We start from the raw sequence: 72,089 nt of genomic DNA, 5'->3' as shown, positions 1-72,089 counted from the left end.
CCTCTCTCTATCCATGTCCATGGATCCTCTCTCCATTATGTCTAAGGATTTTGTCAATGTTTTCATGTTTGTCTTAAGCCCATTATTCACAAATGTCATTTTTATTCCAAACATGTGTGAAAATAGTGTAATCACATTGGTAACCTAGAAATTCATCAGTGAATCATATAATTATACCACTAGTATTACGCAGAATACTGATGGGTACTAATCATTATCAAACCAATATACTAGTAGAATTTAAAAAATATGCGGTGGTACATGTAATAATATTGATGGTATAGGTGTAATAATATCATGGTACATGTAACAATACCAATGGTATTAAATTGTACTGGTGGTATTTTTGACTAGATTCCCCACCCATTTGATACATATAGAAAGCTTACGAGAGTGTTAACCCTGTGGTAACAAGGGCCAGAAGTGCAGTCTAAGACAATAACTATGAGAGCATCGTGTGTGTAGAGTAGCGACAAAGGTCCGCTTGTAATATCTTGAGCCTGAAAGATGGTACGATAAATCTTAAAGGATGAGGATAGCCAAAATCCTCTCTAGAAAAGATCCAATCATACTTGCAAAATTAGGATCTAGAGAGAGAAATACTAAATCTAGAGAGAGAAAGACTAAAAGCCTATACTTTCGGAGGTCCCTCCACTTTGTGTAGAGACCCAAAAAGCCCCTCCACTTTGTGTAGACACCCAAAAGATCCTCCCACTTTGTGTAGAAACCCAAAAGGTCCCCCCACTTTCTGTAGAGATCCAAAAAGTCCCTCCACTTTGTGAAGAGATCCAAAAGGTCCCCCCAGTTTGTGTAGAGACCCAAAAGGTCCCCCCCAAAAGCGGAGGGACCCCTATCCAAAAGGTCTCCTACAAAAGAGGTCCCACCACGGAGGTACCACGGATTGTGTAGAGACCAACATGTATGAATATCTCTCAATGGAATGAAGCTCCTACTCTTTGGGGTTCAATGTTCAAGCTCACTATTGTGATTATGTGATTGTTCTCCATTGCGTTCATGCTCTCTTACACTATCGTGTTCTAGCATGCCCTTACTCTTGCACTCTCTAACCTTGTACTCTCTCCTCCTCCTCCTCCTCCTCTCTCCTCCTTCCTCCCTCCTCCTCCTCCTCCTCCTCCTCCTCCTCGTCCCTCCTCCTCCTTCCTCCCTCCTCCTCCTCCTCCTCCCTTATCCTTCTCCTCCATCTCCTCCTCCTCCCTCACCCTTGTACTCCCTCCTCCTCTTTCCTTCCTCCTCCTCCTCCTCCCTCCTCCTCCTCCTCCTCCTCCCTTCTCTTCCTCCTTCCTCCTCCTTCCTTGTCCCTCCTCCTCAACCCTTACCCCTCGATCCGTGAAGGAGACTAGCTCTCCAATCCTCAACCTTGGACTCCTCCTAAACCTTATAATTCCCTCTGAACCCTGGAACTCCTAGTTAGCTCTCTCAACCCTATCCCCCTTTCGAACCTTGAAAACCCCTTCTAAACTTGAACTTCTGTGGAGGCAAGAGCCTCCACCAATCATTCGATCAAGCTCTCTTTCTCATTCACACGCGCATGAGATCTGCTTTCCACGCTTTAGCCTACGCCTCTCACCGGAACACAACCCGAGGACCTATGCTACACTTGTGAACACCTATGCTACAACGAGCAACGACACGACTGTAGGTGACCAACACCCTCGGAACTTACACTTGGATAAAATATAGATAACATTTGGCACCGTTTGCAGGGAGGTTAGCATTTCAAGCAAAAGCAGAGCACGTGCTTGCATGTGTGCAAAAGAACCCCCTCTGAAAAACCATTCAAGATACATCCCTCAAGGCAAAGGAGTTAAAAAATGCTTCCAAATGATGCAAGAGGATAATGTTGACTTACAAAATCACATTAATACACTAAACACCCAAAATTAACCCTTAATCCACCCACATCCTATAAAAGCAACACCAACCCCCCTCATTTCTATCCCCACACTTTTGCTAGCCACTTTCTTCTCCAAATTTCGTTAAGCCTCCATAGTTTTTGTCAATCTCTATTTTTCGTCCTCTAACTTCCGTCCACCATTTCCACGACCACCACCACCACTTTTTTCATCAACCCCCCCCTCCACCACCACTTTTTCCATCACCCCCCCTTCCATCTCCATCTCCACCTCCCATCATCTTCCTCCCCACCACCACCACTTTTTTTATCCATCCCCCATCTCCCCCACTCAAGGTAACCATCCTTTTCCCCTCCACCATCTCTCTACCTCTCTCTACATCCCATCTCCCCTTTTCCTCCTCCACCTCCACCTCCCATCCCCTCCACCATCTCACTACCTCTCTCTACACCCCATCTCCCCTTTTCCCCATCCACCTCCACCTCCCATTTCCTCCACCCCCCATCTCCATCACCGCCCACTCCACCATCTCTCTACCTCTCTCTATCCCCCACCCACTCCACTCTATCTCTCTACCTCTCTCAATCCCCCACCTCCTCCACCCGCTATCTCCATCACCCTCTACTCCACTATCTCTCTACCTCTCTCTACACCCCATCTCCCCTTTTCCCCCTCCACCTCCATCACCACCCCCCTTTTTTTTCCTTCCCCCCATTCTCTTTCCCCCCTCCACCCCCCTTCCCTCTTTCCCCTCCATCTCCACCTCCACCCCCCATTCCCTTCCTCCCCTCCACCCCCACCTCCCATTCCCCCCTCTACCCCCACAACCCCCCATCTCCACCACCCCCCTTCCCTTTCCCTCCCCCATCTCCACCTCCACCCCCCATTCCCATCCCCCCCCCCTCCTCTCTCTCTCTCTCTCTCTCTTCCCCCACCTCTTCTCTCTCTCTCTCTACTCTCTCTTTCCCCCCCCTCTTCTCTCTCTCTCTCTCTCTCTCTCTCTCTCTCTCTCTCTCTCTCTCTCTCTCCGCCCCCCCATCCCTCTCCCTCCTCTCTCTATCTACAAGACTCTTAAGGGCCTTCGCTTGGCTGCACGCGTGCCAACTAGGCACAGAGCTGCGTGCCATGCGGTGGCGTTCGTGCGCCATCGGCGCGACAACAGCAGCAACACGAGCGATGCAATGCCCATCGACGACGATGCCCACCTATGTGGCGAAGCGCCCGCTTGCACGACGGCGCCACCCACCCGACGCCTGCCAACCTGACCACAGGGCCTTAGCCTTAAGAGCTTAAAGGCCCTCCATAATCCCCCCCCCCCCCCTACTCGGATACTTGCAACCCCCTCCTCCCAGACAAGAAACCTCCACCGCCTGACGTCGCCCCCACACACACAAAACACCTCCCCCTCGGTTATTTCCTTATTTAAAAAAAAAAACCTAAACTAACTTCAGTTAGGTCAATTTAACCCATAGGAGGTTAGTTCTGACCTAGGTTAGGTTAGATTTAACTTAGGTTAATGGGTTAGGTTAGAAAGATACTAGGTTAGTCTAACTGTGATTAGTTAACATAGTTAGTCTAATTGTAGTTAGTTAGCATAGTTAGACTAATTGTAGTTAGTACCAGAGCTAGTTAGCACAGTAGTTAGGTTAAGTTAGGGTAACTGAATTGATTGACAGCTAGTTAAACTAACTGCAGGATGGTTCTCTTCTAACTAAGGGCTTCTTTAAGAAAAGGGACCCTTCACACCTAAAGCTTAGGACCCCCCAAGGGCCACATTTCAGCCAAATTTAACCCTCCATATCTTGCTCGTTTGGGACCCGAATTGGACCTGAATTGAACCACAACTTTACACACGGAACCACTAAGCTACGGGAACTTTTTCCAACCAATCCCACACCATTTAAGCATCCATAAAACACACCAATTTGTGCCCCTGCGTGGGCCCCTTTTTCGTAATATTTTGCTCATATATTCCATCGTGACCTCCGATTGACAATCCGTACGCACCATCACATTTTCCAACTCACGTGGAGCAATCGTGGACACATTTTTAACATGACACTAATGCATTTCTAACCCCCTAACAAATTTTACTCCTTTTTTGGGAGCCCGTATCATGGCTGTTTGAAGACCAAATTGCACCCGAATTGAACCCAAATTTCATGCATGTAAAGATTTATTGTAAATGAAGTTTTCCAAAGTGTTTAACAATCATTTTTGGGCTCCATTAGTCGCCTCACATAGGCACTGAATTTGACCCATCACTTGCTTATTTTTGACCATTTTCGGGTCCACGAAGGTCGAAATCATAATCGGACTTCGCAGTCATATGCACCCACCTAAAAGTCACAAATAGGACTTGTTTATGCACTTGAGATCAGGAAAAATGCTAGAACCTGCCTACTTTTGCAAGCTTTCTTCGGCCCTCGACGCTCTTCAAGAATTCAACCTCTCACCATCGACAAGCAGCATGGAGGACATAACAATTAAAGAAGCAATGAGTAGCGACAATCAAAATCCTTCAGACACTTTGGTAAATTGGAAATGCCAAAGTACAATGGACGAGGGGACCCCACCAAGTTCCTTCAACTCTTCGACGCAGCATGTTGTGATGGAGGCGACCAGTCAAATGAAACAAAAGCCGCTTGGTTCCTGATGGCCCTAATCGATGAGGCTTTGGAATGGTACCTCAACCTTCTCATAGAGGAGAGAGCCACATCGGCACTACTATCTGACCAGTTCAGAAGAAGATTCCAAATAGAAAGGTTGCAAGATGACCCCGCATATTACAACTAGGCAATATAGATATGCACAAGAAAGAAAAGGTCAGAACGTACTTGGGAAGAATGAAGAGATTAATAGCCGTGTGATCCCCATCTGGACGACAAGTACCTCATAGCATGGTTCATCTTTGGCCTGAAAAAATCCATTTGCAAGGACATGAAAAAAGTCAGCAGCAGCTATGCACATTTCGGCAATGCTCATGAAGCTGCAATTGACATTGAGGATGGCATGACTGATTCTGACAGCAATGGTGATGGCTATAAATCAAGTCATCACGACAAGAAATCTTCAAAGAACCACAAAAATCGCACCACCGAGGACAGAGTGGAAGACATGGCCCTAAGAGTAAAAGATGAAATGATGCAGGCCATCGAGCAAAGCTGCGTGTCTCGCAGCCACCATAGTACCTAGGGAGAGAAAATGTTTGGTGCCCACACTATATGGCCAACCATATAGCCAATGAATGCCCAATCTTAAGGAATAGACTAAACCCACCAGAAGTGGCTCAGCCCCCACGGTCATGGTGTCCCATTTGCAATGTTGTAGGGCATGATGTAAATACTTGTTTCTACAATATGAGGGTAGCACAACACCGGCCACAACAATACCAATAGTCGCCAATTCCAATGTACAGACAACCGACACTAGCACCTAATGCACAAGTGCCACGTCTCAACCCACTCCCGGTGAGAACAAAAGTGCCTCAACTAATGAGGAATCCCAATCCTCCGCAATATCCACGGGTTCCCAATCTTGCTCCAGTAGTTTCGGTGCAACAACTCCAAACTGAAGAGCTGGAACCTCACTATGAGTATGAAACAGAATACCCTATGTACTACATGGATGGTGTCAAAGGACTAATCCCGGTGTATGCTAATCAAGTAAGGCCCACCACATATAGAACACCCCATCAAGTGTTTTGGTTGTGGAGAAAACCACCGCATAGCAGAATGCCCACACAAAGGTAACCCCATTACATTCCAACCTATGTGCAGGGAATGCGGAGTTGGGCATGCTTGCATGGATTGCCCACTAAGAACAAAGCCTCAACCAAACACGGAAGTAAAACCTGATGTACCCCTAGGGATGATAAGTGTGGAAAATCATAGTGTGGCAACATGAAGTGTGGCATCACAGCCAGCCCTGATCATAACGAGACAATAGAAAGAAGCGGCATGGCAAAAACTCCTTTTCGCTCAAAAAGCAAAGAGCCCTCTGGTAAAATGAGCCATGCCAATCCCACAACACAGTGAGACCATGCCTAGCACATCCATGGAAAGTGCCACCCAAGGGGAGCCAAGGAAGCATCCCCAATGCTAAAACTGAAAAGACGTGGTACCAAGCCTTGAAGCAATGGGTTCAACAGGAACAAGAAAAATTTGAGATAGATAGGATGGTACAGCACCTAGCATTAAAACGGTGATTGATCCCAACAACTTCCAACAGGTAATAGAGCAACATGCAAAACATCCCCAATTAGATGGCACTGCATTAGCAAGCTTGATAAGTTGCCCAGTCACAATGCCAATTAGGACCTTACTAAGAAATTGCCCTACAATGTGGGAAAGTTTCAAGGGATGGATCAAATCTTCACAATACTTCCCCCCACCTGAAGAAGAGGAAAAGGTAATTTTGGTAAAATTCGGTGCTCAGGATGACATAAAAAAGGTAACCATCCTGCTGGAGCATAGCCTATGGTCAATACTCAGCAATAGTGGATGGTGGAGCTGGATAAGCATTTTGGTAAGAGAGCTATATGAAGAATGGAGCCTACCTCCAATGCAAAAGGCCACATTTAACATCCACCTAGCTAACCACATAAAAATGAAGCCATTAGGTATCGTTGACACTCCAATTTACTATCTTGGATCTTCCCAAGGGCGCCACATCATATTAGATATTGTTGGGAAGACCATGGCTTCAATAAGCATCCGTACTCCATGATTGGGGCATTGATAGGATCACTATCCAAAATAGAGAAACCGCTGTCAAGATAAATCTAAGAACAGGGGAAATCAAACCCACTATTCCTAGAAATGTTAAAGACACTTCTTCCACTATAGCCACCGGTCATGCATTCCCTCTATCTACCAATGCACAAAAGCCCATAGAAGGGGATACACAAAGTGATCAATAATTGGATACAGACGTTGGCTACAATAGATAATTGTAAAACAACACATCTAATATTGCCAGATGTGGATGCCCAAATGATACAACTAGAAGCACCAATCTGGGATGATGTGGTGGGTCCCAGCGGTGGTGACTCATGTGTCGTGGGGTAGTTGAAGATATGTTGATGGAGCTTCCAGTCCCGGCTACTCCTTGTGGGAGCAATGCATAGCACGAGCCATCCACAAGTGTCACTCAAGCGGCCTCCAGATTGTTGCAGTGTGGTTTCACACGAGAAAGAGTGAAGGGGAAGTTCAATCACCTCATCCTCTTACTCCTCCATGATCTTCCCACCCACAATCATCCCATCGATGATCGCATTCACAATTTGAACAACCAGATTGTCTTCAACCTCGACGTTGGTCCATCTCAGTTCCAAGACCTCTGGCTCTACCTACGCATCTGCAACCTCCACGGGCATCACATCCGCACTTACGAGGATATGCATGCCACCCATTTTTGAAAGTACTGCTTGTACCTCGCTCGCCTCACGTCCAAGTAGTTGGACCGCTACGCCTTCCTACAGTCAGTCCTCTCCACCACCCTCCTTTAGCACGGCTGACCGAGGATGGATCTGCAACAGGAAAGGGGGCATGTTAACATCCACAAGTACAACCACCAAATGTAGGGTAATCAATGAGTAAAGGTGAACAAGTAGAATGATCGACTTCAATAGGACAAGCTCAAGGGAGTTTGATACCCAAATACACCAAGGCCAAAGATTACAAGCAATGTGCACATGGAAGGAGTATAGCTCAAACTCAGGGAGTTTGATCCCCAAATACCCCAAGCCTGCCCAAAAGTCCAAAGATTCTAGGCAACGTGCACAGGTTGTACGTTCAAGTCCAACGTCATTCCATGGGCATGTAGAGTGGGTGGACTCGACGATCAATGGGTCCGTTGCGGTAGTAGCGCCAAAATTTCTCCAACTTCAAAAAGGGGAGCCGCCATAGATCAACATCTACATCGGTCACGAGAACGGGGCATTGGGGGTGAGGTTGTATCCTCCTCATGTGCACTTGGGAGATGCGCTCGTCGCCAGTCGTCGAATGACTACGTTATGAATTGTGTGAGAGGGAGCACCTCCAGAATTTTGTAAAGATGGAGGTTTGAGCTCTTGAGCTAGTGCTTCTAGTGGTGCATGAGCACAGTATCCGGTAACTCTTGGAAAGACTGTAAGTCCGGACGCTAATGAAGATCTTCAGGACGAGACCTTGGCGGGGATGGTAGAGCTTCGTCATCTACCAGCGACATTGGATCTATCTCTGGGGGGCCTATAGGAGTCACGACGACATCGGTGCTTTGTACAAATGTGCTGCTTTGAGCAGTGTGTTGAATGCCTCATCAAGGAGGTCAACCAGAGCATCGGTGGTGATGGATGGGGAGAGTCTCGTGCTATGCGGTGGTGGTGTTGGAGGCATTGGATGAGTACTCGGGCATTATTGTCCGAGGGAGAGGAGATTGGGTAGCTTGTTGGGTGGGTTGGGCGGAATCTAGTGGAGGTGGTAATGGAATATCAGTAGGGAGGGCAGTGGTATGAAAGAGGGTGATTGCATTTTGTTCTTCCTCCTCGGTTATTTCTTCAGGGTATGCTACGTGAATTGTTTCAAAATTGCTCCACCAAGGACTCAAGTGAGTCTTGGAGAGCTTGTAGCATCTGATTAAAAGAGTATTCAGTCTGCATCCAAGTTATGTCTGCATGCATACTTTCTAGAGTACATATCCATGGCGTGAGTTCCTCAAGTTTTGTGAGTTGCATCACTTCATCATTCGCAGGATAATTAAGGGACTCAGTGATGATGTAGCACCAGCCTTGAAAATTGAGAAGAATGGGATGGGAGGATATGGTTTGGAGATTGGAGGGGCGAAGAAGAGATAGGGAGGTGGTGGGCTAAAGGTCCAGAGAAAAATATGACATGGCTAAGATGGGGCGGCAATGGTCGAGATTATGACGTAGGATGGTTTGAAGGGCGTTGGGCGGTAGTGGAGTAGTAAGGTCTAGGTGGAAGGTGAGGTTTTGTGCACGGAGTGCATCGAAGTGCATTTGGAGGGTTTGGGTGATGGTGCGTGGTGCAAGTGTATACGTGGCTAGCTATGCAGACACCTCCCTATACATCACGAACTCCTGCTACTCACGGTCTTCCAACCCTAACTCCTCCGAGTGGCCAATGGCGCACTGTCTTTTGATCTCTTCTTGGAGGGAGATCGTGAGGCTCCTCTCTTGTGCTAGGAGATCTTGTAGGGAGTGGTTTTCTTCGTCTTGGGCCTCCTGGGTGTGGGCGTATCACTACTTTGCCTATGCTTGCTACTCCAGCAATGTGCGCAGGGTTGGGTGAAGGATGCGATCTCCTGAGTGGTGGTGGAGACTGAGATGAATGGTGCGGCTGGGGTTGTTGGCGTAGTCTTGGCTCCTACTCGATGGAGGCCGATTTTGATGGTGTCATCACCTTGGAGGTCTTCAATGAGAAGAGACCCTCCTTGCACCTATTTGCCCTTATCTTGAGGACCTAGCCGCTACATGCATAGTTATCATTGCACGAATTCGTGCAACTAGCTTTCCTCATACCGGTCGAGTGGTTGACTTGGCTCCGGTTGTATTTGGGTGATCGGAGTGGCACTTGGCATTGTCCTTGCTCTCTTAGGCTTGGTTTCCATCTCTTCCTGCTCGGTCAACATAGGACCGATGGTGGATTTCTCGGCAAGTCCGAAGCCAATGGGTAGATGCTGATTTTTGAGGTAGTAGAGGACCGACATGTACAACATGGGGTTGGCGATGACGTCCCCATGGGTGCTGAGTTCCTCTCGCATCTGGCTGCAGTAGTAGTTAGCCCAGTTCATCTTTTGAAAGTTCACTATCTCAGCAAGATATTGGGCACAATGGCTTGATATCTAAGTGCTTTAGTGAGCCATTGCGAGGCTCTTACTGGGTGCTCTACCTCGGGCTTGTAGATGGTGTTGAACTGGATGCGGCCTCTGCACTTATGGTGCTCGTAGGGACAGAACTTCTTTAGGGAGTCGAGGTTCTTCTTTTGTTGGGAATATTTTTTTGCCACCACTAGCAAGTTGAATATTGCACGCACCATGTCTTGATTGATTTGGTAGTGGTGGGGGCATGCTGCATCTCTCAAGACACCGATTTTGGTATTGTTGTCGTATGTCTTGAGGAACTCTGCCAGTAGCTTCATGTCCAGGTGGCATGGGAAGCAGTCTGCTACTCTCTACAAGCCTGAAAAGTTAAGGGCTTCCACGACTGTCAGGTCCTAGAGAGTAGTATATGCTACTGCAGTGTGGTAGTGGAGGGGTGTAGTCCCGACCCTCAAATGCGAAGCATGAGTGGACCACACAAGCATTTAGCTCTTGGAGCCATGCTTCTCCCAATGGCGAGTGTGCTTGTGACTGCACAATCTTGTACTCTCACCAGCGGTTGGCGCCGAGGTGCGCTTCTGTGTTTTCGTGGGGGTTGTGCCTGCTACGGGATTGGCTCCCCTTGAGTCACCTGTCTGGTGGAGGTGTCTTCATTGTGTAAGTCCTCTCTGCGGCAGGTATTTCATCCGGCATTCGAGTTGTGGCCGAAGGGGTGCTCTACGAGTCTGATGGGCCGGTGGCCTCTGGGATAGGGCGAGGGTGGAGGTCTAGGTGTGACTCAAATTCAAAAAAGTCGTGTTCGGACTCCATGGCAAACAGAAGTGGGAGTTGCATGACAAGGGAATCAGTGGATGAGGAAGAACAAGAGGACATCAATTTGCTGATAGGGATGGAGGGGAAGTGGGTAGGAAACTGTCAGATTTCTAGATAAATTTTGAAGAAGTTTGGCTGCAACTACTCTAGTCGGATGACACAGTGGGGTAGGCTTGCTTTTATAGATTTTTATCCCCTTGACCAGTGGGATACTGTATGGCGATGGTCGGTGCTCAATTTATGGCGATGGTCGGGGCAAACATCAATGGTGATGATCGGTGTGAAGTAACGTGGGCCGCGGCTGGTGTGGTACGCAAATGGCAATGGGATGGTGCGGTGTGGGATAGTGACGACCCGGCGGGGATCGAAATGGTGTCAGTCAGTGTTGAACTTTTCAACGATGGTTGTTGGTGAACTATTCAACGACGGTCAGTGGCAAACTCTTCAGCGATGGTCAGTGGTGAACTCTTCAGCGATGATCAGTGGCAAACCTTTTAGTGATGGTTGGTGGTGAACTCTTTAGGGATGGTTGGTGGTGTAGTGACTGTGGGAAAATAGAAAAAGGGGAGGAAGGGGGAGTGGAGTGGGTGAAGTGTGGGTGGAGTAGAGTGCACGTGTCCAACTTGTTCTTTACCTTGGATGCTAGAGGCACCTTTGTGTTAGACTTTGTTGCTATTATGGGCTCCGACGTCGAGTAGTTGTTCCCATTGCGAGGTTCTTGTGTAACTCTTAGTGGGATGGAATTTGGATTCTAAGGGGTCCCTCAACTGGTGGTGGCGATGCTTGTGTTGAGTCAAACTACTCGTGGCACCATTGCATATTCAATACCTTGGGGCTGGCTTGTCGTGTCCGGATCGTTGGCAGGTTCTTGTGGGGCTGTATCCTAGGAGGACACAGGTTCTTGTGGTGCTGCCTTCATCACCTTTGGGGTTTGCAATGTCTTCTTTTGGATCCAGGTGACTTTGTTGCTTCGGCAGCTCGAGTGGGTGGTGTTGCTCCAATTGTTGGGGAGGTGTGGCAGTGGATGAGGTGTGAGCATTGTACGCTGCTTTCTCTGTCTGGTGAATGGGGGTGGAGGAAGCGATCTTGAGGTAACCTGAGCTGCTGTTGATACGTTACCATTCTCAAGGCGCTAGTTCCGATCGAAGTGACGTTGACTGCAGAGGATAGCATCTTGTACTTGCCACTCACGGATTTCTTAAGCAGAGGGTGGTAGCGTGGGTTGAGCATGCAATGGCATTGGTTTACCACTGCGGCTAGCTTTGCGCTCCTTTTGAGCTGGGCCCTTGGGCAGTGTGCTGGTGGAAGTTGGGGCTTTCGATTGGCTTTGTTGCGTTGCTTCATTGTCGTGAATCGGTGAGGTTGGGGCCAAAGAGGGGGGGCTTGGTCTGCATATCAAAATTACTGCCACTGTTGGACCACCATTGGTAAGCAAAGCCATTCGAGCACGCCAGTCATTTTGGCACTTGACAGCATAACACGAGGTTCTTCCTAGAATAATTTGCTCTTCAGTGTCTTCTATAGGGAGAACATAAAAGCGTATATCTACAGCTTGGCGAAGAACAACCATTAGATTTAGGTTTACATAACCCAAGGTTTGCAGCAGTTGGCCATTTATTGCTCTTATTGAGGCAACCGTGAGGATTACGAGTACCTATAGCTTTTCCCATACCTCTTGGGAGATGAAATTGTGGCTCGCTCTTGGGTCTATGAGTGCTTTGATGCGCAAGTGTAGTACCTGTAGCTGAACAAGCAACCTAGCTGTCGATCTTAGCATTACGGATTATGGCTTCCTCGATGGCTTGGCGCTTCATTCTGGCTACCTCTGCCTTGAGCTCTTTTTCTCTATGTACGGCTTGAAGGGTAGGGATAGTGAGTGGCCCATAGTATCTTTTCAATTTGCTCTCGTTTAGGTAGCCATCCATTTTTGTCCCATCAAGGGTGGCTATTCGGCACACCCCTTGGGTAAGGACCCATACCTCGGTATTTAAGCTTGCATTTAGTGCTGTGGACACTGTACAAGAGTGCCAAGTCTCCTTCTACCAGGTCCTTGTTCTTGAGGTTGCGGTCGAACCACTTTTTATGTCGGGCCTTTTCGACTAGCCGTTTAAAGGGGGTACAATGCATTGCCACCTTGTAGGAGGTCCTTTAGGCCCATAATGTTGCTATGAGCTTATGCACCCAGTCGGTACGATGGGCTTCTACCGTACATGTGATAATCTTACAGCAAGTTTTGTTGGAGCTTTCGATCAAGCCATTTGCTCTAGGGTAGTATGGCGTTGACTTCCTATGAACGATCATAAACTCGCTTGTCAGGATTGCTATGGTTTCATTGAGGAAGTGAGTTCCTTGGTCGCTAACTAACCAATGGGCATCCAAACCGTGGTCCATAGAGATTTCATTCTGGGACACTATGTGACCAAGGGTGACACCATGTTTGACCCAAAATTGGCACTTAAGGGGGTTGAGGGATATGCGGCACTTCTCGAGGACGAGCCTGAGATACTTCAGGTGGTCATCCCATTTCAAGTTGATGCAGATATGATCCAAGAAGACACAGGCTCTCAAAACCACTTCGCAAAACCAAAGTGACTTTTCCAAAGGTTCCTCCAAGGTCTATACACACTCAGATGCAAGTAAAGTCACCCACAAAGCTTCCCACAAAGCTTCTCCTTCCTTCCACAGAGCTGCTGAGCTTCAAGCATTCACACACGCTCAGCTAAATCACCCTTGCTCTGATACCAGTTGAGAGTGCTCTCAACGGAAGCAAGAACGGAAGAAGGAGAGAGAGAGACAAAGAGCCACACAAGTTTTGGTGGGTGCAGAACCACCCTAATCTTCTTTTTCATTCATTTATATATGTGTTTGAGTATTGTACATAACCGAGGTAAAGGCACAGTGACCTTTAACCCCCACATAATTTCTCCAACTGACTTTTTACTTCAGTGGAACAAGAAGCAAAAGATAATCTCACCACTCTACAAGGAACATCTTAGGGAGGTGGAATGTGATGTGTCTTATGAGACCCCTGAAAATAAAATGTAGACACTTCAAAATCTGAATCTATTGGCACCTTTGAGCATAGATATCCCCATATTTTGGGGTTCACTTCTAACGTGGAAGTGGAAAATTACAAACAGGTAGCTCTCAAAGGAGTTTCAGTAATAGCTTTAAAAAAGGTTAGCATTCCTTGTGCACCAGTGCTATCTCTACAATGGATGCAAGGAAATGTTTTAACTCCAAAGTCCTACCACTAGTACTTGGAGGCATTAGCTCCAACACGAAAACAGTGGCAAATTATAAATCCCTTTGGTGGAACTGGTTACGACTAGTCCTTAGGTGTGCTTGTGTAGTTGACAAATGTGGGGGCACTCTCATTTGGGCAGACCGTGCTATTTGGTATATTATGGTGAATGACCTAGATTTCTTTTACCCTGTTATGAGTTTAGCAGCATATTTTACTGCATTCCTCATATGGTTAAATGGACCTACAAAACCCATAATTGAAACTCTTATCACTTTTGTCTTTGTAAGAGATTTTATGATCCAAGGGGTTTTGGAATATGTGGACAATTCAAAGGCTGAACTTTTTTCTTCAATGGATAGTGAACAAGGACGGACTATGATTGAAAAATTAATTAAACCCCCTTCCTTTTCTAGGGACAATGCCAACCTTATGAAACCAACATCTGGTGGCAGAGGCAATGGAAGAGGCAATCAGGTCATGGAGCTAGATCAGGAAGAAGTTACACAAGAGGGGGACATAATAATAGTGGTCAAGGATCTACTTTTCCTCGACAAGGAATTGAGGATGTATCCACACCATGCTCTAATGCCTTGAGTAGTGCAGTTCTAAGAATTGGTGATAGTACTCCAGCTTCAGGCTCTAGCTCCAATAGGGAGAAAAGGCCTTTGACCAATAATAGTAATAATATTCCTACCTTGGCAAAGGAACTCAAATGGTCAATGGTGTGACTCAAGATCTAGGTCTTTGATGGAGTTTTTTGGCAAATGGATTTTGGTAAAAAACTCTCTTAATAAAGAAACCATGGGCATTTTGCATCTTTATTACACCTCTCAAATTTTAGGGAGTGTATGTCTAAGGGATAATTTATTGTCATGCTTTAATAAGTTTTATCCCAATGCAACTAATGTACTTTCCAATCTCATTTTTGGATGGAAGTATGATAAACCAATAAGTTTGATACTTCTTAACTCCAAATAAGTATTCCACACGTTTTCATGGGAAAAGGAGGAAACTCTTTGTAAATGCGCTTCTTTTAAATGATTTAAACCGCTTACTATTGAAGTGTATGGGGATGACATTAAAATTGGATCACATGTTCAAACGTTAGATATCAAAATCTTTCGAAGCAAAATTATTTGGCAAACATGACTTAAATCACACTTGGGGTGCCAACTCCCTTTAGTAAGAAAACCCATCAAAATATTGAGTATGAGATGAATTTAACAATATGCCATGAGTATAAATTATTCAAATTAACATGGTTGTGTTCTACACTAAAAGAGCTTTAAATATGACTTTACAACTTGAAATTTGGGTAGCACATAAAAAAATTAAATTAATTTTAAAGGACATGGTTTTTCATATTTTAGTGTATTTTTTGTTTTACCGCCCCCTCATCCAAAAGACCCCCCCTTGGGCCTCACATATTTGTACAAATCTTAAAATTTTGCATATTTTTCAAGGTATATACGTTATATTTTGAGGGTGGGGGGACATGAAACTTTCATATTTTTCCCGTGCATATTTGTAATTTTAAAAGGAAATCCATGCATATTATATATGGACCTTGTCCCCCCATACCCTAGATTTTGGACGAGGGTAGTAACATATTACATATTGAATTGGTGCCCCAGGAAATCACACCCCCTGTAAACCTTGTCTTTTTTCACTCGCCCTTAAATCCCTCAGTAATTTATGGAATGATTTCTTATCTCTGTGCAATTTAAACAATAACCATGTGGCTAAGTCATCTTTCTTAAATGACTGTGCTGCACAACTTAAAACTTTCAATACTAGTAAATTCAAAAAATATGAATTTGGTTGGATAACAAAGATGTATTGGATGAAATTGAGGGTGAAATCACATTTGTACATCTCAAGATCAGACAAATGCTCCAATACTATGGTATTTGAATGCATTCACTGGAATCGAGTTATTGCTAGCCTTAAACTTAATGGCTCGGACTTTAAGCCATGCATGGAAAAAAATAAAATGATCATCCCTAAACAAATCGCTTCTAATATTTTGAAGGATTAATTCCTCTTTAACCAAGTGTAACACCATCTCATGATAGTCTCCATTTCCTGTGTTCAATTCTTAAGCCACACAAGGGGTCTCATAGATGGATTACCAATGCTCAGAATTGTATCTATTCTACTCTAGCCAGACTTCTTATGGGAGTTTATACACTTCTATTGGATGCTCTAAGGGAATGGGCCCATAACCAAACCTTAATTGCTAAATCTTTTTTAAAAGTTAATACTTCACTATTATGGATAATCAACTCCATATTTGGGGTATCTTTTAATCTGCCAACTAAAATTAGCTCTATTTTTTGTGCAAATATAGCTAAGTGCTATGAGTCTTTACCTTTATATGGGGATGATGGATTGTTAACCATACTTGCTAAGGTGGTTACCCTAGCCTTTAAGCAAAAATCCGTTCAACCCTTTATCTTGACCCATTTCAATGAGTCCAAGGGGACATGGGGTATGCCAAAATGGTCTCACAAATACACAAGGTTCTATTTGACCAACATAGATTAATTTTAAAACAATCATGGCTTATCACTCATTGTTTTATACAATGTGGTGATAGAGTTTGGAAATACGTTAAAGGAATACCAATGGGGTTTTCATGCTCCCCGTTATGGTGAAATTTATATTTATTCTTATGATACGAGTCTTCTTTCATTTTAAGGCTCATGAAACTTGGTAGAGTTGACTTGTTACCACTCTTTAAACACATGTTCAGATACATTGATGACATTCTATGTATTGATAATAATCATATGAAATATTTTCTTCACCTGAATGCTATCAAGGATCAAAATAATCCCTTTTGGATTTATCCTTTACCTCTCATTAAGATAAAGGAAACCATTAACAAATCCATTTGTATTTTGGATAAAGTAATAACACTTTCCACAAATTTCATGAATCTCTCTATTGAGATCTTAGCGGATAGTAGCTTTATAATGAATAAATTTGATAAGCACTTCCTATTCATATATCCAAATTCATCTACTTTCAGTCTAATAGACCTATTGTCCAAGCATACAAAATGATCCTTTCCCATATTTTTCCTATTCCCTACTTATGCAACAATAATGCCAAATCTTTTGTAACTATTTTAGAAATGGCCAATTTTATGACCAACAATGGTTTCAAAAAGTGCTGCAGCAACTCTTGGAAGGTATGATTCTCTCTAGTAGTTATGGAGAATGGTAGGCAATGGGGTGTCTAGTTATGGTGTAGTGCCCACCATGCGATAAGGGTGGGTACACACACACACACACACTTACTATTCTCCTGTTTCTTTTGCATCCACTTAAAAACTTAATTCTCCCTTTTCCTATTTTTTCTAATTCCTTTTCCTTCTATCTCACAAACACTCCCTAATTTTTTGTGATTCCTCCTAATTTCTTTTCAATTTCTTTCTTAAAGCAATAAAATTTTCTCTCGCTTCCCTCCCCCCCCCCCAAATCTTTAACCAATTTTCTCCTATTTTTTTCCCTAATTTTTTTCTCTTCCTTCCCCATAATTTTCCCTAATTTCACTTGATTTCCCATTTTTTAAATTAATTTTTTTAAAGCAACTTTTTAAATCCTTTTTCCTTTTTTTCAAATTCTCTCTAGGCCCCTTTTTTTACACCTTTAAAGTCCACATCAAGCTGCTTAAGTTTGTGTTTAAGCCACTATTTTATTGTGACCCTACAGGGATGTTTATGACACATGTCTTCCCAATTAAAGTTAAGTTGGTTCTTACCATGTTTTCTTGTTGGATGGTGGCAGGTATGCAGACTGTCCTCTTCAATAAAAGAGATGCTTATCAGGACTTCACCAAGCTCCAATTTTTTTTGCAAAAATGTTTTTTGCAAAACTGTTATTGTTATTTCTTATCAAAGCTCTTATATACTTTTTATGCAATTTTGTGGGTGCTTTACCTACATACTGAAACTCTTCCTTAATTCTATAATGTTCTCTTTTTATCCTTTACCCTGACTCTTTTATCTTTTCACTATGCAAAAGGGGTTGTTGTCTTGTCTTCCACACACATATTCCTGAGACAATTACGATAAAGAATGGATGTACTTTATAACCATTTCCCATATAAAATAGATTTGTTAATGCAATAAGTCAAATAGTGTATGACCTATATATATTTGTTCAACGGTCACTCAACCACAAAGGGTTATTGGTAATAGCATGAAATTAACCCTTGCTTATAGAAGGGGCAAAAAGAATTTGTGCATTATATTGGCTCACTCGGGTGGTGGGATATAAACAATTAGCAGATGACCCTTAATTTTCTAGGCAAAGGGGCCCTTCATTTCTAAAGTAACCTTTCAATTATAGGGGGGCACCTCTATAAATACCACCTAGTCTTCCATAAGGTGAGCATCACAAATCACCGCGTGGCTTTTAAGTGATTGGTTGTTGATTTGGATTGTGGGTGGGTGGCATGACAAGGTAAGGGGATACATATACCTACCTTCTTTTTTCATTAGCAGAGTCCAATTATTATAGTTAATGCCACGAACAAGATGCATACTATTACACTGCACTCTAGGAGCCGCCACCGGATGAGTCACATCAACATCTCAACCTCTGGCCCTCCTCCCAATTGCACGAGCTCTTGGACACGTGTCGTGCTGGTCTGCAAATTATTAGCTACAGGTCTCAAGTGTAGAAGAGGGACAGCGGCGTGGAGTTCAAGACACACATGAATGCGTGTGTGCACAGTGAAGCAACTCAGTGGCATAACCCATGGAGCCTATAGCCTCGAGGTCTCCAAGGCATTAAATGCCACTAAAGATGGGGCTCATCGACTCTACCCACGTAGTCGTGCCTTCTAAGGTAGCATTGGGCATCATAGCGTTGTCATGGGCACAAAAAAATGTTTTACCGCCCATGCCCAGATGGTCGTGCCATTTAATGGCATGTCTCAAAACGCACAAGACATCACATTGAAGGGATTGGTAGACTAATCCATCTAGATGGTGGTACCACAGTGCATGGAAGGCCCTTATTTTTTGGTCCTAGAGTAACATGGTGGTACATGTGGGGACTTGCAGTCATGTGAAAGCCTTAGGTCCTTTTAGTTGGACCATAGGACCTTTTTATTAGACTTTAGGACCTTTTAAATGGACCTCAGGACCCTTTAATTGGATGTTAGGACCTTTGGCCCTTCTAATTAGACCTCAAGTCCTTTAGACCTTTGTCCATGGGGTCCCTTTTCAGCCCCGTTGTGCCTTAAGTACCTTATGGCCCTCTGAGTTTTGTTCCAAAATCCTTTTTCATTATGTTTTAGGCAATACATGGGCCTTTTGAAAAAAAGAATTGTAAAAAAGAAAATCCTTACCACTTTTGGGTGGAAAAATAAAAATTATAGGCCTATACTCTTCTATGAGTGTCGGCCTTTTCTTTATAAAGCTATCATCCTTTGTTTTTCTGTGCATGTGTGGTGATATTTTATGTGTGCAAGGATTAAGGAATTTTCCAGTCCATTTTTTTTATGTGGATTAATCTTTTACTTTACTTTGGACATCGATAACAAGTCTAGTAATGCTATGACACCTGTCTTCCCTTATGGTTTAAGATATCCTAAAACTGAAGCGTGTTGGATGGCGACTGGTATCAACGTTGCTTGGTTGAAGTTCTGTGCAAAGGTTCTTCCATGGAAAAAAATTTTCAATCCTAATTTGGGATTCAACTACACCTAATCTTTATTTTATGTTGAGTCTTATTCATATATTCTTGGACCTCTTGAGGGGTTCTAATCTAATCTTAACACACGCACATGCACACACACATGCACATGCACACATGCACTTGCACACGCACGTGCACGTGCGTGTGCACACACACACACACACACAAACAAAAGGGTGGATTCAAGCTTGACCTTACCCTAATCCACCCTTAAAAGATTTCCTTGGAAATTAAAGCATCGATATAAGTGTTGGAAACTATGTGTAATACACCATTGATAAAAGCATCAAAATTACAAATTGATCCACAATTAGCAACATTCATTCAACTTTTATTTTGATACTAATCCTAGCAATTCTATATCGACTCTTGTTTTGATGCTAATTAAAAATGCAAAAAATATTTATAAGTCAATCTACATTAGAAAAATGACAAAAATGGTGTGAATTATGGTAATGGAGTGGCCTTTGCTATAGAAGTACTTGGTGTCACAATCATTGTTGGTTCCCCACCAATTTACTAAGTTTGGATCTTAATCGTTCTTCCATAGAGAATCAATTTTGGAGGGTTTGAAAGGCCTAGGTAACAACTATTACAACTGCTCCACTCTAGCTTCACATTTATCTTGTTATCACAGAAGCTCTACAATTTTGGATAACTCATTGGTGAGCTTGGTTTATACCTCCTTTAGCTTGGAGTCGGAGATGAGCACTTTGTTTGTAGCTTGATCCACCTAGTTCTCGAGACTCTCCATTCAAGCTTTGAGGTTGACATTCTCCTTGTTGGTCCATGCATCCAGTTGTTGTCACATTGGCTCAGCACTTCCTCCTTTGGCTACTCTATTTTGCCTGACTAAACCAATTTCTTAGTTTGCTTCTTCCTCCCATGGGTTGTTTGGGAAATTGTCACTTAGCTTTCACCTCCTTGATCTTCCACTTGGCATTTTTTGCCTCCAAGTCTATTCACGTTGGTTTGAGCCTTTCCATGTCGGTATGTGCTTGTTGTAGGTCAAACTCCATTATGTTAGGGGGTTTGGAAGCTCTTTGAGCTACCATTACATTGATTATTCATCGTTAGACATGGTGGTGTGTCAGAATATTGTTTGAGGTCTTGTCCAATGGACTTGGTAATATCTATGAGCGATCATTGGCAAACCATCTTACTCATTTGGCATCCACATATCTGGTTGTAGGTATTGGCTGGGTGGGGTTCTACTATGCTCTTCGTGGACCTAAACTAGCTACTTCCCCTTGTCGTTTGATCTTTGTTGTTTAAACAATTGCTATCTTTTTGGCCCTCTTTACACTCCTTCATTTGCTATCTGTAGGGGTCTTCATTCGTCATTTGTGTTGGCTCTTTGTTCATTGATCGTGTCAGCTCTTCAAGGTTTGAAGATGTTCATCAAATAGATCTTTCAACCCATCATTTGTTTTACTTAGTGACTCCATTGTGATTTCTCCTTGTTATGCGAGAGGCAAATATGTGCCTTGACTTGACAAATTTTATGTTTACCTACCTATGCTATTGTCACAATGTTCATGGCAAGTAGCTTGTCTTCAATGTCCATGGCAAATGCTTCCACTACCTCCAAACATTCGGGCTTGCATTCTTTCATGATTGTGTTTGTTGCCATCAGTATTTGCAGTTCCTTACCATTGTTTTCGACTTTGAATGCATCATTCCACCACTTGTGGACCACTTTTGCTCCTTTCAACCATGGCCTTCCTAATAACATGGATATCCTTGCTGATTCTCCATCTTGACCTCAAGTATGTTACAATGAAGTAAGCCTTGCTTATCTTAATGCATACATCCTTGAGCATCCCCTTCGACATCCCTTAATCATGTGGTTTTTTATTTTTGATGTCAATCATTGGAGCGTCTTCATCCTAGATATTTGTCTCCGTGGTAACTTCTACTTCCGTGATTAGAGTCTTTGCCACTAGTTGCTGGCCATCTTAGAAGAACTTTGTGCAATGGGGAGCAATTTCCAAAAGTCGGCTTCATAGAATTTCTCATTGTTTTTTTTATATTCCCTCTTTCCTCATCTCTATTTGGCACTACTTTGCTTGATGTTGGGTTTGACTGCATTCTACCTTCTATGTATGTTGATTCATTGACTGACCACATTGGGGTTCATATGTCACCCAAGGATTCATTGAATGAAAACTCTACCAATGCCTTGGAGTTGCATGCATGGGTGTTTGTCACAGCGCATTCAGTCAGGAGGGTGGGGGGGGGGGTGCCATCTTCTTTTCTTCTTTTCAATGAATCCCCAGCTCTTTTGGCTTCACTGATTTTGTTAGGTCCTTTTGTGTTTCTTGCGACCTTGTGACCACATTCACTTCGATATGCTCTGAAACTAGGCCTGTAGTTGGTGCTTGCTCATCTTGGTCGCATGCCCTTTTGCAGCATGTCTATTTGCTTTTTCTGCAGGCTATAGTCCTCCTTTTGTGATTTCTAGTAGAAGGAAAATAAGTATTCGCATTCTTGGGTCTGTTTGTTTGGTAGGGCCTTCTACTCGCCCTTTCTGCCTAGTGGACCTCTATGGTCAAATTGCTTTTGCTAAATCAACACTCTTCAATCATGTGGCCCAAACAATTGTTGATTAACATTCACTGTTGGCATGCCCATCCATTTTACATTTGATGCATCAAATTTGCCCATTTTTTGGAGCTCCTCTTATTACCATTTAGGCTTTTTCAACTCCTCCTTTTCTATCTTTGCTATGTCTTTTTTGGCAATAACTCATCTTCTTCATCTTCATTGTCTATGTCAAGGAAGGCTACCTTTTTCCTTCTTTCAACTTGCTAATGCCCCCGTTCTCAATCGCATTTGCTTTGTATAGCAATTCGCCATACATTTGCATCAAATTTTGAGCTTCATGTTCTTCAACTCTCCATCATTTATGAGGCTATTCAACAACCATGGCTTTTTGCTTGGTTTTGTTGAGCTTTAGCATGACATCTTCCTTGTTGTACTCATGTTGAAAGCTTTTCAAAAAGGCTTCTTTTAAAGTTATCTATGTCATGGTCTATGCCATGGAAAAAGGCTTCTTTTAATGCCATCTATGTCATGGAATGACCATCTCGATAATGATCAAACCACTCGGCTTTGTCTATGAATGCAGTGGTGGGGGGTATAAGTACTCATCCTCTATGTTGCATTGCAGGACCATTCATGGGAAGCTTTGCAAGTGTGAACGAGCATTGTCACCCTCTCATCCCACCAAGTGGTCTCAACTAGAGATTTCAGATGGTTTTTTGTACAAAATGGTTGTCTTTAATCTATGAAATCATTCTTTGAGCTTACCATGATACATGGCTTCTTCTTTTCAAGGGCCCTCAAATGAGTACAAATGTTACATAGTTTCGACTTGAGGTCGACCCTAAAAAATTATTAATGTCAATCTTGCTTAACGTAGCTTTCTTGTGCTTGTTGTTAAGTTAAAATCTTCCACATGTTTCTCTTCACATAAGGGTGTTAAATTCTCAAGAGTTTTCAACATCTGATTAATGGAATTATCATAGCTGGATCTCCTCTTATCCCAACTAGAATGCAAACTTCCATTAAAATCCTTAACTCTATGCGAATAGGTGCTTATACAAGGGCTTCTCTAGAATTGACACCTTTTGAGAGATACAAAGGTCGTGACACTCGTGTCGTGTCACAGATCTATGGGCAGAGCAAGACACTAGAGAGGATGGTAAGGTGGGGGGGGGGGGGGGGGACAAATTAGATGCAGTCGCCAATCTAACACATGCCATGGGCTTGTTTTTGTGCAGCCCGAAGTTGTGCACTTGGGTGCGACACGTGATTCAGTTCATGCGGGTGAGAACGGAGGGGGTGGTGGTGGCCTTAAGTGCATTTGTGTGCCCGAATGGATCCATGGATTTTTGCAAGACTTCTTCGGCCACCACCTTTGTCAAAGATTGTGTGTCTCATCCTTGGACAGCACGATGCCGGTGTGGGAGTCAGGCCACCCCACACCCACCTGGGGACCTCGACTAGCACTGTGCATTCACCCACGAGTCTTGTCAAAGCATGTGGGTAGAGAGAGGTGTAAATGGCACCATGTGGGTAGAGGAGATGTAAATGGCCCGTTGACTTTGGATGACAGATTAGTGACTAATGAAGCATTAGGGCCTAAATTTAATTTAGGAGCTACTAAGATCGTCGTCTACAAGGGGACCTTCAACTGAAGCAGGAGCTATTTTTCTGAGCTCTGCGAGCTCCGAGCTCCTGGCTATGGCGGACAGGTCTGCATTGGCTATGGAAAATCCCATTTTGATCGTGTTTTTCTCCATCCTCCTCCTCTCCCACCCCCTCTCCTCCTCCCACCCCCTCCCTGACCTCGACCCTGCCGAGCTCGAAGCCCTCGGCCTCCTCGACGAGCCCCCTCCCGACCCCTCTGATGCCCTCCTTGAAGAATTCTCAGATTACGATGTTCCAGGTGCGAACCAGGAGGACGAGGAGGAATCCTTCGCCTTCCAGCTCGACGACCCCGACGTCCTCGTCCTCTCTTCGTCCAATTTCTCCGATTCTGTATCGTCCAACCGCTTCATCATGGTCGAATTCTACGCCCCTTGGTGTGGCCACTGCCAAGCCCTCGCTCCTGAGTATGCCGCCGCTGCCACCGAACTCAAGTCCGTCGGTGTCCCCCTCGCCAAGGTGGATGCCACCAAAGAGAACGAGCTTGCGCAGGAGCACAATGTACAGGGCTACCCGACCATTCTTTTCTTCATCGATGGCAAGCCCAAGCCTTACTCGCACCATCGCACCAGGTATAGTTTGTCTCCTTGGATAGAGCATTATCGAGCTGTGCTGTCGTTGCATGTTGCATCAACAGAGTCTCTTCATGCGCTCGATCGTACTTATAAAGCTCGGAAGTAATTCGTTTTCCCCTATTGTGTTATCAGCGTAGCTCTGTGTCAGCCCTGGTTTCTGATTGCGGTAGAATGACATACAGCTTCACCAAATTGTGTCCCGCTCACACGATGGTACATGCATTGTCTGTGCTTAAATTGATCTAGGGAGCCTGCCATTCACCCTCAGGAAATTTCGCAAACGAGTGATTCTGATCGATACGATGATGATCGATCAAAGGTAGTGGTGCTCCTCATCTCCGTTATCATTCTCCGAACGGGTGCTTTTCTACGCCTTTCTTTCTGGCTTTTTGAACCTGAGATCTGCAGACGCTCAGCTTATGTAGTTAACACCTTAGGATTTTATTAGTAGTGTCATTTCTCAGAAGCATGCAATTTTAACGCGGTCTTGTGAGCGCCCGTTTTGTGTTTGCTGTCGTAGTCGTCTTTCTGTTATGTTCAATAAGTCTGCTAGCCCGCCACGCTTTGCACTGCTTTGCCTTTAGTTACTTCACGAGTGGTAAGGCGGGGGACCAAGGCTTGAAATGCCCATACATGACTTGGATGTTGAAGGATGATTACCTTGTACTGGTTTGGAACGTTGTTTAAGATGAAGCATCCTTGCATCCTTATGTTGGGATTATAATGTACATGCCATTCTCACCATCAAGACGTGTGCACAATCCAAGCACGTAGGTCTAGGCTTACAACTGAGTGTACGGCCTCATTTCGCACCAAATGTTACACTCATTTGACATCATGCCCTTCTGGGCCGTAACTTTTGTGTCATCCCCTCCCCCTCACCCCAAAAATAAAAAATCGGACCATTCTTGCCATTAAACGTGTGCATGCCATTCTCACCATCAGACGTGTTACACAATCCAAGTACATCGGCCTAAGCTTAAAACCGAGTCAGGGGCCTCATTTCGCACCAAGTGTTACACTCATTTAACATCATGTCCTTCTGGGCCGTAACTTTTTTGTCATCCCCTCCCCCTCCCCCCAAAATAAAATCGAACCATTCTTGCCATCAGACATGTGCATGCCATTCTCACCATCAGACGTGTACACAATCCAAGTACATCGGCATAAGCTTAAAACCGAGTCAGGGGCCTCATTTCTCTTCAAGTGTTACCACTCATTTAACATCATGCCCTTCTGAGCCCTAGCTTTTTTGTCATCTTCTCCCCCTCCCCCCCAAAATAAAATTGAGAAATGAACAGATGTTGTGTTTCTCTTAGCAAGTGTCACAAACTTAATCATTAGCAACTAACAGATTTTTTTATCTAACAAAGCAATTGCCATTTTAAAAATTGTGGTGTTATTCAGCCGGATCTTCCAAGGACAGAAGAATGTGTGGAAAGATCTGCTCCAGAAGCTGGAGCAACTGGGTAAAAAGAGCAGTGGCATAAGTAAGGCTGCACATCAACTTGCAGCTGTTCTGGTACACGAGGACGACAAACTCTGCGGGTCCCATCACCTTTGTGGGTGCAGTCTTGGAGCTAGAGGCAGTCTCCAACCGCTATTTTAATTGTGTACATAATCTACACAGCATGATGGGCCACGGACAAGAGCTGCCCTCAATCAGATACCAATGTCACCCTTTTGTTGATATTTGCTTGAGTCGATTAAGCTTTGTAAATATACCTTTGTAAGCCCAGAATATCCAATTGTATTTTGTTGTTCTAAAGTCCAAAATTCTACAAAGAAAATAAAAGAGAAAACGAAAGAGTAGAAAAATGAGGTACCAAAAAAAATTGACATACTTAGCAAGCAAAGCAATGCTTATGCTGTCATCAGTGCCCAAGCATGAGCAGCTACACTGGGTTTCTAAAGACCCGCAGAGTCTCTTGGGCAAACCCAATGCTTACTAGAGTAAGGCAATTAAACAAAAGAGAAAGATAACAAGAAATAAAAAAGAAAGGAAGAAGGTGACTAAGCTAAATTAAACAAACAAATCAAGAACAAAATTGACCAAAAGCCAGGAAAAAAGTCTCTCTCTCTCTCTCTCTCTCTCTCTCTCTCTCTCATGTATAATGAAGATACTTTCCTCGTGCTATTTGGAATTTCTTGACTGGTTTCTGAATAAGTATCGGCAGTTACAAACTGTATGCTGAAATTAGGAGTGCAAGTTTTTGGTTTCCTGCAGCATTATGATAGAAGCAAATGTTGACTCGATAGAAGTTAAAACCTAGCTCCTTATTTTTCAGGGATGGCATTGTATCATGGGTCAAGAAGAAAATTGGGCCTCCTGTCACAGAGGTCACTACCGTAGGTGATGCAGAGGCGATTCTAGAAACTGGAAACACGATTGCTGTGGCTTTATTTGACAAGCTAGAGGTATTTCTTTGGTGCTCGTATAGTCAGCATTCTTATCAATAGATGTGTGTTTTGTGCATCGTGTATACAAATTCCATTTTAGAGGCATATTTCTTTTGGGAGCTCAAGAAAAGCTGTTACAGGGCCCAGAGGTTGAAGAGTTTGCCTCAGCAGCACGGCAGGAAGATGATGTCATATTCTATCAAACAACAAGTGCAAAAATTGCTGATGTTGTCAATATCAAGCAAGGCACAAAGGCTCCAGCTTTGGTTATACTGAAGAGTGCAACAGAAAAAAATGTACACTATGGTATATTTTCTGGGCGTGTAATGGTTTTGTCAAAGCATGTCTTCCAAATATTTTCCTTTTCAACACCACCCCCACCTTGAGAAAGTGTTGAAGGTTTGGTGATTGATCAGGCATGTTTGGACAGGGGTACTCTGATGCTATTCTGCCTTGTACTACGATATATCTAACCATACTTTTAATGCATTCTTAGATATACACTGCAAGAACTACACTTTTTTCGGGTGATATTTTTAATGTTTGGGTCTCATAGTACGAGGCATAACCTAAGATTCTTTGGAAAATCTAAATGTGCCCGCTTTGTGAAACTTCCCCTCTTACAAAAAAGACCAACGGTTTTTTTTTTAAAAGAAAAAAGACTCATGATGATTTTTAAATTTTACAATCCTGGGCACTCAGTGGGTATTGCATCCTCACATCTGATGTGGTGCTACTTGTCCTTTTCTAAGGTTTGGGAAGGTGGTTGTTTGGCAAACCCACTTGTGAATGTCTGTTTTACAAAGTACATGTACTGCAATGTGGAAGTTAATAGGCACATACACTGTTGCAGATGGGAAGTTTGAAAGAGTTGCTCTTTCGGAATTCATACTTGCAAACAAGCTTCCTTTGGTTTCAAATTTCAGTAGAGATACTGCTACGGCAATATTTGAAAGCTCAATAGGGAAACAGGTGCGCTAATTTCTGCATTTTCAAGCCAACCTTGTGGTTCATTGGTTCATACCAATTCTCCAAACTTTATTCTCTATGGAGTGGTTTTTGAGCATAGGATTTTGTTCATTTTTATTGTGGTAAAGCCTGTGCCTGTCGCATTCTCCTGCGGATAAGTCTAAAGTGATTTCTAAATGGTTTAGCGTTTGCCCTTGTCACAGTTGCTGCTCTTTGCAACTCCTGGAGAATTGGGAAAAGTTTTGCCAGCCTATGAAGAAGCTGCTAAGTTATTCAAGGGAAAGGTAATTTTGCTAACCCTTTGATATGATTTGCAAACTGATAAATAGCTTCTAACATGTTTTTGAGCTGGAGTTGTCTTCGCCTTGCCAAATACTTGTTTTGACCACGATTTGACACAAAATTTCACATATTTGTGTTAGATTCGGGGCAAGTAAATACTTTGGATGGGAATATTTGCTTGGGTGATACACAGAATGATCTCTGAAGGGAGGGTACTGGTGTTAGCAACCACAACCACACCTTTTGTCTGCAGTGGAGGGAAGCTCAAGGATCGTGCCGAATTGTGCACCGAGGATAGTTTATCCTTTTGTGCTAGATGGAGGAAGAATATGGTGGGGTGCTTTATTTCCGTTGTGAAAAACCAGACTTTTCGAGAATGCAAATGTGTGCAATGCATGTAGAATTTGAATGCCAATTGGCCCTCCAATGGGGAAGAGCGCCCTTGTGAGAGTACTTGTTTCTATTTCGACCTACATGCAAGGTGGGAGAGAGATGGCGGATGAATGCAATGTGGTAGAGAGAATGCTACGTGAGATTCACAGGGTGATACCCTTTCATTAATGTCCCTTGAGATCACTCAAGTTCCATCTTCCCATTTACACCTACCCTTAGCCTATGATCCATGCATCTACCATTCAATGCACCTTAATGCACCCTTCCCTTCCTATTGCCCCTAGGACCTAGACATGTGTGTGCATATCTTTATTAACAAAATAAGTATCACATGTCCAAATTCGATGCCGTTTGAAGCAGTGGCTCCAGCTCGACTACTCCCTCTTGCACTTGGATTATAATCCATGTGTACGGGATTTTGAGTTAAAAGCGTAAACTCAGCGCCTTGCTCTTGGATGAACTCGTTTCTCCCTTCATTTTTGAAGGAAAACTCTCTATCAAGAGATTCTTGAAGGAGAGATGAAGGTAATTCTATACGTGGGTTATCATACTCAATATGTGTAAAACTCTCATCTACATCATCCTCTTCAGGAGGAGGTGATGGTGTTCTCTCCCTATCTCCTTCTGATAGTGGAAGAAAAAGGACAAGTTCATTATTAAATATCCCTTTCCCTTCCATTCTTTCCTTTTAGTAATACAAGAGAGAAAATGAGTTGCTGTAATTTCAGAAAAGGGTTTATTTTATAGCAAAAGTCAAGTGTTGTAGAGTTGGTGGTACTTATCTGACTCCCGCTTCATTTATGTCGAGAAAACACTTGAAATGACCTCTTCTTCCTTCTCTTTTAAGCTTTTCTTCTTATATTTCTGCTGTAAACTGGTGCACTCCGTTTGGGCTACTTATTTTGAGTGGATTGGAGCTCTACATACCGTTATAGGGAGTACTTAATGGGTGAATCACGCCCTTAAAATCTTGTTTCAATCCAACTTTCCGTTGGGGAGAACGGGGGGGTCTCTTTTCCTCACGATTTAAGGGTTTGAAGGGTCTATTCACACGGGAGGGGGGAGTCACCCCGTTCCTTGTCCAAAGACCAAAAAATTCAGAGAAATTCCTTGCCTCAAGCCTTCCAAAATCCAACGTTTTGCAGCGATCAAATCTTATCTTCCCTCTTCCCCCAAGACTCGCATCTCCCCTTGCAGCCTTCTCTTGCGATCCTTCCGCTTTCCTCTTGCCCTATTGCACCGAACTCCGATTCGCGCACACGTGAGCCAAGCCACTGTTGCATGTAGTAATTTGGAGGCCATTGTTCGGTATCCTGCGCCTTTCCTTTCGCACGTCCCTCCGCTCGCGCACAGTCTTTGCGCGTGACACTCCACTCTTCTCGTGCCTTCCACGCAGCCTTCCTTCCGTGGCTCTCTTCCGCGCAGCCTTCTCGTGCCCTCACACCCTCTGCCTTGTGCACTCTCTTGCTGTCCCGGTGGTGGATCATCGATGCTCTGACACTAAATGTGAAAAACCATACTTTTCGAGAATGCAAATGTGTGCAATGCATGTAGAATTTGAATGCCAATTGGCCCTCCAATGGGGAAGAGCGCCCTCGTGAGAGTACTTGTTTCTATTTCGACCTACATCCAAGGTGGGAGAGAGATGGCAGATGAATGCAATGTGGTAGAGAGAATGCTACGTGAGATTCACAATGAAAGGGTGATACCCTTTCATTAATGTCCCTTGAGATCACACAAGTTCCATCTTCCCATTTACACCTACCCTTAGCCTATGACCCATGCATCTACCATTCAATGCACCTTAATGCACCCTTCCCTTCCTATTGTCCCTAGGACCTAGACATGTGTGTGCATATCTTTATTAATAAAATAAGTATCACATGTCCAAATTCGATGCTGTCTGAAGCAGTGGCTCTTGCTCGACTAGTCCTATCTACTCAGATGATCCACCGCCATAACAAATCGGTCGGTGTCCATCATAAATACATATACATGTTACACCTTTGGCATATAATATATAATAATGCTTTAATGTCTACTAATCACAGATTAGTGATTTCTCTTGTCATGACATCCGTGTCCTTGATTGCGAGTTTGTTTGTACCAAGTGTATGAATATGAGGTGAGAACCAAGGTACAAAGGCCTCCTTTGGAGTACGAGCTGGGCGGTCTCTTTAGAGATTGAGTTGAAGGAGGAAAACCCGTCATCCAGAGATGGTGGACTTGCAATTGTGGAAGCTTGCAGTTGCTTGTGGGAAGCAGGATTTTCATGGTGGTGGAAATTGACTGGTTGGCTAGGTTGAAGAGGTTATTGTAAAAAAACGTCTTCTTGCAAGTCGAAGAAAAAGCACTGCTTGACTAGCTCAATGAGAAAAAAGGGGGGGAGGGAGATCGAGAGGAAGGAAGAGGGGGCTGAAATTTGTGCATAGCCTCAGCTGTTTGAGGGGCTAGGTTTGGAGGCAAAACTTGAAAAAGAGGGTGGAGGGGTTGCAGGGGGGATTGAGAGGGACCAGTGGGCTGGTGGAAACGGGGCTGAAGTAAAGTGCAAGAGCCAAAATACGAAAGCAGACAAATGTGTGCGTGTGTGTGTGCGCGTGCAATTACAATTAGTGTGAAGCTTCATCAACATGCGTGTGCTTCACAACCATTAATGTGAGTGCAAGCCAGCAAATAGACTGTGCTCAAAGACCAATATAGAAGCAACACTTATATATTTCTGTCCGTCGAAAACCTAGCTCAGTCTGCAGCTTCTTTTGGGGTCACCTTCTCCTCCTGAATGTAGGCACAAGGCTGCTACTCTGCTGCTCCTGTCTGCTGTCCTGAAGGCTGCTCCAAATTATGATGAAATGAGGCCCAAAGGCCTCCCTTTTATAGGGCTGAAGCCCCTTCCTGAAAACCGACCAAACAGGCTGACTTTTCTGCCCCTACCAGCTGACTTGAGGGGGAGGGCTATAAGTAGCCCCCTAGGGCTCATTTGCTTGCTTTGGTTGGCCCTGCCTGGCCACATGGCTTCCAGCCATTGGCATAGGCAATCCCACCCTTAATCCTTTGCCCCAAACCTGCCCATCAGGTCCAAAAAACTTTGCTGAACTGGTTTCCCTGTGCATTTCTGTCCTCTCCATGTTTGTGGACAGCATTTGGATCCAGATCTGCCGTCCATGGTGGATCTCCTCTGCCAAGTACTTCCACATTCTCTTTGCTACCCACATGACAGCCCATGTGCTGCCCATGTGGCAGCCCCATGCCTATTACTATTCTATGGTCTACCCCTACCCCCCCCCCCCCCCCCCCCCGATGCACTCCTCATATGGGGGCTTGCAAGTGGGGAGGTGACCCCTATTCCAACACCCCCTCTCACCGACGCACATTGGTCAGATCCAATTCCATCGATGAAGATGCTCCAGTAGCTCCTATGTCATAGCCCTCTGGAACACTCTGGTGTTGTCTTAGTCTTCTCATGGCTTTTGAACTAGTGGCTCCTGCTACGCCATGTTGGGTTCCGCTTTCGCATATCATATGGTACATAGGTTCATCTCTGGCAGCACGACCACCTTCAGTCTCGAACCAGCCTTTGAGCTCGAGCTCTCCAGGTACCAGTATCCTCCAACTGTCCCCCTCATGATGGGTGAACAGCTTGAAGTCCTCCAGGCACCAAGCTCTTAGTGTTTGTTTCAACCCGTCCTCCATTTGGCTAGGTCTGCAACCAAACAACATACCCGAGGCATCATATCCCAGGCATAATTTTAGATTACCTGGACCGTCAAGCTCCAACTGTGGTTCTGTGTTGTTGTCCCCTCCAAGTCATAGCTATGACGTCAGAGGGGATGTCATAGTAGCTGGTCCCTCCTAGAGTTTTATGGTTTTCAATCTTATGAGTGACTATCGTGAGATTGAAATTGCACTATGTGTTGTGTTTTTAGAGAATGAGTTTGGGATGTTGCTGGATTTTACACACACACACACACACACACACACACACACACACACAGTGTTGTGTTTTTAGAGGATGAGTTTGGGATGTTGCTGGATTTTACACACACACACACACAGCCTCTGTCTGACCCTGAGTCCTCAGGTCTTGTCGAAGAATCCCCCTTTGCTTCAGTAACAATAGCCAAGCACTCGGATGACGCCAAGCACTCGGATGACTCTAGACACTCGTCAACGTCCATCACCGTCACAAAGGATCTTGACTCTTCTTCTTACTGATCCTCAATATCTGGCATTCTGACAGTAACACCAGGGTCCATTTACCTAATGTCAGCAGTATCTGGAGTTGCCACCAAGAAAGGTTCCTTTGTCATGAGCTGAGTTGACTCGAGCTAGCACCCTTCTTCCTTTGTTTAGCCTTCTTCTTTTTGCAATCTTTCACAAAATTCTTGGCTCATCGCATTAGAAGCATTTCTTCTCTTTCTCTCTCTTCTTCATGTTGTCTTCATCTGAGGAGTCCGCTCTGTCGTCAGATTTGGGCTTGCCTTTGCCAAGCTTACCCTTGCCCTTGTGTTTGCTCCTGTCCCGAGCTATCAGGCCTTATCATCCTTGATCATGTAGTTGTACTTCTTTTTTTGAGCTTCTTGCTGCAACAGCAATGGAACCAGCTCCTCGAAAGTCACCGGCGCCGCGTTGTGCCTTGCAATCATCATAGTCACAAACTACTATAGCTCTGGGGGTGTTAGAAATCGACCAATAGAGGGTACGCATAGCAGAAGACTGATAGAATAGCCCAGGAGCTCACATAGTGTGCGTGTGGGGTGTGGAATCATGAACTTCTTAAACTTATGTGCATAGAGAGAAACCACCAAAATAATATATTTCCATCCAAAGTTATGGACACAATACAAAAGAGAGATAGATCCAGAGTCCCACCAATGGTGTGGTCATCTGCTGATCTTACCACAAGGTACTCCTCCTATCTGCTGGCTATCTCTAGACTCGAGCCCGTGTGCTCCTCCTCGAGTGTAAGTAGACTTTCCGTCCAGATCCCTTCCACCTTACTGTCTTTGCACCAGCCTAGGTGGGCAGCACCCTCAGCTATGTCTGCAGCTACTGTATGCTCTCTTCTCCTCCAGTGATGAGGCCCAAGACAAGCACCGACCCCCTTTGGCCGACTTGGTTGGCTGACCCAACCCTAACCAGCCGACCTGCTGGTCGGCCTGGTTGGCTGGCTCAATTAGCCCTATATAAGGGCCCTTCTGGGCTGCTGCTAGGTTGCCCTTTGCTGCTGCTGTCCTGCCATCAACAGGCCCTTGTGCAGGCCCCAAACCTGCCCCGCACGTGTGCGCCTTTGATGGTGAAGTACCCTGCCATGTGCCTCCTTTATACAGCCACTCCTTGCCTTTGTCTGGAGCTCCAAATCGCTGCTGATCTGCTCCTGGACCTGCTTCTGTGAGTCGCCTTATTCATGGTGCTGATTCATACTCCCAGATGGCTCCAGGTACTTCTCTAGAATGCTGCCCACACGACAGCCATGATGCTGTCCATGTGGCAGCCCCTTTCTCTCTTTTCCAGTGAGGTACTGCCCATGTGGCAGCCCCCTCTCCATATTCTTTCCTTCGGGCATGCTGCCCACATGGCATCCAAACAGATGCCCATGTGGCAATTCTTGCCCTAGGTCTCCCTCCCCCATGCTCTCCTCATATGGGGGCTTATAGATGGGGAGGTGACCTTTCCAACAGGGGGAGCTTTTTCAGCAATAGCCTTGCCATCTTGGTCGAGCTTGTCCTTGCCATCTTGGTCGAGCTCATCCTTTGACCAACCGCTGTCAGCTGATCCCCACCACCTTCATCTTGGTGATGTGTTCGTGTACCAATTCCCCTTAATCCATCCTCATGCTATATAGCTGTCTCAAGGTCCAAAATTCTTGCCTCGTGTCGAGCTTGTACATATCCCTCAATGTTGTCCAGGCCTCGAAAGAAGTGTTTGCCATCTGAGTATGAGGCAACACATTTCCACCTCCATACTGACAATGATAGCCAAGGCTTCTGCATCTCGGCTCACTAATATAGCGTCTGCTGGTGTCAGCACCGTTACGGAGGTTGATGTGACTAGAGTAGTCACAGTGGCCTAAGGTATTAGCTCTGTCCCCCTCGCAATCCCTCACGACTCCCTCAACAGCAAGTGGCTCCAAACCTTCATTTTCCACAACAGGTAAATGGTCCTGTTGAGCTTGCCTGTCTGACCAAAATTTGGGATCTGATATCTATTGGCCATGCTAATGAAATGAAAGAGGTAAATAGTTTAGAGTGTCATACACTTGTTTGACGTGAGTCTCCCACCTGGGTACAATACTTCAGACGCCTGTCGAACAACGTGAGCCTCCCGATTGGGTACAATCCTTCAATCACCGAAGCTCATTCCTCCGAGCAATGAATCAAGGTCGTCCTTCTGCAAGGTCCTTTCCTTCAAGCTCCACTTTTTGAGAACATTGCAACTCCTCTTGGCTTCCAGTTGATGGGATCCATGGAAGCTCAAGAGCTACAGTCCATGATTGCAAGGGATTTGGTACCATGTTAGAAAATGAAATCTGACCAGAGGGTATCCCATAGTAGAAGACTAATAGATGGGCCCACGAATTACACGCGAAAGTGTTTCACTATGGTATCAAGCTTCATCAACATGTGTGTACTTTACAACCATTAATGTGAGTGCAAGCTAGCAAATAGGTTGCAAAGACCAATATAGAAGCAACACTTATATATTTCCGTCTGTCCAAAACCAGACACAATACAATACCAAAATGTCCTACTACTATATGCATGACACCTTAGATCTCTGAGCACGTGTGCTCCATTGAGCATATGTAGACTCTCTGTCCACCCTATTGTCTGGCCTAGGTGGGCTGCCACTCTAGCTCAGTCTGCAGCTTCTTTTGGGTCACCTTCTCCTCCTGAAGGCTGTTCCATTGCTGCTCTTGTTTGCTATCCTGAGGGCTGCTCCAAGTGATGATGAAATTTGGCCCAAAGGCCTCCCTTTTATAGGGCTGAAGCCCCTTCCTGAAAACCGACCAAACAGGCCGACTTTAGGGGGAGGGCTATAAGTAGCCCCATAGGGCTCATTTGCTTGCTTTGGTTGGCCCTGCCTGGCTATATGGCTTCCAGCCATTGGCCCAGGCAGTCCCACCCTTAATCCTTTGCCCGAAACCTGCCCATAGGACCTTTGCTGAACTGGTTTTCTGTCCTCCCCATGTGTGGACAGCATTTGGATCCAGATGTGCCCTCCATGGTGGATCTCCTATGCTAGGTACTTCCACATTCTCTCTCCTGCCCACATGACAGCCCATTTGCTGCCCATGTGGCAGCCCCATGCCTATTACTATTCTATGGTCCACCCCCGCCGATGCACTCCTCATATGGGGGCTCACAAGTAGGGCGGTGACCAATCCTATTCCAACAGTTGAGGCATGGTCTGGGGCTCAGAGGCAGATTGGAGAGCTGGCAGATGTGTGTGGTGCAGGGAGGACTGAAAGTTCCAGGGATGGAGAGCAGGTAGAGGCAGGGAGGAGGGCGGAGGCTTACAAAGGGAAAACAAGAGTGGAAAACAGCAGTGAGAGCTTTTGCCTTATTTGATGGATCGTATGTGCTGGATTAAGGCATTGTGGTGAACCTTATTTAAAGGGAGCAAAGCGGTGAATAGATTTTGCAGTAAAATCAATTGTCTCTAGTACAGAACATTTGTTACTCAATCAGATTCCGGAATTGACGAATACAGTTTTTGTCATCAAGTAGCTCTACCATGTAACACGTCAATTCAGTTTTTGTCATCAAGTAGCTCTTCCATGTAACAGATGGCATAATTTCAAAATACCCAGCAGGCTGAAGGAATGGGGATGGAGAAAGACATACACCACAGAAGAAATTAGCATGCTCTCATTGAAGCAAACCTCTCACATCTACTAAGCTTATCTTACTTTAATTGTACAATTTAAAGTTTTAACTCCAGTTAAGCATTTCATTCAAAAATAAATATTTTTGACACTGCCCTAGAAGAGCAAGGCTGGAAGACATCCATGATGTCTAGGTCTATATTCCAGAGAGTATGCAGATTATTTTCATGTGTTTTCCTGCAGTATTCTTCTCATGGTAATTAATTTTTTTCTCCTGTTCTTATTTAAATGGTGATCATTTCCTTGATGAAGACTATGAGATGATGGTGATTTGTCCTACAAAAGTACAAGCCCTTACTGAAAAGAGGAAGTCAAGATTGTTGACTTGGGATAGAGTTGATGCATTCGTTTATACTTCTGTGTTAATCTTATTGGGAATTTTGCAACCTTCCTGATGATAGCAAAAGTGCAGAGAGTAGAAACTTTGGAAATGCGATCAAGATGATCGCTTAGTCTTATATGTTACAAAGTTTTATTGGCAAGCTACAAAAAGATCTAAAGGGCTGTGCTTTTATTAAGAGCGTTATGATGAAATTTCAATCTACTTTTTGGAATATAAGCGTATGTGAAGTCCAATTAAATGTATTTCATGGGCCTAGGATTTATTAGCACTGCCTTCCAGGCAGTGGCATTGCAATCAAATGGCCCATTCAATGTGGGTGAGTTAAAGGTTTTAATTTTGAAAATATGCCACATGTTAGATGCTTATTGCTTGCTGTTGAGTCTATTTTTGTTTTGCAACCTTTTTTTGTTGTCTAGCCGAAAACTTCAGACAGTGCTAGTGGGCATAGGTGCCCCCTTGTTTGACTTCAAGAAAGAATGGTGTGTTTGGAATCCATTGTGTTATCAACCAATAGCCATGGCTTTCTTAAATCTAGGCTGGATGAACATGTCATATTTAAAGGGTTTTGGCTGCAAAATTCGGGCACGCTTGGTCATTATCTTGAGTCAGTGAAACTTGGGATACTGCCAAACTTGGGATACCACTCTAGATCATTGCCTATCTTGTAGCTGGATTGTGAAAGAAGCTCTGCTCAAATCCCTTGCCATATCATCCAGTAAAGCTGTTGATTTGCTGTCTGCTACTATGTTTAACTTTTTGTTGGTGGTTAGTATGTGTCCTCTGCCATCAGCCTGCTTTTCCAAGCCTGGTATATTGCATGTCGGCTATCAAATGTTTCAAGTTTGTGCTTGTATGAGTTGCTAAGGTTGACTTGATGAATTCAATGCGTTTTTATCTTTCTACGTGTTTCTAATGTCAGAGTTTTGTCTATTTACAGATAATTTTTGTGTACGTGGACTCCAGTGATGAAGAGATTGGGAAGCCTGTTGTGGATTTTTTTGGTGTCACTACAGAGAAACCAACGGTATTGACTGATGAGCTCAAAGTGCTTCTGATTTCGTTTATGTGAACTTGTGTTTAAATTATACATGTTTGCTTGGCTGGATTTTTTGCTCATATTTGAAGCAAATGTGAATATTGCTCTTATGTGGGCAAGTATCATCTGTGTTGTGCAGCACAAGACTCTCATCTTTGAAGCCATTTTCCAAGTGCAATCTAAGTAGTTTTGCTTGAATGTGGAAAAGAGGAAAGGCTAGTGGCATAATGAACATGGATATGATTTTGATGAGAAAAGCATTAATCAGCAGAAATATTGAATCGATTTCATGTAAGTTTTTTGTAAGAGCGTTCTTGACCATGCATGCCTATTTTCATGAACTCTGCAGATTGTAGCATTTACAATCACTGATGAGCATGCAAGAAAGTATTTCTTCGAAGAGGATGTCACAGTTGACAAAATGAAGGTTTCATTTGCATCAATATATTGTGGTTCTGGCTCTTTCTAAATGTTTTTTGGAGCGTCCTTGTTTTAATTCGTTTTCTTATGTGCATTTCAGGTATTTGCAACAGATTTCCTTGGCGGTAAATTGAAAGAGTTCTACAAATCTGAACCTGTTCCTGAGACAGTAAGCTATGACTTGCAGAACTTTTATAAGTCTTGGTACATTGATCTGTCTACGGCAATCTGTTGTCCTGTAGAATTGTTAAAAATTGAAGGGACTCTCACATTGAAATTCTTCCTATGCAGAACAATGGTGATGTAAAGGTGGTTGTAGGAAAAAACTTTGATGATGTTGTACTAGACGAGTCCAAAGATGTGCTTCTTGAGGTATCTACATAACCAACTGCCGTACTTTGAAGGTGCTTGAATCTTTGGAAAGGTTCAATGTCTCAGTGTTATGTATAGGTTAGCTTTTGCCATTTTTGTAACTATTTTCATAATTACACTCAGGAACGAGCATACTGCATGAAAAATTCTAAATTGCTATGTTATCTTAGCCAATGCCTTCCTTGTGCACAGATCTATGCTCCCTGGTGTGGGCACTGCCAAGCATTGGAACCAATTTATGAGAAATTGGCAACAGTACTAAAAAATGTAGATTCCCTTGTCCTTGCTAAGATGGATGGGACAGCCAATGAACATCCCAGGGGGAAGGTAGGACCTTCTTTCTACATTATACAACCCCTACTCCCAAAATTCTTGTGTTTTCATTGACATGCTTTCGCATGGGATTCGATTTGCCCACCCATCTTTGTTTGGTGAATTAGGCTGATGGATACCCCACTTTACTATTCTTCCCGGCAGGCAACAAGACATATGATCCAGTGAGTCTACAATTCATGGACATTGAGGACATTGCGTCTTCATCATTTGTCATTTTTTAATGTGCATTGTTGAAGCAGCTAGTAAGTTACTGGGCTTGATCTACTAAATACAGCTGACTCGAGTATTATGGGTCTCTTGAACAGATACCTGTAGACAGTGAGAGGTCATTGAAAGGGTTGTACCAGTTTTTGAAACAAAATGCGGCTATACCTTTTACAGTAGCCAAAGCTGGCAAACCTGAGGAGACAATACTGGAAGTTGGTACACCTACGTCGACAGAGGATGAAATAAAAGATGAGCTATGAAAAATTTTAATTATGAGTCAGAAAGGGATTTTGCGTTTTTATTTTTTGGTGCCATACATGCAAAGGGATTAAAATGCGTTCTAATAGTGACGGGCTCTTGCAGTAAAGAGCTCAAACTGAAGTTGATATATGTAAGAGATCTGTGGTGGGAACTACTTGTGAGCCAAAGAGGCAGAGGTGGAATGAATTTTCAGCTTTCAGCATGGAGCTGCTGTTGCTATTTTCACCTTTCTAAAGGATGTAATTTGATTGAAAGACAATTTGAAGCTTCATTCATCTTACGGACGACTGCAGCTTTTCTCTTGCCAAGCTTGTGCTTTGCTAGAGATCTGTAGTGTCTTAGTGTCCTTAGAAATTATTTATTTTAGTGTAGAAGTTGGTGGTATGGCTTTCTGTGTCATGACACTAATGCACCTCCCTCTTCTTTTCTGCAAGCCTCTGCACCTCAGCCTTCTTCCCTGCAAGTCTTGAACGCAGTCCTCTTGAGTGGCCTTCTTACTCCCGCCCTTGAGGGATCATAAATAGATGGGTCGTATGAGGCTCTCACATCTCTAGTAGCATGCAAAGATACATGCCATAGTGCATCTAGCTCCTCAAATGGTTCCATTCCACCATCCATCACGTATGCTTTCACTTGTGACATGGAACATATTATGGCCATGGACTTATGCCACAGTGCATTGCACTTGGACCCAATGACCACTACCGTCTCTCACTAGCATATCATTCCTCATGATGAGGACATATTTGCACCAGTGTAGTCCTACCCCATTGCAATGGAATTAATTCAGTTTGGCCATAGAGCAACCTAGGGAACCTCAGTATTCTAGCATGCACTTACGGTTGTAATATTTAGTCAATACTTGATGTAGATTAGTGGTTGGGGATCTAAGACTTCAGATCTACCTAGACATTAGCATTTGTTACCTTATATGCTTGAAAGAGGTCTTATGCATTTTTAGTTGTACTTCTGGATTCTAGGCTTTATACTCTTAGCTCCAATATGACCCTATGATAGATGCTAGATCTTATGCTCATGGATGTTTAGCTTATGATGATCTTTAGCTCATGATAGTTGACCATACAGATTTGATTGGTTGCCATACCTTGTTGTATTTTGGGCCTATAGTATCATACTACGTCCTTACCCTTAACTTTTATGTAGCCCAGGGATCACTCTATTCACATTATGGTTGTAGTAAATAGTCAAAACTTGATGCGGATTAGTCGTTGGATCTAAGACTTCAGATCTACCTAGACATCAGCATTTGTTACCTTATATGCTTGAAAGAGATCCTATTATGTATTTTTAGTTGGTCTTTTGGCTTCTAGGCTTTATACTCTTAGCTCCAATATGAGCCTATGATAGATTCTAGGTCTTATGCTAACGGATGTTTAGACATGCACGCAACAAATGACCTTTAGCTCATGATAGCCATACAGATTTGCATATTTTGGGCCTTAGTAGAGAATAGTATCATACTTGTGTCTTTAGCCTTAACTTTTATGTAGCCCAAGGATCACTCTATCCACATTGACTATGTAGTCTTCTATGGTCGTATCACATGATATAGGTAACTTTATTGTAGCACACCTCAAATGTGCTATGAGTTTCTTTGGTTTGGTGATACTCTTGTTTGTTAGGACCTATCGGATCTTCATAGGTGTATCGATCAACTTCACATCTAGATTCTTTATGTAGCAGCTTCATAGTCTCTGTTCAACAAGCTATCATACAAGTTGATCAAAAGATGGTTGCATGAATAACTGTGAGTCTTTGATCTAGTAGGACTTCATTTTATGCACATTTCCTTACACTCCCTCTCTTTCTATTTGTTTCCAAAGGCAAAGGATGACGTACAACTAAAGGAGAAATGCATGTTATGTACAAGCTCTATAACTTGTACTCATTGTATAGGTTTACCATTGCATACTCTTTCTACTCACACATGCACACATTGTAATTTTCATGTCTTTCTTTTTTAATTTTGGTTGCATCATATGCACCAAACAAAATGAAAAAAAGATGCACCCTCTACTTTCACAGTCAATTTAAGAGGGGTTGTTAAGGGTGGTGTACGTTGCACCAACCATATAGGGTGCATAGGGTTGAATCTTAACCTTAAACCTAAAGGGTCAAATCTTGGTCCTCATCCTAATCCTAATCCTAATCCTAATCCTAGCCCTAACCCACCCTAACCCAACCCTAAGTGGCTCATGCATATATTCAAGTTCATGTTTAATACAAAAATAATGTAAAGTGCATAGTGTGCAAATACCTATCTTGTGCACTCCACACTCACACGTCGATCCTCCAATAACCATCATAAGAACTAGATAAGCAACCAGGGGAGGAACCAAGGGATATAATATGAATACCATCACCGGTGACCACCACTAACAAGCAGGGTGTATACAAACAAAGATGGCTGTGGGAGCACAATAGTTTGGACCATCAGGATTAGATGGGAGTGTAGAAGTTTCAGAGGAACAAGATGATAGAGACATTTCCCAACTTATATGTTCTTTCAATATTTTATCTAATTACCATCAACAATAGAAAGGGAAGTTGCAGGATGTGCAGATGCTTATGGAAGAATTGGAGATTGAAAGATAGCTCCATAAAGCTTTCAGGGAAGGACATGAAATATTCAAAAGGCACATGCATAATAGGTTGACAAGGCTGCAAATAGAGATCAAAACAATAAGGCCACCTTGATGCAAGAAAAGGAGGATTTGGTGAAGAGCCAACAGGAATCACAAAAGAGAGTAGAGGAAGCCTAGTTAGCCTTGGCAGAGTTACAAAAGTAGAATACAGCTATTTTTGTGAGAAGACACAAAAATTATAGGACCTGCTAACTTCCAATACTACTATAGTACAGGATGTGTGGCAATGGCTAATAGAGCTGAAGGGGACCTTGATAGAACAATTGAGTCAACTCATGGAGGATAATGCAAAGCTAAAGACTAAGAATATACTATTGCAAAAAAGGGTGAGTGTGTTGGCAGCTGTAGAAACTCAGATTCAATCTATGATAGAGGAGGATACATTAAAAGTAAAGGGCACTTTTATGATAGGGAAAAATTTTCAAGAATTGCAAAAGCGACTACATAATTACATGAGAGACATGTGGAACCAGGTGAAGGATAAATTGATTGGAAACATTGGTGCATCCATTTGTTGATCACTTAAAAACAAAAGTATCCTTTCGAGTCACAATGCTATAGGAGCAATTGGAGGCTCTAGAGAAGGAATTGTATCAAGAAAAATGACCAAACAGGTCATATTGCCACTCATGTGGTTGAGTTAGGGGAATCTGCATTTACAGAGGAGGAGCACGGGCACATGAATTCAAAAGAACAGGAGGTTATTAGTGCTCCAAAATCTCTCACCTAAAAAGGAGCTAGAAGCCGTTACTAAAAAGGAGGTAGAAGCTATCACTCAAAAGGAGCTAGAAGCTGTCACTCAAAAGGAGCTAGAAGCTGTTACTAAAAAAGGAGCCAACAGCTGTTACTCAAGAGGACCAGCAGCTTGCTACAAGTGCTTTGATTTAGGTAGCACATGATATAGCTGTCACAGAGGAAATGAAGGAGAAATTTGATTTACAACACTTTATTGCTTTAGGTCTAAAGAAAATTGTTTAAGGTGTTTGCCAAGTGTTAGAGGTGAAGGAAATGGTCAGAGGTGAAGCCACTAGTTTGGTTACTCCACCTGAGCAGTCTAGTTTGATGACTCCAATTAAGCAGTCAGGTGATACCATAGCAATTGCTCTGCTGATATGTAGAATGTTCTGGTTACTCCATGTTGTCTCTGTCATACCCAAATGCAGGTTTCGAGGGTGTTGGTGACCTACAGTCATGTCGTTGCTCATTGTAGCATAGGTTGTTCACAAGTGTAGCATAGGTCCTCGGGTCGTGCTCCGGTGAGAGGTGTAGGCTAAAGCATGGAAAGCAGATCTCATGCACGCTTGAATGAGAAAGAGAGCTTGATCATAACGATTGGTGGAGGCTCTCGCCTCCACAAGAGTTCAAGGGTTTAGAAAGGGGTTTTAGGGTTCAAAGAGGGACAAGGTTGAGAGATCTAACTAGGAGTTCCAGGGTTCAAAGGGGGTTGCAGGGTTTAAGAGGAGTCCAAGGTTGAGGAGTGGAGAGCTAGTCTCCTTAGCGGATTTGAGGGGTAAGGGTTGAGGAGAAGGGACAAGGAAGGAGGAGGAAGGAGGAGGAGGAGGAGGGAGGAGGAGGAGGAGGAGGAGGGAGAAAGAGGAGGGAGGAAGGAGGAGGAAGGAGGAGGAGGAGGGAGGAGGGAGGAAGGAGGAGGAATGAGGAGGAGGGAGGAGGGAGGAAGGAGGAGGAAGGAGGAAGAGGAGGATGGAGGAGGAGGAGGAGAAGGGAGGAAGAGGAGGAAGGAGGAGGAGGAGGGTGGAAGGAGGAGGAAGGAGGAGGAGGAGGGGTACAAGGGTAGAGGCTGCAAGGGTAAGGGCATGCTAGAACATGATAGTGTAAGAGAGCATGGACGCAATGGAGATCAATCCTATGAACACAATAGTGAGCTTGAACACTGAACTCGAAGGAGTGGGAGCTTCATTCCATTGAGAGATATTTATACATTTTGGTCTCTACACAATCCGTAGGTACCTCCGTGGTGGGACCTCTTTTGTAGGAGACCTTTTGGACAGGAGTCCCTCCACTTTTGGGGGGGACCTTTTGAGAGATATTTATACATTTTGGTCTCTACACAATCCGTAGAGTTACCTCCATGGTGGGACCTCTTTTGTAGGAGACCTTTTGGACATGAGTCCCTCCACTTTTGGGGGGGACCTTTTGGGTCTCTACACAAAGTGGGGGGACCTTTTGGGTCTCTACACAAAGTGGAGGGACCTCCGAAAGTGTAGGCTTTTAGTATTTCTCTCTCTAGATTTAGTCTCTCTCTCCCTAGATCTTGATTTTGCAAGTATGATTGGATCTTTTCTAGAGAGGATTTTGGCTATCCTCAACCTTAAAGATTTATCATACCATCTTGACCTCTCGGGAATTTTAACGAGTATCCGCCAAGCACAAATCACTTCAGACATCAGCAAGAAATTGGAGCCACAGCCTGCTTGGCATAGCTGCTCAATGAAAAGTACCTCCTTGAATACATGCAGGCTTCATCTTCCTTTTGCATGCATCCCACATTTGATGTGGTGCCTCATCGCTACCGGTGGGATGCCAATCATCATCAATCAGATAATGTAGATGCTCTGCCATTAGTCAATAGAAACTCTAAAATCAAATGGACAAGCCAGGAAACACTCATCAGAGCCTTGGACAACAAACATGCATCAATTATGCAAAACAATTATGACAAAACACTCAAGGAAAGTGCAAGATACAGTGAAGCCTTAGCAGTCATCTTGGAGGTGTCCCTCACCATTGATGACCATTTGCCCAACCTCAGCTTCAATCCAAATCAATAGATAGATGCTCAAACAATAAGTCGCATCTTTCAAAGAGCCATATCTCTTCAAGGGCGTTATGTGTGTTTGTTTGAAGAAATGGTTGACACTGGCTTCTTAAAAACTGAGCAATCAATCTACAGTGTTCGTGGATTACAAGGAAAAGATCGACAACAAGCTCGCTCCATCTATCATCACCGCCATCTTTACCATACTCATTGGGTAAAGACAACAGCAGCACAATCTCGTCTGTAGAACCAACCATAACCCAAGGAGGGGTAATCAAATCGGTCTAGGGGAGTTGTTAACCCTATGGCAACAAGGGCCAGAAGTGCAGTCTAGGACAATAACTATGAGAGCATTGTGTGTGTAGAGTCCCTTGTGGGTGTGCGAATTGGATTATCCAATTATTCTTGAAGCTCATTGATGGAATCATTAATGGTATCTTCCATTGAAAACTCAAGGGAGATTGAAGGAACATGTGGTCTTAGGGGAGAGGAAGAGGTTATCGGGGAAAAGCTTGAGGTTGAAGCAAGTAGTGAATTTGAGAAGGTAGAAGTAGTGATGTTGGTAGAAAGTGGAGGGAGAGTAGGGCAAATTGATTTAGCAACTTGATAATCCTCAAGGGATGGATTGTCAAGTGTTGGAAAAAAGTTAGGTGTAATTGGATGATAGGAGTTAGATTCTTGGATTAGGCAATAGTGTTGAGAGGCATGGGCAAAGAGGCATGACAAGGAATATGGATTAGTGTGGATTTTTGGAAAGGTATGGAGGATAGTATTGGAGTTAGGTAGGGATGTGAGTAGGTCAGAATAGAGAGTGGCAAGATAGGGGAGATTAGATTGAAGGTAGACCACATATTCCTCTGGCAGATCCCTGTCGCTTCTAATAAGCATTCATAGCTTTAATTTTGGATTTTTTTGGGAGTTATATCCCATGGAAGTTGCTGGTGATTGTTGTAGTAAAGGTAGGAGTCTGCTGACTACTACCCAAAGAGGGGGGCTTCCCATTAAGCATTCATATAGTAGTATTGTATCAGCCTTTATCCGTATGAGATTTGCATGCATGAAGAGACATAACACATTCTTCTCGTCTTCATCCATATGCTGGCATAGATCTCAGAGAGTCTTGGTGCTTACTGGTCTAGTCCAATCAAGACCAGAGACTGCATGTAACATTTTGATTTGCAAGTATGTATGCGTATTCTTCCTTCAAGGTGATCCTCTTGCTGGAGAATTGCAACAAGCTCTTGGTATAATGTAATGATGCCTTGTAGCAGAAGAGGGGTGTAGAGTCATCCTCTTACTCTATATCAAACCCAATTATTATGGCCAATAGATGGGCAATGTAGCTTTTGCATTATGTGTAGTGGATACATAATTGGTTAGCAATAAGGATATGTGTTGAGCCCAGTCTTGTAGTTTTGATCTACTAAGGAGTGTAAGAGTTTTTACTAACATATAGTTCAGTCCCACTCTTGTATGATTGAAAATGTAAGCCAAAAACTTAGCTGCCTCTTTGCATATGGGATCCAGAATCATATCATGGTGTATTCCCCCACTTTGTGACTTTGTGTTAGGTGGGAATAAATCCTAAATTTCAGAGAATCTTGCATCCAAATGTTTCTTTGGATATTCTTCTTGTGCCTCTAAAAATGAGAAAGCCTCCTGCATAGTGGATCTTTTAAAATAGATCTATAAGTGATTTTCTTTATATGTTTACGTGCCATACTTATCTTTCTCCAACTCTCTACTTTTATATGATGTTATGAATTAACAAATGTATTCTGTCATAGCAGGTGTTGGTAAGAAGGATTTTAGCTTCTCAAAAAGACTACCTAGTCCCTTTGACTGCAAGAAGTTGCAAGCATTGAGTGACATGGCAAACGTTGAGACTCATGGCCATACAAGCTGTATTGTTTCATTTGTTGCTAGCTCTCTATTGGTCTAGTCATCAAAGTGTTTTGCGCCTGCATCTTGCATAGTCAATTGCTCTGCCTCAATTTCTCCTACCTCTAGGATCCCTTGGTTCTGTCACATTTCTTCTTGGCATGTTGCATTTATTTGCTCATGAGTATCACTGTCCAGAACCACAAGCCGTGGTCTTTTTGGTGCTGACCTCTGGGTCAGTGATTTCTGGACCGTGTCCTTCTTCAAGTTGGTGATTTGAGGAGGGCTGTTGAGGTTGAGGCTTGGGCTGTTTGGCATGGCGTCGCTTTGCCGATGGTGTTGTAGGCCTTTTTTCCATCTTATTGGATTGGCATTGCAAACATGAATCAGGTCCCAGTTTGACAGTGCCAATATAGTGCCATGTGCTAATTGTACATGTTTCTTTTGTGAGTGGCTAATGCATTTTACTCTTTTTGTGATGAGGGTGTTGTGTGTGTGGATCAAAACAAGTATCTCTTGGGGCTTTTATTTGTGCAATTTATTCATGGTGCTCAAAATGTGTGGGTGCGGTATGCATGACTAGTGAGGTAGGCATTCCTCCTTTATGCTTAATTTGCCAAGGGAATCATAAGGCAGCTAGGACTCATTCATCACCTCTGAGCCCTAGGTTGAAATCGATTGAAACTATCTATATGTGCGAAGGCGTACATATGCTAGTGAGTGCTTGTGAAACAATCTAGTCCTAAATATGGAAGACTTGGGGCCACCAAATCTTCATTATTGTCAGGGATGGCTTGCATGTTGATGTAGTAGCACTTCAGTCAGCTTCCATTTATTGTTGTTGTGAACTGGACTCCATCCAGTGTTTCTAACAGCACAGCTTCGATGGGATTCATTTTTTTGACCCTATAAGGTCCTTGACCTAGAAATTTGAGCTTGCCCTTATGGGACTTTGGTATTGTACAGCAGAACCAGGTGACCTTCCTTGATGTCTTTGTCTTTGAGGTTTCTATCAAACCATGCCTTCCTTCTTTGTTTTTTTGTTGTCATGGCATAGTAGGCAACTAATCTGGTCTCTGTATGCTTCTCTAATTGGTAGAGTATTTCTTTCAGCGATGCATGATTTCCCATACATTCTTGTACTGCTATACGTAGAGTAGGTATTACAAATTCTAGTGGGACCACAAATTCAAGGCCGTAAACCAATTGAAAAGGTGTATTTTCTGTACTGACCTTGAGTGTGGTTCTATATGCCCATAAGACTACATTTAGTTTCTCTGCCCAATCAGATAGCTTTGGTTCTACTACCTTGGTGAGGACAACACATAAATTTTTATTGGTGGATTCGGCTTGTCCATTCCCTTGGGGGTAGTAAGGTGTGCTCTTTCTATGGATCACCATAAAGCTAGACAAGAGTTCTTGGATGAACTCATTAACAAAATGTGCCTCTATCTGACACAATTTCAATGGGACATCAAATCGGGTGATTACATTCTCATATAAGAACCTTGCTATGCTTCTGGCATCTTCCTTTCTGATTGCTTTAGCTTCAACCCATTTGGTAAAGTAATCAGTGGCCACAATGATGTAGCATGCCTATGTTCCCTTGCTACTAGATGGATGGGACCCACAAAATCAACCCCCCATTTTTCGAAGGGTTTTTGTGCAACGACTGTTGTTAGGGGATTGAAGTCTTTGTGTTGTGGTTTAGAGGTTCGTTGGCATACATCACAGCTTTTAACATATTCATAGGCATCTAACCAAAGTGTTCCTGCGAGAAGGACTTTTCTTGTTGTTGCTTCCTCTTGGAAATGTCCACTTGCAATGCCTTCATGTGCTTCACTAAGGATTGGCATGATCTCATGTGGCATCACACATCTCCTTAAAACTTGGTCCTTGCCCATCTTGTATAGTTGTCCCTGTAATGATTTGATAGGGTACATCTTTTAGAATTAGTTTCCTAGCATCCACTGGTTTCATTTCAGGAGGTGGTCTTCCTACCATTAAGTACCCAATGATGTCTGCACACTAATCAGACACAACGTCTACTTGAAATAATGCGGCATCTGGTAGGTCATCTTCTATTCCTTCTGGCTCTTCTCCTGTCCTCAATCGTGACATCTGATGGGCAATGAAATGTTGAGCTCCTTTTCTCACCACGATTTTGAAATTGAATTCTTGTAGCAGTAGAAGCCATCAAGTGATCTGGCCTATCCGATTCACAAGATATAATAAGGCTTGATGATCTGTGTAGAAGATAAAGTCTACTTAGCCAATAGATAGTGTTGAAATTTCTTCACGTTGTAGATCATTGCCAAGGCTTCTCTTTTTGTTATGGTGTAATTCACCTCCGCATCATTTAGCTGTCTGCTTGCAAAGTATACTGGGTAGTCTTTGTTGTGTTTGCCAGGTTGACATAACACACTCCCTATTGCATAATTGGAATCGTCAGTATGTACATGAAAGTCTATGTCCCAATTTGGTGCCATTAGAATAGGGGTTGTGATCAATCTCTAGTTGAGGGTTTCAAATGCTTGTTCGCATTCATCTGTCTAGATGAAGTTGAATAGGAGCTTATATAGGGGCCTTGCAATCATGGCATACCTTAGTATGAATCTTCTATAGTATCCAGCATGTCCCATGAAGACTTGAATTCCCTTGGCATTTAGTGGGGGGGGAAGTTCCATGATGATCTTTATTTTGTCCATATGTTAGTTGCAATCCCTTGTCGAGAGACTATGTGTCCCAATACTACTCTGTGTGTGACCAAGAATTGGCATTTTAGAGGATTCAAAGAGATTCCATACTCCCTACCTTTTCTAAGGACTTCTTTAGGGCATTTCAAGTGATCCTTTTTTCCTGAGTGTACGCACAAGTCATCGAGGAAGACTTGTAGGAACTTGTTGATAAATTCCTTGAAGGCGGTGTACATTACCCTTTGAAAAGTAGATGGGGCATTGGATAAGCCGAATGGCATGACTCTATATGCAAAAATGCCTCATTCTATGGCAAACACTATCTTTGCCTGATCTTGAGATGCAATTTGTACTTGGTTGTACCTGTTGAACCCATCCAAGAAGCTATACACTTCAAATCCCACTACCCTTTCTAAAACTTTTTTAGTCAATGGTAGGGGATAATGATCTCTAATTGTTGCTGCATTGATGTTCTTAAGATTCACACATAATCTAAGCTTCTTGTTTTTCTTAGGAACAATCACAATTGGTGACACCCAATCGGTATGCTTGATCTCATAAATGAAACCAACATCCAGTAATTTTTCTAGTTCTTCATAGACATGGGTGCCATACTTGGGATTTGTCCTGTAAGGTCCGCATACCTTTGGTTTGGATCCTTCCCTTATTGGTATGGTATGTACCGTAACTTCTAGGGAAATCCCTTTCATTTCTTTGTAGGACCAAGCTATGCAATCCCTATATTCCATTAGCAATGCTTTCAATTCTTTTTCCTCTTCTAGAGTGAGCTGTTCATTGATGTATATAGGCTTTTCTTCTTCTTTGTCCAAGGCAAGATTCAGTTCCCTTATCTTGGCTGGTCCTTCATAAACTGGGATATCCTCGATATTCTCTGTTTCTTTGAGCTCTGATTCCCTTACTGGCCTAGGCATTGCTATTGTTGCTTCTCCTCTAGTGTAGTTTTTGAAGTAATTGAGAACTTCCCTTAGGCCTTCATGGCACTTTGAGGTGCTTCCTTGACTGCTAGCTCCATTAGAAGATATTTCGTCCAATTCACCTATGTTCCCTTATTCTTCTTTTTTGTTACTATTCACCATTTCACTTTTCATTCTCACATTGGATTTGAACTTTCTAAGCTTTTTGCTTTGTGAGACCAGTGATGGATTTTCAATAGGAGTTGCACTCCCAAGGAGTGGTTCTTTGGCCATACAAACACCTTCAAGTCCTTTAGGATCCTAATTAAAATTTGGGGACTCATGTGCTTTTGTGGTCTTAGTTAAGTACAATTCAACCACTCTAGTCTACATTCTTTCGAATTGGTTGAAGTGCTCTATCTTGGCCTTTTGGCACTGTACACCCTCCTTTTTTTTCCTGGACCGATTGCTATTGGATTGTGCTAGAGGGTCGATCTTGGGGTATTCAATGGCCATGAGTGCCTGTAGAATTGCCAAGTCATTGTCAAATACTTGGCCTTCCAAGGTTGCATTATCAGCTTCTGTTTCCATATCCCACTCTATGTCGGCACCGTAGCCTTCTATTATAGACTCTTCAGGGTCACTATCCCATTCGATGCCTGTCTCATGAAGACTGGCATTTCCACTACTTCTGATTCATCATCCCGAATTGGTGCTTCTAGTTGTATCATTTGGGCATCCACATCTGGCAACATTAGATGTGTTGTTTTACAATTATCTATTATATCCAACGTCTGTATCCAATTATTGATGTCACTTTGTGTATCCCCCTCTATGGGCTTTAGTGCATTGGTAGGTACAGGGGATGCTGATTGGTAGCTATAGTGGAAGAAGTGTCTTCAACATTTCTAGGAATATTGGGTTTGATTTCCCCTGTTCCTAGATTTATCTTGACAACGGTTTCTCTATTTTGGATAGTGATCCTATCGGTGCCCCAATCATGGAGTACCGACGCTTCCCAAAGCCATGGTCTTTCCAATAATGTTTGGTATGCTGTGGCGCCCTTGGGAAGATCCAAGATAATAAACTGGAGCATGAATCTTACTCTAGCAATTTTTGTTGACACATTATCAACGATACCCAATGGCTTCATTTTTTGTGTGGTCAGCTAGGCGGACGTTAAATGTGGCCTTTTGCATTGGAGATACGCCCCATTCTTTATATAGCTCTATTGCCAAAAAGTCGACTTTGTCTTTGCCGTCTACTATTGTTGGGTATTGACCAAAGGTTTTATGCTCTAGTGGGATGGTACATTTTTGTCATCCCGAGCACCAAATTTTACTGAAATTACCTTTTCCTCTTCTTCAGGTGGGGGAGAGTATTGTGAAGATTTGATCCATCCCTTGAAACTTTCCCACATTGTAGGAAAATTTCTTAGTAAGGTCCCAATCGGCATTGTGACTAGGCAGCTTATCAAGCTTGCTAGTGCGGTGTCATCCAATTGGGGATGTTTTGCATGTTGCTCTATTACCTATTAGAAGTTGTTGGGATCAATCACTGTGTTAATGCTAGGTGCTGATGGTGCTCTGACCTCTATTGCTACCATCCTGTCTACCTCAAATTTTTCTTGTTCTTATTGAACCCATTGCTTGGTAGCATGTCTTTTCAATTTCAGCATTGGGGTATGCTTCCTTGGCTCCTTGGGTGGCACTTTCCGTGGATGTGCTAGGCATGGTCTCACTTTGTTGTGGGATTGGCATGGCTTGTTTTGCCAGAGGGCTCTTTGCTTTTTGAGCAGAAAGGAGTTTTGCCGTGCCGCTTCTTTCTACTATCTTGTTATGATCAAGACTGGCTGTGATGCCACACTACGATTTTCCACACTTATCATCCCCAGGGGTACAAGGTTTTACTTCTGTGGTTGGTTGAGGCTTTGTTCTTAGTGGGCAATCCATGCAAGCATGCCCAACTCCGCATTCCCTACACATAGGTTGGAATGAAATGGTTACCCTTGTGTGTGCATTCTGCTATGCGGTGGTTTTCTCCACAACCAAAACACTTGATGGGTGTTCGTCGATATGTGGTGGACAAATTGATGTAGTGGGATCTAGAGTCCTAAGGTCTAAGGTTGTGAGTGTTGGTGTGCCTGGATAGGTGTCAGTAGGCGTGATTGAGTGAATCTAGGTGTGTGGTGTGTGATTGAGAGAATCATGGAACTGATTGAGAGATTTGTGGATCTAGATGCCCTACTGAGATCATAAATGATGCCACTACTGGATGTAACTGGAGCCTATATATTGGGCCTATCTCTCTTGAATAAATGCTCTCTTTTGCTTCACTTGCTGAATTTTTCTTGCTACTCCAACATGTGGTATCAGAGCATTGGTTCACTCTCCTTGAGACCTCCTTGAGTGCCATGTCATTATCTTCTTCTCACCATGAAGGTTTTTGAAGCTTTTCTTCTTCTTCTTCCCACAAAATTTCCAAGTGCTTATTCTCCTTCATCTCTGAACCATTGTGCCTACCCTTTCAACTGTAGTTCCCCCTAGTTAGGGCACACTTCCAACTGGGAGGAATTGAAGAAATAAGGTGTCTATAGGCGTGCTACTCCTAGCTCCATTCCATGCTATTTCTTCAAATTGAGCCTGCTGGAGTCACCATTGCTCAAATAAGTTGAGCTGCTAATGGGTGACCTTATTAGGAAGCTGCTAATGAATTTTTAAGGCCAATGGTCCACTATCTGAGGCATAATGATAGAAAAACTAGTCGGGATTGAATTGGATATGGTGATCTGATGCATTTCTTTACCCAAGTTTGGTTGTAGGTCTTCTCTATCAATAGGAATTTTATTGTGCACCAAATACCCTCAAAGAGTTGCTCTCTATCACCTCAATTTTGGCCTCCAAGATCTCTGTATGAAGATTGAGCATTTTTGATAGTTTTGACTAAGTTTGACTATATGTGTTGACTGAATCTCAGTCAAATTGTTTTGACTATTTGTATTGGAAGGTTGAATGCATTTTTCATCTTTTATGTTGAGTATTGAGGTTATGGTACTTTGAAGTGGATTTTAAGTCATACTATCTTGTTGACTAGTGTGGATTGACCATGACAAGAGCTTACATGAAGAAAGAGTATATCATGACTTGCATGATGGTTTCAACATCTTTCATGATGTACGAAATGAGCTTGTATTTGATTGACTATACCTTGCCATACAATCATGACCACCTCTTGTACAAGAGAAGACACTGGCCTTGCATGACAAGTGGTAAGACTCTCTTCAGTCCATATAATTCAAAAAATGGTCTTAAAGCTTGGACACTCAAAGAAGGTGAAGGACTACAAGGATAGGATTTTCAATTTTATGAAAATTTACAAAGGCTCCAAGTCATAGCTACTATACGATTTAGTACTATATCTATGCTTAGAACTCTGCCATTTCAGTATCACATCTATGCTTAGAACCCTATCATCTTTTGCCAAAAAGAGTCTTTATACATACATCGTAGCTTGCTTAGATCCAATTTGAAATGAATTTGATAGAGATGGTCTAATGTGTAAAGCCAACAAATGGTGGGTTCAATTAGGTAGGGGGTTAGGCCTCCTTAGGACCCCATGAGGGCAATCTCATTAGCCTCTAATCCTCCCCTAATGCATTCCTTATAAGTCCCTTTTGAGACCCCATTTCTTCCCTAATGGCTAGCATGCTCCCCTTTTTGTTCTCAATCCAACCCTTACATCGTATAAAAGGTTATGGTTATCAATGTGGTTTAGTTGGTGGGAATCTTTGACTCTCTACTTCATAGTGCTTCATTTGATGCTTTTGCATGGAACAATCATCGATATAATTACCATTGTGTCAACCAATGGACTACTACTAGGGTGCACATATTACAAGTTGTCAATTACTATTAAGATAATTAGGCAAGTACATCATTTAGTGTAGATATTCTTTCCTCATAATCAAATTTTCAATAAGAGGTTAGAGACATTTGTCATGCATGATGGTAATATATCTTCACTCATGAGGCTAGATGATGGCCATTGGGCCGCTAGATGGGGCTCTCAAGGGGTTTATCTAATGTCAAATATTGGCTCATGATATCATGAGAAAGAAGCCTTTAATGTGAAGCATGTAAATGGATGGCTGAGTAAGATAAAAGTATTTAAAGAAAAGGCACAATGTTAAGCATGTAAAGTGGATATGAAAGTATTGGAAGAAAAGGTGGAGTCAAAACCTTAATTGTTACTATTTTAGAGTATATTCAAAAGGGAAAGGTTATTAAGAGACCTTGGGGAATCTTGAGACTAAGCATAGTACCGAGTAGATGAAACATGGACAAATTAAGCATAGTATGGAGCATTTGTAAGAACCAAAAAGAAAGAAGTCAAAGGAGAACACAAGGGAGTTAACTTATGGAATTTAGTAATCATTGAGGTAAAAGATTGATTCTATAGCACAATGGGTCATTCCAACCCTATTTATTCTAAAACATAGTTGTAGTCAAAATGTCAATGACTAGTGACTATAAACGTTGAAGCTAGATGGATCTAAATGTAAACCCTTTTTATTTGAGAGACTAGCTTATTGAACAAGCAAGGTAGAGGGTTAATGACAAGGTATGTTGATGCAATAGGTCACACCCTCTACCTTGTGCCATGAATGGTATGGATGCCTAAGAGCACATTCCTACATTCCCATTTGGCCAGTTCAAGATGCAAAACATGAGAGGTTTTGGCAAGAAAAAGAGAGGAACTTCTCCTTCCCATTCATTGAGATGAAGAATCTACAAAAGTGGAGCCCCTATCGTCATGCTTATTTTTTCCATTTTCCTTATCTTCAATCCTAATACTATGGAGAGAGCCAAGGGAGAGAGTGAAAATAGGGACCTTCCATTGAGGTACATGGGAATGTGCTCTCAGTAACTGGCACAAGCATTAAGTGTGTGGGTATTAGTAGGGTTAGTGGGTATGACCCCGGCCTGGTGGGCTTGCTGGTAACCCCACCTCCAATCGTCGTCACAACCCCGTATCCAATTCACCTTCTAAGTCTAGAAGATCCACCCGGTTTGCTGCTCATAGCTAAGCACTTGGGCAGCCCACCATTGTCGATACCAAGTCACAGCATCACTGACGCCTATGTCTAGAGCTGGGGTTCCATCAGTGTGGTTAAGCTCCATTCACCTATGATCACTGGTGAGTTTCCACTTCGGTCATCGTGGCATGAGAAATGCACGTAAGAGTCCTACATGCCCTCCACTGCATTGTTGAATCCCATGTACTCGTGATTGTCGTAAAGTGCAAAGTAGAGATCCGGTAAAGACTTGTCCGGATCGACGTTTCCCCACTTCCCATCCATCATCTGGAGATGTAGCCTATTGTTCGATGTGATTCCAAGCTTGTCCTCCATCGCCCAAATTCGTTTCCACGCCGTCGGGTAGTACACGTCCAGCAAACAATGAGCTCCTCACAAGAATCTCTGACTTGTTCACCAGCTCAATTGCTCCCACATTGGCAAAGTTGTTGTTGGTGTGAACTGCCTATAAAAGGGAGGTTCATTTGAAGTAATATAAATCAAGCACTTTGCACTATCTCAAGATTCTCTTTATGAGTCCAAGTTAATCTATCTTGGAACCTAATTGACTTGAGGTACATGTCATGAGCACTCTCTTCATCATGTTTCCACACAGGTTTCATCCACCTTAGAGCACTCTATAGATCCTGAGGCACACATGTTTTGTCAGCCATAGCTTGCAGTCCAGATCAGCAGGGGCTGTAACCACATTAGCAATATCATCATTTAAGGAAAGTTGAAAGAGGTTACCATTTCGAGGAGCAACTGCTATGGTATGTCCATCTTTTTCAATCCGACAATGTGTGTGGTCAAAGCCAATAAAGAGACCAAGATCAACAAGTCATGCAACAAAAAGAAGATTTCTTTAAAGATCTAAAACATGGAGAACGCCTCGCAAGACTCTTGTTGTAGAAAAAGTGCCAAGATATAAATCACCAACACCCATGACTTGACAAGTAGTGTCATTAACAAGATAAACCAATTTCTTGTGAGGAAGAGCATGATAATTATGTAACCATTGAGATTGATATGTCATATTACCAGTAGCACCAGAATCAACAATAAAAGTGGAACCATCTTGAACATGAAGTATCCTTTCTGGAGAGACATCAGAACAGATATGATTTGCCTCTTGATGTGTATGGGCATCTTGTTGTTGAGCAGCATATGCTTGAGTACGTTCGCGATCATAACGCCTCTTGTAACACTGAAAGGATGGATGATTTCCACCACAATATTTGCAAGGAGAATAATTGGGGGATAAGCGGGGTTGCTTAGTGGTAACACCATGTTCCTCATCATATTACTGAGCCCAACAATCAGAGATAACATGACCATGCTTATCACAATAAGAACAATGTTTCTTAGGATATTTGAGACGAGAAGAATTACCACCTCTATATGGATGATCACCACGTCCATATTTGGAGAAAGGACGCTTGCAAGCAACACAAGCTGTCTCTATATCTACATCATTCGTTATTATCATGACAAATTCATGAGGGTCTTTACGACGCTCGCATCGTTGAGCGTACTCAATCAAAGAAATACATGTTTGATCAAAATCAATCTCATTTTTGTTGGAAAGGATGGTAACAATATTATCATATAATGGATCTTGGACTATGTCGAGAAGATAGGTCACCAATTGATTTTGTGCAACAGGTGCACCAGCAGCAGCAAGTTGATTGATGATATTCTTGAATGAGTCAATACAAGTTGCCATAGGAGCTCCAACTTTGTACAGAGTGTTCAAAAGATAATGAAGATAAAGAATCTTTGTGACAGATTTCTTCTCAAAAGTAGCAATGAGATATTCCCATATTGAGAAGAAGGAAGAGCAAATACATCCAGCATAAGAGAATCATGTAAAGCAGATAAAATATACCGATGAGCTGCTTTATCTCACAAAAATGCCAAGCAGCAGATTCAGATCTCCATTGCTCAAAGAGAGGGCCTTGAGTCACAAGAGCATGATTCGCAGTTGCATCAACAGGTCAGGATGGACAAACGAGATTACCAAGAACAGTATCTGAAAGATTATCACCTTCGAGTATCAATAACATCTTCACTTTCCAACTAGGAAAACCTTATCCTTGAAACAGAGGAATAGATTGTTGGCTAGAAGGAAAGCCGTTGATGATTATAGACATTGCCATCATACTTTGGGAGAATACATTTGTCAGAGCTCACATTAATGATCGAGAATACAATGGTCGCTCTAAAAATATAGAACTCAAGATACGCCAAAAAAGGATAGAACGTGAGACGGGAGTATACTAGAAATAACATACATGCTAAGAAAGCGCTTTGAGCTTGTTGATCGCGAAACCACGATATTTTTAGAGAAAAGCAAAACTTGTCGATCACGAAACGAATATATTTTTGGCAAAAAGCACTATGATCGTGCCGATCATAAAGCCAATACGTTTATCACGAAGCCATGAGATTCTTGGCAAAAAGCAGTACGAGCGTGTCGATCACGAAACTAACAAAAAAGTAGTCGGCACAAAAATTGACGTAACTTTTCGCTCCAAAGTCTGATTAAGACGTTTAAGTGCTCAGAACGAAGAGCACGACAAGAGCTACATCTGCAAATGATCTACGATCCATTTGCCAATGATAACTTTCTCAAATTCGCACCAGAAGACCTCCAAAAAACCACATCAAGTTAGAAATGTCAAAATTGACAAGAGAAAATAAGCGATGAGATACTGAAAGCGCTGTGTAATCAGATCAACAACTAATACTTCCTGTCTTTCTTCATTACAGTGAGCATACAATAGCAAGACCTTTGTAGCTCTGATACCATGTTAAGAGAGAAGAAGAAGAGACGATAGACACACCAAACAGACTCCCAAACACTGATTCATATTGATCACTAGTTACACATATATAGGGGAGACCTAGTTCAAGTTAGGGCAAGCTATATATAGCTCTAACACCGTGCCCATTTGCACATGTTTTCTAGGTAGGGGAAAGCTCCTTGCGGGAAATCCTCACTGTCTTGGTAAACAAGATCCTCTTTGATCCAGTAAGCCAAGAGGGATACGAACAGTGTTGAGAACCAAGTTGGCCATTTCATTGATATCACCTTGGGTGATCCAACTCCCCCAATGCTTCTGGAAGGATTGGTTGGCAGCGGTTTGTCCAAGCCTAATCACACAGTCGAACTCGCTGGGTGTGTCGCCATAGCCCATGCTATTCCACTCATCCTGTATCATCCATGGTTCTACGATGAATTGACCCCCTAAATTGACTCCACGAATGGGTAGTTTGTAAGGCAACCAAGCGTTGCACGTAATGGAGAGTGCAGCAAGGAGGGATAAAATCGATAAGACTCGCGACCCAAAGACTGCATGGTTAGAAATTGGCAATGTTCGCTTGAAAGAAGACCACGAGGAAAGGAAGCAAGGGTAATGAGAGGCACTGGCGGAGAGCTCTCAGATGAGGCAGCTTCATATAGAAAAGTGGAGGATTAGTGGATGAACGGGCGTGACACGGCACAATGCAAATATACGAGTCAACTACACCAAATGCGTAGACGCGGTTCACATGTTCAAAGTAAATTTCCACTAGACGTACTTCACTCTGTGGAGGAAATGCTTTTTTTCTCTTTGAATCCTCTCAAGATCGTCAAAAAAAGGTTTTCGAAGTCTTCTCCTCTGTGGAGTAAATGCTTACCTCTCAAAAAAGTGTTCGAATCCTCTCAAGATTGTCAAAAAGGTCTTCGAATTCGTCCATCTTATGTTAGGAAATTTAGTGTATTTTTCACGTTATGAAATCTGGGGGAAGGAGGTTTTTGGCTTGCCACGAGAAGGCCTAAGTGAAGCCGACGCCTTTCACAAAAGCGAAAATCCTTTTCGAGTTAATTTTTGAAAATTTGTATGTCCCCGCCACGCGTGCTACATGGAATTTTTACACGTGTTCGCGATTCACTTGGCCGATTGCATGCAAGCTCGTGGATTTTTGGAGGAACATGTGTCTATTCATGATTTGTTGTTCTTCGTTTGGCTTGCAACGTCTCTTCTTTTCGGGATGCATGTAACCTTCTGCGGTGTTGTGGAGGATGAGGTCGTCTCAGACTGGGCATGGGTCACGTTTGGAGAGCGTAAGCGTTTTGGCTTGCCAAGGAAAGGCATGGCTCCCGGTGAGCGCGCAAGACGAAGTCATTTGTTCTCGCCAAGGAAAGGGAGAATCTATGGATACTAATAGCGGGGAGTTTGAGAGAGGTCTCTGCTCTCATGGTATTTCTTAATTCTTTTCGGAGCTTTCATCGAAATATACGTTGTCTCTTGTATATACCTAACTGGCGCAATCATTTCGTCTGCATCAGCGAAAATCCCCACCCTCTTTCACACCCTGTAGTTCCTGGCTCAAGCACCTGGCTTTCCATAGCTCCACACTCCTTCACACCTTCGTGTCTTTCTTTTCCAGCTCCTGGTTCGGCTGCCTTGCTTTGCCTCTACTGCTTCAAGCTTCTTTACAAGCTTCTCGTCCACGAGCTTAGCCATTAGGACACCTTTAACGTCTGAGCTTCAGCTATGCTTGTGATCATCTTGCTAGTACTTATGAAGTATAGCATTTGCTATGTGGGCGCCCTCAACGTTGGAGTGACTTTCAGTTTCTATTCCTCGAGCTCTTTTGCCGTTTCTATTTTCTTGCTTTATCATGGTAGACATTTGGAAGGTTTGGATTCGTCGATCAGGTTTCACGATTGTATTTTTGAATTTTTGTTTGAAGGTCTCATGAACATGGTGGAATCGAAGAAGATTTCCACGGAGGATGCGCATTCATTTATCCGAGGTAATGATGGGAGAATTTACAATTCTGTGAATTCTTAATCGGGCCTGTTGACATGCAGACTCTTAATATGTGTATTCCTTCTCTGTTACAGATGAGGTTGATGAATGCAAGGTGGATAACCGTGTAAGGGAAGAACACGAAGAGATTTCTGTGCACGAGAGGATGATTAACCTTAAGATATACGTTTGGAGGCTGGAAAAAGTACTTCTAATCCTTCTCATAGTCTACGATTAATAACAAATAAGAAAGAAAGTTCTCTCTATTTCAATAAAGCCATCTTCTTTAGTCCTCTCATAATAGATGTTGTTGACTGTTATGTCACGGATGGACATCACCTTAGACATTCTAATACACATAGGAGTGTCGAAAACATCCGTTGCAAGTACAGGGGCAAGAAATGAAAGTTTTAATCCGATGCAAGGTACAAGGAACAATTTGATTCTTTTTCTTTTTTTAAAGTCTCATTAATTACCCTTGTATACAAGGTCTCTTTTTTATATTTATGCCATTTTAGGCCTTGGTCCACCACACTACGAGCACTCGCACAACATGGTTTGTTTGATAAAGACCTTAGTCCTGCCCCCAGCGTCAGCTGCAAGTTTGCCTTTGTTGCTGCATCGAATACATCAAAGCATCAATGCTACTAAGATTCCAAAAGGGAAAAAATTTTGTTAGCCCCAATCAAAGAAGGTGGTATCCAAAGAATTTTGAAAAAAAACATTGAAAAGTGCATTCTATGTGGCTACAAAGCAAGCTTGTGCTGAAGGTATAGCTTTATTAGTTTTATAATTCGTTCGCAACTATTTTATATGCCTTGGAGATGTTAATAATCGGACTTGGTTGTTTAGTTCAGTTCGGCAAACAATCCATGACAAAGGATGCAAAGTTAAGTTGAAGTTCCAAATAACTATAAACATAAGGCCACCGATTCCAAAGGACTAGAACGCTTCAAAAGCTATAGATGCCTAGCATGAACTTATTAATACCTATGCTTTTTGCTGTATATACAATTTCATTTGAAACAATTATTATAGAGTTATAGACGTTTATATATGCTTGTGTGCTATTTATAACAATTTTTTATTTAAGTGCAAGGTTACTTCCTCAGATCCTATCAACATTTTTATTTGATATTAAAGAGTCTTCTTTTATCCTTCTTTGTATACACGAAAATTTGATTTCAATCAGTTCTTATAGTTAGATATTTACTTTTATTTGTTTGTTGTTTATTATAATTTCTTAAAAGAGTGAAGGATTCTTATTTGAAGTATACAAATGTCTTTGTCTCGATGTTCTTATTTAAAAAAGTTTTGTTAATTTGATTTGCCATGGAAAACAGAAGTCATGCAATCTATATTATTTCTTTGCATCCTGCTAAAGAGACAGGACACAACAATGAACTTATTTAAAGATGTGTTTTTTTAACTTGCCCTTAAAAGTAGAAGTCAGGCTTTTTTGTTATATCTTTTCATTTTGTTAAAGAGGGAGGACGTAACAATGAAGACATTTTTTCTCGATGCATAAGGAAAATTAGCATATGCCTACACTTTTTAGAGTAGGTCATTAAAAAAATGAGAGCGTTTGTAGTTGCAAAATAAAAATCATCTTAATTCTAATGCTTGCAAACACAACACATTTTGTTTTCTTTCAATACATTGGAATTTTAAAAGCACATGGTCAATGAAGATATGATTTTGCTTTAAGATGCAAAATTTTAAAAGCACATCATAAATTGAATAAGTTATCAAAGCTACTCAAATACTACTCACAAGAATAACAATGGCATCTTTTAGCTAGTTCAAAAAAGTTTTTGCAATGGTAATTTGGAGTTTGCACATCAAACTAAAAATATGGTTGCCGTGAATGATGGGGATTGTGGACTTAGCAGAGTAAATGTGCACACAAGTCCTCCAAATCCAAATGCTCTACCAGCACTATCAATAAGTGCATTATCAGAGTATGTCTTCTATCCACAACGAAAGATAGCTGGTGCAAAGGAAGGAAGAAAGTTGAGGACCAAATAAATATTAAAACATTTTGAAGAAATGTGTCGAGGCTTTAAGTATTTGATCGTCACCATTGCACGATTCTCAGGGTTCGGACCATCTGTGACAATGATCTGATTGGTCAGTGGTCCATCAAGGTCCACTTTAACAATGACAAAGGCCACTGTGTTAATAATTGATGTAAAGGACGCTCTCATGTTTTCCATTTGATTGGCTACTCAAGGTGCATAAAGTGGTATGATGTTATCCAAGAACAAAAGAATGCCACCATCAAAGGGTTCGCCTTTAAGAACTGTTGTTGCGTCAACACACAAAGAAAAAGAAGATGTACCTGCCTCACTGAAACCTCACTTGCTAATGGTTTGTTGGGACAAATCAATGTAATGGGATCATACCAAGGGTCATAAGGTCTATGGTTGTGAGTGTGATAACATGAGTGAGTGTGTGAACATATGTGTGTGTAGGTGTGCCTGATTAGGTGTGACTGATGATGTGTCATTCAATAGGTGTGATTGAGTCAATGTAGGAGTGTGGTGTGTGATTGAAAGATTCTAGGAAACATTGGTGGTCTTCTTGATTATGATGATTGTGGATCTAGATTCCACCTACTCATGGGCAGTTGCCTATATGTACTCCATTCTATGAATGAATTAGTTGCCATTGCCTTCATACTTGTGCCATTGTCTCTTAGACCTCTTCTAACTTATCATCATGCTTCCATGCTTGCACCAACATGTGGTATCAAAGCCAGTTCACCCTCCCCAGCCTCCTAGGTGCCATGTCATCACCTTCTTCATCACTTCCAACTCCATCTTCATTTTGCCAGGTCTTCTTAGCTGAACTTGTAGCATCGAATTCTTCTCATCCAACCGTTGAATTTTGAAATCCTACCGGTTGCAGCTTTCCCACACTAGGATGCACATCCTCATTGGATGGATCTCCACAATTGCACGTCTACAGCTCGTGCATATTCTCTTCAAGGGTTGATTGTCAGAGCTGTATTCTCTGTATATTGACTGTGGAAGACTTGTTTGAATGATATGGATGTCATTTATATTCATGTATACGAGGATGATATGCTCTATGCATACAACAATGAACTTTTGAGGATAATTATGTATGGCTTCATGTTTCATACACTATGCTATGCAACATTGAGATTTATGCTTTGTCTATGCAAGCATATGAAGGATGTCTTGATGGTATCCAAGTACAATGAAGTGATATTCCTATGCAAAGGTATGAGTTGCAATATGTTGGCTCCTGTTTATACTTGTTATGATGCATATGTTATGCATATTGATGCTCATACGATGGATACTCTTCATACGTTCTTTGCCTTGGCTTTGCCTAAAATGCATGTAATGGTGAAAGGTTATGTGCTTCACTTGAGTAATGATTTGATGAGCATAGATATGAAGATCAAGGAAGACATTATGTGCCTCAATGGTGACATCCTAGCTATATTAGCTAGTGATTCTTTTATGGAGATATGTTCTTGCATGCATGACAAGAAGATTATGAAGTACAATACATCAGAAGGTCTAGTGATCAAAGGACATGCTGAAGGCATGATGATGATCAAGCTTGATACTCCAGGTTCTCCTAGAAAGGACAAGAGAGGCATCCCCAAAGAATACCTTTCAACTTCAATAAATTAATGAAGACATTCCACATTAGGTTTAGGGTTTGTGTGGTCAATATGGTTCTCTGCCATGGGTAGTCCCCCTTAAATGATTGTGAGTCTTTGTGAGTCTTATATTTTACCTTGCTAGATCTAAGGGTATTCCCATGTATAGCCATTGTCCATTCTCCAAATTGTAAACCAATAGCCAAATTCGGAGTGAGATCATGTTGGAGCAAGGGCGTCCAAATGAGTCTACTACCGATGCAACCGGAGTGAGTCCAGGTTATGGATCATGTGTGTTGCCACTAGAGGTGGGCAAGCCATGAGGTTCCCATGGACTACTGCCACAGGTGATCAATTTGTGGGGGGGTATGTTGGGACAAATCGATGTAATGGGATCATACCAAGGGTCATAAGGTCTATGGTTGTGAGTGTGATCACATGAGTGAGTGTGTGAACTGATTAGGTGTGATTGATAATGTGTCAGTCAGTAGGTGTGATTGAGTAAATATAGGAGTGTGGTGTGTGATTGAGAGATTCTAGGAGACATTGGTGGTCATCCTGATTGAGATGATTGTGGATCTAGATTCCACCTACTCATGGGCAGTTGCCTATATGTACTCCATTCTATGAACGAATCAGTTGCCATTGCCTTCATACTTGTGTCATTGTCTCTACCTCTTCTAACTTGTCATCATGCTTCCATGCTTGCACCAACATGGTTGACCCTCTTCTTTGAAAAATTCATCGACTTGGAAAATGTCTTTGAGATCCAAAACATGTGTGTGCGGGACATGTAGTGTGATTGTCTCTAAGCATGCATAATCAGTTAAGTTCCAAGGTGCATAAAGTCATATGATGTTATCCTAGAACAAAAGAAATGACACCATCAAAGGGCTCGGCTTTCAGAACTGTTGTTATTGTGTCAACATGCAAAGAAAAAGAAGATGTACCTCCCTCACCGGAACCTTTCTTGCTAATGGTTGGACCCTCTACTCTGAAAAGTTCATCAACTTGGAAAATGTCTTTGAGATACAAAACATGTGTATGCAGGACATGTAGTGTGATTGTCTCTGACCATGCATAGTCAGTTAAGTCAATACGCATGTAGATAGGATACGAGACATCTTTTGCTTTGAAGGTTCCGTACTTTGCCAAGAGCTTCCCTTCAAAAGCGAAACGATGTGATACAAAGCCGAGACCCTGTGCGGCCATACTGTTATAGTTGTGATGGTATCCAAAGTGTTTCTCAAGTGCCTTCTCTAAAAGGTTGTGTTGTCTTACATGATGCTACCCAAATTGCTATACAAGTTCATGGCCCCCATGTGGATGAGGTTCTTGGCCTTCATTGTCCATTCTTAGAATTCCACAATCGAAGCGCTGTTGCGACGCGATCCATGTTGCTTAAGAAGAGTTCCACATGAGAATTTACTGTTAATAGTTCGGGGTTCGTGACCTCATTTGCGAAGACCACCTAGCTGAGAAGTTCTTCCCATACAACTTATCATTGTGAATACCTTGCCGGTTGTCCATGTTGTTTACTTTCCTTTGAGTGTTGTTGTGGGTGTGTTTTACTTCTCGGTTTCTTGTTCTTGTACATATGCTCACCCTTGTAAATGCAATGTACAGTCCAAACCAATGCCATGAGGTTACTTCCATTGTAAATATTTCGACCTATGAAAATCTATGTACAAACATTGTGTACCTATTTGTGGGGTATTCACGCATACTCCCAATCTAAACATTAACAAAAACAATTTATGTACATGATGTGTTATAGATAAATACATGTTTCCACCATGGTTGACGTAGTCTGTAGCTCAACTAGATCACTTTAATTACCATCATTGACAACATCTTTGCGTCTTCAAGTTTGCCTATGCAAGCACTTTTTATGCTAATGCTTATAAAATCCAAATGCACTGGCATTGTCAACACACACAAAAAAGCATTATAAGCACATAAGCTTGTTAGTATTCATGACATAAAACATAAAATCTTCGGCCTTCTCAATGGATTTGACAGTTGACTTAAACTCCTACAATGCCAAATGGAATAAGGAATTCATCGATAAAAAACCAAACAGCACTGACTTGCTCTCTTGTTTGATCTCTCTACCCTACATACACCTACAACATGATGTTTGAGATGCTCTGAGGTAATGCCATTGACAATGATTATGAACATATGACATCTTGTGCAGCAAAAATACCGCACGAACATGAACATGAAAATGTTACATCATACAATGATACACTATATGCACTTCAAAATTCTGCTTGCTACCCTCCCTTGGTCTGCAATTGCCTTTGGACATTGCATCGAGTTTTCCATCATTTGTTCTCTATCCTTCTATATGATGGCCACTCGCTTACTCAATATATAAATATAAATAAAAAAATGATATATATGTATGCATGCATGCATGCATGCATGCATGTATGTATGTATAATTTTGTGATAGCAATAGCCATAATTTTGAAAATTTAGTGAATCTAGATTCTAATATGCATGAGTCTGATCTTCTTGTGAGCATCATTACCGCTGTCAAAATGCTTCTCGATCATGATGTACTTAGAGCGACCCCGTCATGGACTCCTGCAGAAGGGGGTCTGCACGCTTGATGCTTTGTACCAGTTGGAGCTTGTGCTACAGGATTTAGCAACAACTAGATAACCCCTCCTAGGATGGTTGGGCCATAGGGGTAGTAGAGCAGCAGTGAGGAGCTTCAATCATAGGCACTTCAGTGACGGAACCTTTTTCAAGAGTGGGAGAGAGCATTGAGATGAGATTTGGGTTCCATGAGGTATCTCACATCTCAGTGGCTCACAAACATGTATGAGAGTGCATAGATTAACATCTAGTCCATTGAGATTTGTAGGGCTAAGTTCTCCTATCACCCTCCAAAGCACGTTGGGTCCAGCAAGGAGACAAGTTGACCAGGTAGTTCTTCCAGACCAGTGGCCCTCACTTAGCAAGGATGCAGTTAGAGCACTTGTGAGATGAGAGAAGCCAGGTGCACTTGGGCCCTCAAGAGATTCTAAAGATGACCATTGCCTATCAGGTATTTTACAGTTTGAGGAGGAATCTCCCTAGGTTCTTGTAGCCTAGGAGACAATCTAGGCACACACTCCATTGGTAGTCTCTTGAAGCATGAGTAGGCAGGTGGAGGCACAGTTCACTGATGAGGAACCCTTGGAGGCCCTCGGGCCTCAAGGTCCTCTCATCATAGAAGTGCCTTGGCGAGAATGGATAGACATTATCTTTCGTGTGCTTCTAGGAGTGCATACATAAGCCCTACGTGTATACAAGTAGAAGATATTTTAGAATCAAGGAACACAGTTGAGATCATCGTAGTTACCAGATCTATATGCACCTACAAATAATAAAGAGAATACAAAAATCATCCAATAAATTGGCAGGATCAGAATCAGATCTAAGTCGGAGTTCAAGAAGAAATTCAAAATATTTAGAGCAACAAAGAGGCAAGTAACTCTAATCATCCTCAAGTCAAATATAGCAAAGATATAGATTTCAAAACCAATTCCAAGACTCAAAGCCACTATACAAAGAAGTAGATAATCAGAAAGACAAGTTATCCTTTCCGATGAGTTCTCTCAAGCCAACAGTTAAAGCTCAATTGAATATGTCACTCGAGCAAATACTGAATCTAGTACATTCTATAATCAATTAATTGCCACGTTAATCACATCAAGAATCAAAACACAGGAGTAGATAGATGAAGCCAAGAAAGTTAGGACCTAGAAGTCTATCATTCTCAAGGGGAAGATATTGATAATCCCCTTTCATGAATGAAGATGCTATCGTACATATTTACAAAGTGACCACCTTGGGTTTAAAGATTAGTATATCAAAGAAGTCCTTCTTAACAATGGATCAAGTGTCACCATTCTCCCTGAATCCCTCCTTTTAAAACTACAATTATCTAATTTGAAACTATGCCATTTATGGTTGAAATGGCAAATAAAAAAAGAGTACAACTCATGGGAATCATTTGAAGAGTGCAGATCACAATTGAAGCTCTAACTTACCCAATTAATTTTGTCATTCTCTAACTTGAGGAACAAGACAGTGCATACACTATCCTTCTTGGCAGACCTTAATTTAGAACAACAGAATTAAAAAAAGATTAGAGTTGTGAAAGAGTGACAATAAGAAAATGTGAAAAGAAGGTCAAATTTCAAATAACATCTACATGCTTGCCAACTTTTATAAGACCCCTAAATGCATAAGAAATCAATATGGTTGTTTAAGTAGAAGAAGATAAAGAAGACAAGTTTCTATCAAGTAATCCATATAAGACAACCCCTAATGATGTGTAGCAAATTTTTCAACAATATAAGACAACCCCTAATGATGAACCAGTAAATAAAGAAAAATGCAATAGCATCACAGAGTATGTTATTCTTGGATGTAGAATGAAGAGCGAAAGACATGGAACTGACAAACATATTTTCAGACAAAGTTTAGGAATTTAGGAAATGCTCATGAAGAGTAGGCTTATAAAGATACATGAAGAAATGTTTCAAAGTCAAAGAAGATAAACTACAACAACTGAATTTAGGTTCAAAGGAATCTCCAAATATGGTCAAAGTCAATGTGCATACAAATGGTGAGTTCAAAGATCAACTCAAATCTTTTTTGCTTGAATTGAAAGACATATTTGCATGGCATTATATAAACCCTCAATTCTATCAGCACAAGATCAATCTCAAGGACTATGCAATTTTGGTTTGTACAACAAAGGTATCGGATGAGTCCCAATCACGCAAGATTGGTCAAAGAAGAAATTGACAAGATTTTGAAAATAGAATTCATTTATCCTCTTAATGAGGTAACCTAGTGATCCCCAATTATCCTAGATCCAAAGAAAATGCTAAACTTATTTGTGTTGACTACATAAGCTAAATGTAGCTGTAATCATAGATTCTTTTTTGCTTCCATACTAAGACACAGTACTAGATGTAGTGGTAAGTCATGAGATGTGTAGCTTTCTTGACAAGGATAGAGTTATAATAAGATTATGATGGTTCTTGAAGACAGGAACAAAACTACATTCATCATAAAATGGGGTGTTTTTGCTAGCAATGTGATAACTTTTGGTCTCAAAAATGCACCACCTACATTCTAGAAATGGATTGAGCTGATTTGCTCCGTTCTGACTAATTTCATGATATTCTTCTTAGATGACTTCAAAAACTATGGCAAAACATTAACAACACTGTAGGCTTTGTTTTGAGAAATGCCACTTTGCAAGGCTCAGTTTGAATCTAGATGAATGTGCATTTGGAGCCAAAAGAGAAGTACTATTGGCCATATAATATCAAAATAAGGGATGACTATAGATCCTTGAAAAGTAGAAGCCATTCAAAATGCTCCAGCACCCAAAAGTCTGAAACAATTTGGCAGATTCATTGGTCAAATTAAGTTGCATAATAGATTTTTAAGGTACTTATCCCATGTATGTCAAGCACTGAGAAGTTTGGCTCAAAAAGATGCACCATATATTTGTGGTCAAAAAACCAGTAAGGAGCATTCTCTTTATAGAAAATGATGCTCATTGTGGCACCAATTCTTTAGTCCCCAAATTGGAAGCTTACCATTTCATGTTTTTGTGAATGCCTCCAACATTGCATGGTCAAAGAAATTCTGATGCAAAGACGTACAAAGAATTGGTACAAACTAGTGTGCTATGCAAGTAAAATGATGATTAAGCAGAGTAAAACTATTCAGTCATAGAACGTGAAGCCTTAGGGATGATATAATTTCTTGATCAAATTCTGACATTATCTTCTTAGAAACAAAGTGATTTTTCATGTTGATCATCAAGCATTAATCTATTTGGTGGATAAGCAATGCCTATTAGGAAGACTGGCCTTATGGATCCTTCTCTTGCCAAAATTTGATTATTTAGTGATCCACACTCCAAGGAAACAACATGCAATTGTAGATTATCTGAGTAGATTGGGGTCAAGAGAGGCACTTGGAGGAATAGTAGATTAGTTATTGTTGATGCAGCACTATTTCAAATTCAGCTACTAAATTCTGATAATTGGTATGATAGATGCTAGTTTTCTTTTTGATGATTTATTTGTCAAATGCTTTTCTAAAGATTAGAGAAAAAAGATGACACTTAGAAGCAAATAATTTGTTGTCATTATGGGAGTACTATATAAAAGAGGCATTAATCAAGTGATAAGGCGATCTGTCCCTAATTTTGAAAACCAAGTAGTATTGTCAAAAGCACATCAAGGAATTGCAGTAGGCCATTTCTCAGTTGATATCTTAGGAAAGAAAATCATGCATTACCAAGATGGTTTGTGGTGGCTTACCATGTTAAAAGATGGTTGCCTGAACCTTGCCAAAACTGCTGCATGTGCCTAGGTTGAGATAGATCGAGAGATTTGTGGTGGCTAACCATGTTAAAAGATGCATACTTTTATGCCCAACAACATTTACAATGTCAGAAAGATGGCAAACCTTTAGAGTCTAATGGTATGCCATATAAATCAAAATTTCCATAGAGCCCTTTCAAAATGGGGCCTTGATTTTGTCGGACCCATCAAGCCATTTGCATAGTTAAACATGATCTTGTTACACAATATGACTTCTTCATGTGCAAAGTATGCGTTCTTCCATGTGTTGAATTGCTTAAAGGCTGGTACTCGTCATTCTTAAATGGACAATATAGAAGTACTTGTTCCTTGTAGTAGTTGTTTCAATCCTTCACTATATTAAATTGCATAAATTTTATGATTTTGGGATTGCTCCTTTTCTTGCAAGTCCCATTCGAGTGATTATACTCCGATGCAAAAGATGCGAGGCAAATGCCTCCGTACCTTGTCGCTTTATGTATTTATCAATGATTGTGTCACTTGCTATTTTAGTCCAGTTTTGATTTAACTTTTGGACTTCATGTTTCCTTTTTAAATCAACGCTCTAATATTTGGCTCATTTGTATTAATAAATTGGAAATCTCTTGATGTTTTGTGCATGGTAGTGAGATTGTAATAATAAGAGGCTAGTTGGGCGAGCATGCAAGAAGGCATTTCCCCATTTTCCTCATTCTAATTTGCACGTCCGCTCTTTCCTGGAGACACTCTTTCATAGTTTGTTGCAAGTTGACATATACAAAGTACGATATGATGCTACTCCATATGGATACATAATGAATTGAATATCAATGTTAGATTTCCATGAGAAGGAATCCTTAACAAAAAACAAAGAGAAATATTTGATGATGTGCTTCTACAAAAAGAATTAATCCACACAAAAGAATCCACCTTTTCCTTACTGGTGGGGCGGAGAAAAACATACATTTTGCTCCTTTTTGTCCAAGGGTTGGTCAAGCATTACAATCAAGTGACAGTGGACAAGGACATCACCTTAGCAAAGGTTTTAATGCTTGCTTACACCGGCAAGATAACTTATAACATAAATGGAATGACTATTCATTTCACATTGCACTTGCCTGCTCATAGCAAAAGAACCTCACATCCCTCCCCTGAGAAAAACTAGACATGTTGAGTAGCTTGTACAAATTTGTTCAATTGCTTGTCTTTGATGAGATTTCACTAGTCGGCCGATGAACGCTAAACTTTGCGGACCTCCGCATGCGTTCCTTGAGGCAAGTTACAACTAGCATTTCAACAATGTGGATGTCATTTTTTGTGGTGATTTCTACCACAAGCAAAGCCAATAAATGATGCATGGGTGTTCAAATCCAATGACGATACATTAGACTCTATCGCCAATAAACATCGAGTCATAAAAAATGACGAGTCATGAGTTGTTGTTTGCAACAACCTATTATGATTTTTCACTAGTCTTAAATATTGATGAATTTTACAATCTTTTGAAGACACTAGTGAGAACTATATTTTTAACTTTGATAAAATTAGCATTGTTTCAAACTTCTTTTAAAAAATGTACATATTGTTAATTTAAAGATTAAAAAGGTTCTACTTTTCACATCAAATGACAAATTGAAAAAAACAAGATCAATGATATGATCTAATATTCTTTGAAACTACTAATAATTCATGCACTTCTAAGTAAAGTATAATACTTTATTACTTAGAATTACAAAAATGTGATTTTTCTTCTAAGAAACTTTATCCCAATCACTGAAGTTCATCCCATTCATTGAATTAGAGCATATATTTGGTGTTAGGATACGTAGGTATACATAGTCCATAGCCAAAGAAGAGGCTTATCGAAAGAAAATATTTTGATAGATGTAGAAAGAAAATCAAATATCTAAACAGTCAAATTTTAGACAATTGTGAGTAATAAAATTTAGTGGTTTGCTTTATTTTGATCTAAAGATGAAAATGGTTGTCATTTAAAAAATGATGTAAATCTGGATTCTGGAATCCACTTTGTGGAAAAAGTTGAATGGATAGAAATTTTGGTCGATTAAACAAACTTTTCCTTCAAAAAAAGAAAAAATTTGAACATCA

General features: G+C 42.1%; 1 protein-coding gene and 1 pseudogene across 1 annotated transcript; one reads left to right on the top strand and one right to left on the bottom strand.

The window, feature by feature from the left end:
* Positions 1–23,673: 23,673 nt before the first annotated feature.
* LOC147900035 (protein disulfide isomerase-like 1-4) lies at positions 23,674–39,447 on the top strand. The gene is made up of 12 exons (XM_087377250.1): positions 23,674–24,253; positions 26,545–26,674; positions 26,797–26,962; positions 27,510–27,628; positions 27,829–27,909; positions 37,466–37,552; positions 37,914–37,991; positions 38,085–38,153; positions 38,276–38,356; positions 38,549–38,683; positions 38,797–38,853; positions 38,998–39,447. Exons 1-12 carry the CDS (start codon positions 23,718–23,720, stop codon positions 39,157–39,159), a joined length of 1,701 nt encoding a protein of 566 aa, XP_087233376.1. The 5' UTR covers positions 23,674–23,717; the 3' UTR covers positions 39,160–39,447.
* A 15,565-nt stretch (positions 39,448–55,012) lies between these two features.
* LOC147900034 (glucan endo-1,6-beta-glucosidase B-like) lies at positions 55,013–59,681 on the bottom strand (annotated as a pseudogene).
* Positions 59,682–72,089: the final 12,408 nt, after the last annotated feature.

This window comes from Dipteris shenzhenensis, chromosome 7 (genome assembly GCF_047967505.1).
Source record: "Dipteris shenzhenensis isolate YYH24624 ecotype China chromosome 7, Dip_SZ_1.0, whole genome shotgun sequence".
Classification (NCBI taxonomy): Eukaryota; Viridiplantae; Streptophyta; class Polypodiopsida; order Gleicheniales; family Dipteridaceae; genus Dipteris; species Dipteris shenzhenensis.
Note: the sequence above shows the minus strand (reverse complement) of the source record. Positions and strands in the feature narration are given on the sequence as shown.

Bases quoted from the DNA above. Each gene is read 5' to 3' on its own strand.
- LOC147900035 (XM_087377250.1), top strand. From the start codon at position 23,718: ATGGCGGACAGGTCTGCATTGGCTATGGAAAATCCCATTTTGATCGTG. The intron at 37,992-38,084 runs GTTTCATTTGCA...TGTGCATTTCAG, and splicing joins TCACAGTTGACAAAATGAAG to GTATTTGCAACAGATTTCCT. The intron at 38,854-38,997 runs GTGAGTCTACAA...TCTCTTGAACAG, and splicing joins GCAACAAGACATATGATCCA to ATACCTGTAGACAGTGAGAG.